This window comes from Pleurodeles waltl, chromosome 1_2, assembly GCF_031143425.1.
Source record: "Pleurodeles waltl isolate 20211129_DDA chromosome 1_2, aPleWal1.hap1.20221129, whole genome shotgun sequence".
In the NCBI taxonomy this organism is placed as follows: Eukaryota; Metazoa; Chordata; class Amphibia; order Caudata; family Salamandridae; genus Pleurodeles; species Pleurodeles waltl.
In genome coordinates, this window is record NC_090437.1 from 839,414,486 (window position 1) to 839,486,574 (window position 72,089).

Genomic DNA, 72,089 nt, shown 5'->3' on the forward strand with positions numbered 1-72,089 from the left:
GCGCTCAAAATACACACACATTTACAAAACACAACCACATTGGACAAATCAAAATACACACACCTGATACACATACACACACGACTCCCACACACCCAATCCAATATAAAACACACACCCACATCACCCACAAACCCTTACTACCAAAAATTCAGAAAGAAGGCCAGAGAGAGACACCACCATCAACAAACTAGCGTCCACAGGCACACAACACCATCACTCACACAACATCCACGCACCTCACACAACACACACAAACACATCCCCTCACACATCACAACACACACCACCTCATTTATCACCCACACCACCCCATGGCACTGCAAAGACACCCCAGGTTCTCTGAGGAGGAGCTCAGGGCCATGGTGGAGGAAATCATCCAGGTAGAGCCACAGCTATTGGGATCACAGGTGCACCACACCTCCATAGCTAGGATGATGGAGCTATGGCGCAGAATCGTGGACAGGGTCAACGCAGTGGGACAGCATCCAAGAACACGGGATGGCATCAGGACGAGGTGGAACGACCTACGGGGGAAGGTGCATTCTGTGGTCTCAATATACCAGATTGAAGTTCAGAGGACTGGTGGCCGACCCCCACCTCCTCCCCCACAACTAACAACATGGGAAGAGCATGTCTTGGCTGTACTGCATCCTGAGGGCCTCGCTGGAGTAGCAGGAGGAATGGACTCTAGTAAGTCAACTCTTTACTACCATATCACCCACACTACCTGCATGCTATCACATACTCCCACCCTCACCCTCACCCCTATCACTCCAACACCTCACATATGTCCCACTATCACAAACCGCCCATCCCAACACCAAGCACTGCATGCAACAACAAAGCATGGACACCCATCACCAAAGCATGTCCACTACAGATACCCACACAGACCCCAAAACAATTATCACACAAGGTCCTACACAAGAATGTAAGCACTGGGGTACAGGGTCACCCACCCATTGCACACAATGGCACACACAGATGCAATAATCATGCCTTTACACCCCTGCAGGACCCCTACCCAATGTCACCGGACAGGAAGTTCCAGACATGTCCACCCCCCGCCACAGAAGAGGCCCACAGTGATGACAGCAGCTCTGTCCAACTGGATCAAGATGACCAGCCCGGCCCATCTGGGACCTCGGGACAGTCGGTTCCCCACACACTGGCACATGCCACCACAGAGCCTCCCCCCTCAGGAAACACCAGCACAGCACCCACCCAGCGGGCCCATCCCTCTGTCCCCAGGACACGTCAAGCAGCAGTGTGTCCACCACTACAGGGAACCCAGGCAAACCCAAGAACAGCAAGGACCTGGGGGCAGTGGCGGTGGGCACATGGTTCAGGGGACAGAGGAACAGGAAATCAGGGGAACTGGGAGGACTGCTGTGCAAAAGGGGGATGACAGGCCCAGGGAAATCACTCTCCACGAAGCCCTCTCCAACATCATTGGAGTGTACCATCATTCCCAGGAAACAATGGCAACAGTACTGGACAAGTTTCAGGAGACCCAGCGGCTGATCCAGTGTTCTTTCCCTAAACTGTACCTTTGTCTCCACAATTGGCACACCCTGGCATCCAGGTAAGTCCCTTGTAACTGGTACCCCTGGTACCAAGGGCCCTGAAGCCAGGGAAAGTCTCTAAGGGCTGCAGCATGTCTTATGCCACCCTGGGGACCCCTCACTCAGCACATGCACACTGCTTGCCAGCTTGTGTGTGCTGGTGGGGAGAAAATGACTAAGTCGACATGGCACTCCCCTCAGGGTGCCATGCCAACCTCACACTGCCTATGGCATAGATAAGTCACCCCTCTAGCAGGCCTTACAGCCCTAAGGCAGGGTGCACTATACCACAGGTGAGGGCATAGGTGCATGAGCACTATGCCCCTACAGTGTCTAAGAAAAACCTTAAACATTGTAAGTGCAGGGTAGCCATAAGAGTATATGTTCTGGCAGTCTGTCATACACGAACTCCACAGCACCATAATGGCTACACTGAAAACTGAGAAGTTTGGTATCAAACTTCTCAGCACAATAAATGCACACTGATGCCAGTGTACATTTTATTGTGAAATACACCTAGAGGGCATCTTAGAGATGCCCCCTGAAAACATACCCTACTTCCAGTGTGGGCTGACTAGTTTTGCCAGCCTGCCACACACCAGACATGTTGCTGGCCACATGGGGAGAGTGCCTTTGTCACTCTGTGGCCAGGAACAAAGCCTGTACTGGGTGGAGGTGCTTCTCACCTCCCCCTGCAGGAACTGTAACACCTGGTGGTGAGCCTCAAAGGCTCACCCTCTTTGTTACAGTGCCACAGGGCATCCCAGCTAGTGGAGATTCCCGCCCCTTTCGGCCACGGCCCCACTTTTGGTGGCAAAGCCGGAGGAGATAATGAAAAAAAACAAGGAGGAGCCACTGGCCAGTCAGGACATCCCCTAAGTTGTCCTGAGCTGAGGTGACTCTGACTTTTAGAAATCCTCCATCTTGCAGATGGAGGATTCCCCCAATAGGATTAGGAATGTGCCCCCCTCCCCTCAGGGAGGAGGCACAAAGAGGGTGTAGCCACCCTCAGGGCTAGCAGCCATTGGATACTAATCCCCAGACCTAAACACACCCCTAAATTGAGCATTTAGGGGCCCCCAGAACCAAGCAAGATAGATTCCTGCAACCTGAAGACGAAGAAGGACTGCTGACCTGAAGCCCTGCAGAGAAGACGGAGACACCAACTGCTTTGGCCCCAGCCCTACCGGCCTGTCTCCCCACTTCAAGAAAAACTGCAACAGCGACGCGTCCCCCAGGGTCCAGCGATCTTTGAAGCCTCAGAGGACTACCCTGCATCTAAAAGGACCAAGAACTCCAGAGGACAGCGGCCCTGTTCCAAAGAAACTGCAACTTTGCAACAAAGAAGCAACTTTTAAAGACCACACGTTTCCCGCCGGAAGCGTGAGACTTTCCACTCTGCACCCGACACCCCCGGCTCGACCTGCGGAGAACCAACACTACAGGGAGGACTCCCCAGTGACTGCGACCCTGTGAGTAGCCAGAGTTGACCCCCCTGAGCCTCCACAGCGACGCCTGCAGAGGGAATCCAGAGGCTCCCCCTGACCGCGACTGCCTGCTTCAAAGAACCCGACGCATGGTAAACCCACTGCACCCGCAGCCCCCAGGACCTGAAAGATCCGACCTCCAGTGCAGGAGTGACCCCCAGGTGGCCCTTTCCCTAGCACAGGTGGTGGCTACCCCGAGGAGCCCCCCCCTTGCCTGCCTGCATCGGTGAAGAAACCCCTGGGTCTCCCATTGAAACCTATTGCAAACCCGACGCCTGTTTGCACTCTGCACCCGGCCGCCCCTGAGCCGCTGAGGGTGTACTTTTTGTGCTGACTTGTGTCCCCCTCGGTGCCCTACAAAACCCCCCTGGTCTGCCCTCCGAAGTCGCGGGTACTTACCTGCTGGCAGACTGGAACCGGGGCACCCCCTTCTCCATTGAAGCCTATGCGTTTTGGGCACCACTTTGACCTCTGCACCTGACCAGCCCTGAGCTGCTGGTGTGGTAACTTTGGGGTTGCCCTGAACCCCCAACGGTGGGCTACCTTGGACCCAACTTTGAACCCTGTAAGTGTTGTACTTACCTATGAACTTAACATTTACTTACCTCCCCCAGGAACTGTTGAATTTTGCAGTGTCCATTTTTAAAATAGCTTATTGCCATTTTTGCCAAAACTGTACATGCTATTGTGATGATTCAAAGTTCCTAAGATAACAGAGTGAAATACCTTTCATTTAAAGTATTGTTTGTAAATCTTGAACCTGTGGTTCTTAAAATAAACTAAGAAAATATATTTTTCTATATAAAAACCTATTGGACTGGAATTGTCTTTGAGTGTGTGTTCCTCATTTATTGCCTGTGTGTGTACAACAAATGCTTAACACTACCCTCTGATAAGCCTACTGCTCGACCACACTGCCACAAAATAGAGCATTAGAATGCTCTCTTTTTGCCACTATCTTACCTCTACGGGAAACCCTTGGACTCTGTGCATGCTATTTCTTACTTTGAAATAGTACATACAGAGCCAACTTCCTACATTGGTGGATCAGCGGTGGGGTACAAGACTTTGCATTTGCTGGACTACTCAGCCAATACCTGATCACACGACTAACTTCCCAAAATTGTCATTAGAAACAGATTTTTGAAATTTGAACTATTTTTCTAAATTGTTAAAAGTCCTGCTAGGGCCTTGTGTTAGTCCCTGTTAGCATTTCTTTTAGAGTTTAAAAGTTTTGTAAAAGTTTGAATTAAGTTCTAGAGATAGTCTTAGATTCTTAAAAAGTATTCCAACTTTTAGAAACAAAGGGGGTCATTACGACCTTGGCGGGCGGCATCAGCCGCCCGCCAAGATCTGACCGCCATGCGGCCGCCAATTCGGCCGCACCCCCGCCGCGGCCATTTGGAGATCCAAGCTGGGTCGGCGGGCGGAAACCTGGTTTCCGCCCGCTGGCCCAGCGGGGATCACGGACACAACATAGGAGCTGGCTCCAAATGGAGCCGGCGGTGTTGCGGCCGTGCGACGGGTGGCATGGGCAGTGCAGGGGCCCCCAGGGTCCCACGACTCCCCGTTCCGCCAGCCTTTTCCTGGTGGTGCAAACCGCCAGAAAAGGCTGGCGGTCGGGGACTCGTAATCCCCTGGGCAGCGCTCCAAGCAGCGCTGCCCAGGCGGATTATCACCGCTGGGGCAAAAGTGGCGGAATACCGCCGGCCCCGGCTGTGCGACCGCGGCGCTTCCACTGTGGTCGTAATACGTCTGGAAGCACCGCCAGCCTGTTTGCGGTGCTTCCGTCATTTTAGCCCTGGCGGTCCCATACCGCCAGGGTCAAAATGACCCCCTACATGTCTACTACAGAAGAGATAGTGATGGAACTGAACCTCACCCATTACCTGCATCTTAGGATGTCAGAGTTAAGGTCTCTCTGTAAAATCAAAAAGATGAAAACTGGTTCAAACCCTACCAAAGTACAGATCCAGGAGCTCTTGGCAGAGTTTGTTAAAAACTACCCCTCTGATGATGGCATCACAGAGGGGAACACTAGTGACTTGGAGGAACTCCCACCTCCAGTCCTAGATAGGGAGACTAGGGTTTCTCCAACCCTGACTCTACAAGTGATAGTCAGAGATGCTGCTTCTTTCACAAGAGAGTCCAGCAACTCTGGAAGCATTGAGAGCAGTCTCAATGAAGATGACCTCCTGCTAGCCAGGAGGCCAAAAGATTGGCTTTGGAAAGACAGATCCTAGCCATAGAAAGGGAAAGACAAGAGATGGGCTTAGGTCCCATCAATGGTAGCAGCAATTTTAATAGGGTCAGAGATTCTCCTGACATGCTAAAAATCCCCAAAGGGATTGTAACTAAATATGAAGATGGTGATGACATCACCAAATGGTTCACAACTTTTGAGAGGGCTTGTGCAACCAGAAAAGTAAACAGATCTCACTGGGGTGGTCTCCTTTGGGAAATGTTCACTGGAAAGTGTAGGGATAGACTCCTCACACTCTCTGGAAAAGCTACAGAATCCTATGACCTCATGAAGGCTACCCTGATTGAGGGCTTTGGATTCTCAACTGAGGAGTACAGGATTAGGTTCAGGGCGGCTCAAAAGTCCTCGAGCCAGACCTGGGTTGATTTTGTTGACTTCTCAGTCAAAACACTGGATGGTTGGATTAATGGCAGTGGTGTAAATGATTATGATGGGCTGTACAATCTGTTTATGAAAGAACACCTTTTAAGTAATTGTTTCAATGATAAACTGCATCAGCATCTGTTAGACCTAGGACCAATTTCTCCCCAAGAATTGGGAAAGAAGTCGGATCATTGGGTCAAGACTAGGGTGACCAAGACTTCCACAGGGGGTGACCAAAAGAAAGGGGTCACAAAAACTCCCCAGGGGAAGAGTGTTGAGACATCCAAGGGTAAAAGAGTCTTCTACAGGGCCCCAAAAACCTGCTCAGGAGGGAGGGTCCAAAGCCTCTTCACAATCCAATTTTGGGTACAAGGGTAAAAACTTTGATCCCAAGATGGCCTGGTGTCGTAGCTGTAATCAGCAGAGACACCAAACTGGAGACAAGGCCTGTCCCAAGAAAGGTTCCACTTCAAACTCTACTCCAGTTAGCACTGGAATAGCCAGTCTCCAGGTGGGATCAACAGTGTGCCCAGAGCAAATCAGGGTTCACACTGAAGCTACATTAGTTTCTGAGGGTGGGGTGGACTTAGCCACACTGGCTGCCTGGCCCCCTAATATGCAAAAATACAGGCAGCAGCTCTTAATTAATGGGACTAGTGTAGAAGGCCTGATGGATACAGGTGCCAGTGTCACCATGGTGACAGAGAAACTGGTTTCCCCAGGACAATACCTGATTGGACAAACTTATCCAGTCACCAACGCTGACAATCAGACTAAAGTACATCCCATGGCGATGGTAACTTTAGAATGGGGAGGGGTCAATGGCCTGAAACAGGTAGTAGTCTCCTCAAATATCCCTGTAGACTGTTTGCTTGGAAATGACCTGGAGTCCTCAGCATGGGCTGAGGTAGAACTCAAAACCCATGCAGCCATGCTGGGTATCCTTGAACTGGTGTGTGTCAAGACAAGGGCACAGTGCAAGGCTCAGGGTGAAAAAGTGGTGTTGGAGACTGGAATAATGGCCCAACCTTCCAAGAGGAAAGGAAAGACGACTGGGGAACTAGCTCAACACAACAAAAGAAAAAGAACCTCTCTTTCCAAGAAGAAGTTCTGCCCTCTGAGGGAACTGAGCCCATGGAGTTGGAACCTTATCAGGTTGAACTCTTAGGCCCAGGGGGACCCACAAGGGAACAGTTGTGTAAGGGGCAAGAAACATGTCCCTCTCTTGAAGGCCTTAGGCAGCAAGCTGCTGAAGAGACCAAAGGAAAAATCAGTGGAACACATAGAGTCTATTGGGAAGATGGACTCCTCTACACTGAGGCACGAGATCCCAAACCGGGTGCCACTAGGAGAGTGGTAGTGCCTCAGGAGTTTAGGAAGTTCATTCTGACCTTAGCTCATGATATTCCACTTGCTGGGCATTTGGGACAAACCAAGACAGGGGAGAATTTAGGCAACCATTTCTATTGGCCCAACATGTCCCAGAAAGTAAAGGAGTTTTGTGTCTCCTGTGCCACCTGTCAAGCCAGTGGTAAGACAGGTGGCCACTAAAAGGCCCCCCTCATTCCACTTCCAGTGGTGGGGGTCCCCTTTGAAAGAGTGGGTGTGTACATAGTGGGTCCACTTGAACCTCCCACAGCCTCAGGGAACCAGTATATCCTAGTGGTAGTGGATCATGCCACTAGGCACCCTGAAGCAATTCCCCTTAGGTCCACTACTGCCTCTGCAGTAGCTAAAGCACTCATAGGTATCTTTACCAGAGTGGGATTTCCTAAGGAGGTGGTGTCTGACAGGGGTACCAACTTCATGTCAGCATACCTGAAACACATGTGGAATGAGTGTGGGGTGACTTACAAATTCACCACACCATACCATCCATAAACCAATGGTCTTGTAGAAAGATTTAACAAGACATTGAAAGGCATGATCATGGGGCTCCCTGAAAAACTCAAAAGGAATGGGATGTCCTCTTGCCATGTCTGCTTTTCGCCTACAGAGAGGTGCCTCAGAAGGGAGTAGAGTTTTCCCCCTTTGAACTTCTTTTTGGCCATCCTGTCAGGGGACCACTAGCTCTTGTAAAAGAAGGCTGGGAGAGACCTCTTCTTGAGCCTAAACAAGATATAGTGGACTATGTACTAGGCCTACGTTCCAGGATGGCAGAGTACATGGAAAAGGCAAGTAAAAACCTTGAGGCCAGCCAACAACTCCAGAAGATGTGGTATGACCAAAAGGCTGCTATGGTTGAATTTCAGCCAGTGCAGAAAGTCTGGGTTCTGGAGCCTGTGGCTCCCAGGGCACTTCAGGACAGATGGAGTGGTCCTTACCCAGAGCTAGAGAGAAAGAGTCAGATCACCTACCTGGTAGACCTAGGCACTAGCAGGACCCCCAAAAGGGTGATCCATGTGAACCACCTCAAACTCTTTCATGACAGGGCAGATGTGAATCTGTTGATGGTAACAGATGAGGACCAGGAAGCTGAGAGTGAACCTCTCCCTGATCTCCTCTCCACAGACCCTAAAGATGGCTCAGTAGATGAAGTGATCTATTCAGACACCCTCTCTGGCCAACAGCAATCTGTCTGTAGGAAAGTCTTACAACAGATTGCAGAGCTCTTTTCCCTAACCCCTGGTCAGACACACCTGTGTAGCCATGATGTGGACACCGGAGACAGCATGCCTGTCAAAAACAACATTTTCAGACTGGCTGACCAAGTTAAGGAAAGCATCAAAGTGGAAGTCCACAAGATGCTGGAATTGGGAGTCATTGAGCACTGTGACAGCCCCTTGGCTAGCCCGGTGGTCTTAGTCCCCAAAACTCACACCAAGGATGCTAAGAGAGAGATGAGGTTTTGTGTGGACTACAGAGGACTTAATTCTGTCACCAAGACAGATGCCCATCCCATTCCAAGGGCAGATGAGTTAATTGACAAATTAGGTGCTGCCAGATACTTAAGTACTTTTGACTTGACAGCAGGGTACTGGTAAATCAAAATGGCACCAGGAGCAAAAGAAAAGACAGCATTCTCCACACCTGATGGGCATTATGAGTTTACTGTTATTCTCTTTGGCTTAAAGAATGCCCCTGCCACCTTCCAAAGGTTGGTGAATCAAGTCCTTGCTGGCTTGGAGTCCTTTAGTGCAGCTTATCTTGACGATATTGCTGTCTTCAGCTCCAGCTGGCAGGATCACCTGGTCCACCTGAAGAAGGTTTTACAGGCCCTGCAAGCAGCAGGCCTCTCTATCAAGGCATCCAAATGTCAGATAGGGCAGGGAACTCTGGTTTACTTGGGACACCTTGTAGGTGGAGGCCAAGTTCAGCCACTCCAACCCAAGATCCGGACTATTCTGGACTGGGTAGCTACAAAAACCCAGACTCAAGGCAGGGCATTCCTTGGCTTACCTCCAAGAAAATGCCTAAGAAGGTAAACTGGACTATAGAATGCCAACAGGCCTTTGACACCCTGAAACAAGCTATGTGCACCAGTTCTAAAAGCTCCAGATTACTCCAAGCAGTTCATTGTGCAGACTGATGCCTCTGAACATGGGATAGGGGAAGTTTTGTCCCAAACAAATGATGATGGCCTTGACCAGCCTGTTGCTTTCTTTAGCAGGAGGTTACTCCCCAGGGAGCAGCGTTGGAGTGCCATTGAGAGGGAGGCCTTTGCTGTGGTTTGGTCCCTAAAGAAGCTGAGACCATACCTCTTCAGTACTCACTTTGTAGTTCAAACTGACCACAGATGTCTCAGATGGCTAATGCAAATGAAAGGTGAAAATCCAAAACTGTTGAGGTGGTCCATCTCCCTACAGGGAATGGACTTTATGGTGAAACACAGACCTGGGACTGCCCATGCCAATGCAGATGGCCTTTCCAGGTTCTTCCACTTAGAAAATGAAGACTCTCTTGGAAAAGGTTAGTCTCATGCTCTTTTATTTGGGGGGGGTGTGTGTGTAAGGAAATGCCTCCTTGGCATGGTTACCCCTCACTTTTTGCCTTTGCTGATGCCAAGTTATGATTTGAAAGTGTGCTGAGGCCTGCTAACCAGGCCCCAGCACCAGTGTTCTTTCCCTAAACTGTACCTTTGTCTCCACAATTGGCACACCCTGGCATCCAGGTAAGTCCCTTGTAACTGGTACCCCTGGTACCAAGGGCCCTGATGCCAGGGAAGGTCTCTAAGGGATGCAGCATGTCTTATGCCACCCTGGGGACCCCTCACTCAGCACAGGCACACTTTTTGCCAGCTTGTGTGTGCTGGTGGGGAGAAAATGACTAAGTCAACATGGCACTCCCCTCAGGGTACCATGCCAACCTCACACTGCCTATGGCTTAGATAAGTCACCCCTCTAGCAGGCCTTACAGCCCTAAGGCAGGGTGCACTATACCACAGGTGAGGGCATAGGTGCATGAGCACTATGCCCCTACAGTGTCTAAGCAAAACCTTAGACATTGTAAGTGCAGGGTAGCCATAAGAGTATATGGTCTGGGAGTCTGTCATACACGAACTCCACAGCACCATAATGGCTACACTGAAAACTGAGAAGTTTGGTGTCAAACTTCTCAGCACAATAAATGCATACTGATGCCAGTGTACATTTTATTGTGAAATGCACCCAGAGGGCATTTGAGAGATGCCCCCTGAAAACATATCCGACTTCCAGTGTGGGCTGACTAGTTTTGCCAGCCTGCCACACACCAGACATGTTGTTGGCCACATGGGGAGAGTGCCTCTGTCACTCTGTGGCCAGGAACAAAGCCTGTACTGGGTGGAGGTGCTTCTCACCTCCCCCTGCACGAATTGTAACACTTGGCGGTGAGCCTGAAAGGCTCACCCCCTTTGTTACAGTGCCACAGGGCATCCCAGCTAGTGGAGATGCCTGCCCCCTCCGGCCACGGCCCCACTTTAGGCGGCAAGGCCGGAGGAGATAATGAGAAAAACAAGGAGGAGCCACTGGCCAGTCAGGACAACCCCTAAGGTGTCCTGAGCTGAGGTGACTCTGACTTTTAGAAATCCTCCATCTTGCAGATGGAGGATTCCCCCAATAGGATTAGGGATGTGCCCCTCCCCTCAGGGAGGAGGAACAAAGAGGGTGTAGCCACCCTCAGGGCTACTAGCCATTGGCTACTAACCCCCCAGACCTAAATACCTCCCTAAATTGAGTATTTAGGGGCCCCCAGAACCAAGCAAGATAGATTCCTGCAACTTGAAGACGAGGAAGGACTGCTGACCTGAAGCCCTGCAGAGAAGACGGAGACACCAACTGCTTTGGCCCCAGCCCTACCGGCCTGTCTCCCCACTTCAAGAAAAACTGCAACAGTGACGCGTCCCCCAGGGTCCAGAGACCTCTGAAGCCTCAGAGGACTAACCTGCATCTAAAAGGACCAAGAACTCCCGAGGACAGCGGCCCTGTTCCAAAGAAACTGCAACTTTGCAACAAAGAAGCAACTTTTAAAGACCACACGTTTCCCGCCGGAAGCGTGAGACTTTCCACTCTGCACCCAACGCCCCCGGCTCGAACTGCGGAGAACCAACACTACAGGGAGGACTCCCCGGTGACTGCGACCCTGTGAGTAGCCAGAGTTGACCCCCCTGAGCTCCCACAGCGATGCCTGCAGAGGGAATCCAGAGGCTCCCCCTGACCGCGACTGTCTGCTTCAAAGAACCCGACACCTGGGAAACCCACTGCACCCGCAGGCCCCAGGACCTGAAGGTTCCGACCTCCAGTGCAGGAGCAACCCCCAGGTGGCCCTCTCCCTAGTCCAGGTGGTGGCTACCCCGAGGAGCCCCACCCCCCTTGCCTGCCTGCATCGCTGAAGAGACCCCTGGGTCTCCCATTGAAACCTATTGCAAACCTGATGCCTGTTTGCACTCTGCACCCGGCCGCCCCTGAGCTGCTGAGGGTGTACTTTTTGTGCTGACTTGTGTCCCCCCCCGGTGCCCTACAAAACCCCCCTGGTCTGCCCTCCGAAGTCGCGGATACTTACCTGCTGGCAGACTGGAACCAGGGCACCCCCTTCTCCATTGAAGCCTATGCGTTTTGGGCACCAATTTGACCTCTGCACCTGACCGGCCCTGAGCTGCTGGTGTGGTAACTTTGGGGTTGCCCTGAACCCCTAACAGTGGGCTACCTTGGATCCAACTTTGAACCCTGTAAGTGTTGTACTTACCTGTGAACTTAACATTTACTTACCTCCCCCAGGAACTGTTGAATTTTGCAGTGTCCAATTTTAAAGTAGTTTATTGACATTTTGTGATGATTCAAAGTTCCTAAGATACCTGAGTGAAATACCTTTCATTTAAAGTATTGTTTGTAAATCTTGAACCTGTGGTTCTTAAAATAAACTAAGAAAATATATTTTTCTGTATATAAACCTATTGGCCTGGAATTGTCTTTGAGTGTGTGTTCCTCATTTATTACCTGTGTGTGTACAACAAATGCTTAACACTACCCTCTGATAAGCCTACTGCTTGACCACACTACCACAAAATAGAGCATTAGAATTATCTATTTTTGCCACTATCTTACCTCTAAGGGGAACCCTTGGACTCTGTGCATGTTATTTCTTACTTTTAAATAGTACATACAGAGCCAACTTCCTCCACCCGCCAAGAAATGAGACCACCCTGAATGTCATCCTTCTGTCCCACTTCGTCACCCTGTCCATCCTTAAACTGCCCTAGCTCCACTTCCTATGCCCCTTTGGACAATGCATCTGTGAGACAAATAACTGGACTCTGCCATGGACATTCCTCCACCATCACCCCTGACCATTTTCCAAACCCCTCCACTATTTTGCACTTAAATAAATACCCTTGAATCACAAAACAATCTGGAGTCAGTCTGTGCTTTCACAAATGTGTATTTGCAATAACTGAGGAAAATAGCAATGTCCATTGTATTGTCAACATAACTATGGGGGTCATTCCAACCCTGGCGGTCGGTGTTAAAGCGGAGGCTAACCCGCCAACAGGCTGACGGTTAAAAAAATTGAATTCTGACCCTGGCGGAAACCGCCAACAGAGACCGCCACTTTAACACTCCGACCGCCACGGCGGGACAAACAAACAGCGCGGCGGTCACCGCCAACAGACAGGCGGAAGACAATATACCGCCCACCCTATCACAACCCACCAATCCGCCACCTCTTCCGGGGCGGTAGCCCCGCCGATAAAAACACGGTGGAAACAGACATTTCAAACCGAAAACGCTCACCTCCATACTCCCCACGAGGAATCTGGACAGCATGGAACTCGAATTACACATCCTACCACCTATTGTATTCCTGCTCCTCTACCAGGAGCACGAACGCCGGCGCAGAAGACAACGGTGAGTACTGCACCTACCACACAGGGGAGGGGGGAGGAGAAAATATTACGGGGACACACATACGCTACAAACCCACCCCCACCCCTACCCACAACAACACACGCATCAATGCATAGCAATACATCACTGTTACAACCCCCAAACCCCGCCGAAAGAATGCAAAGACAAAAGGAATAGATCATAAACAGTCGAATATATTGTATTATTGCCTTATAAAAATATCACACATTTAAAACTAATATATACATAAATATTAAGGCGGTCATTCTGACCGCGGTAGCCGGCCGCCATGCGGTCACCGCCATCTGGCCGCTCCGCGGTCAAAAGACCGCAGAGGCCATTCTGGCTTTCCCGCTGGGCCGGCGGGCGCCCGGCCAGCGGGAAAGGCCCTGCAACATAGAAGCCGGCTCCGAATGGAGCCGGCGGTGTTGCAGGGGTGCGACGGGTGCAGTTGCACCCGTCGCGATTTTCACTGTCTGCTAAGCAGACAGTGAAAATCATGCTGGGGCCCTGTTAGGGGGCATGGGCAGTGCAGGGGCCCCCCGGGGCCCCACGACACCCGTTCCCGCCATCCTGTTCCTGGCGGTAAAAAACGCCAGAAACAGGGTGGCGGGAAGGGGGTCGGAATCATGGAGATTCAGCCCAGACAGGGGAAATCCGGCGGGAAACCGCCGGATCCCCTTTTCTGACCGCGGCTTTACCGCCGCTGTCAGAATGGGCAGGGAAGCACCACCAGCCTGTTGGCGGTGCTTCCGTGGTCATCCACCCTGGCGGTCGATGACCGCCAGGGTTGGAATGACCCCCTAAAAGTCCGATAATTCTAGCTGTCATTGTCCGTGGACCACTGGGACCAAATCACATGGGCAAGGCCCACACAAGATACCTGACACCGACGGAGATAACACTGCAGGGGCATCAGATAGAAAAACTACAGGCACCTCAGGGGGAAGGGAAGGGGGGGCACCTCAGCCACATGAGTACACGCCGCCAGATCCACGAGGGGCCTCCATGGCCACTGTCCCATCCTGGGGAGTGCAAAGCCACAGTCTCACAAGTCCAGACAGTGGGTGGGTTGCCCACTGTCCCATCCTGGGGAGTGCAAAGCCACAGTCTCACAAGTCTCTACAGTGGGTGGGTTGCCCACTGCCATATCCTGGGGAGTGCAAAGCCACAGTCTCTCAAGTCTCTACAGTGGGTGGCTTGCCCACTGCCATATCCTGGGGAGTGCAAAGCCACAGTCTCTCAAGTCTCTACAGTGGGTGGCTTGCCCACTGCCATATCCTGGGGAGTGCAAAGCCACAGTCTCTCAAGTTTCTACAGTGGGTGGGTTGCCCACTGTTCAATCCTGGGGAGTGCAAAGCCACAGTCTCTCAAGTGGATAACAGTCTCCACTGGTACTGGAGGGGGACTAGTGCCCAGAGTGCTTTGTGCAGCCCTGCCCGACACAGATGCGGGCCTGCCCCTTCCGCCAATGGGCCAGCGGTGCTTGAAATGAAGGGCCCAGTTCAGCAGTTGGTGCTTGAGACGGTGGTGCCCAGTTCAGCGGTGCTTGAGACGGCGGTGCCCAGTTCAGCGGTGCTTGAGACGGCGGTGCCCTGTTCAGCGGTGCTTGAGATGGCGGTGCCCAGTTCAGCGGTGCTTGAGACGGCGGTGCCCAGTTCAGCGGTGCTTGAGACGGTGGTGCCCTGTTCAGCGGTGCTTGAGACGGCGGTGCCCCGTTCAGCGGTGCTTGAGACGGCAGTGCCCAGCAGAGCGGTGCTTGAGATGAAGGGCCCAGCGGAGCGGTGCTTGAAATGAAGGGCCCAGTTCAGCGGTGCTTGAGACGGCGGTGCCCAGTTCAGCGGTGCTTGAGATGGCGGTGCCCAGTTCAGCGGTGCTTGAGACGGCGGTGCCCAGTTCAGCGGTGCTTGAGACGGCGGTGCCCTGTTCAGCGGTGCTTGAGACGGCGGTGCCCAGCGGAGCGGTGCTTGAGATGAAGGGCCCAGCGGAGCGGTGCTTGAGACGGCGGTGCCCTGTTCAGCGGTGCTTGAGACGGCGGTGCCCTGTTCAGCGGTGCTTGAGACGGCGGTGCCCAGCGGAGCGGTGCTTGAGATGAAGGGCCCAGCGGAGCGGTGCTTGAGATGAAGGGCCCAGTTCAGCAGTGCTTGAGATGAAGGGCCCAGCGGAGAGGTGCTTGAGATGAAGGGCTCAGCGGAGCGGTGCTTGAGATGAAGGGCCCTGTTCAGCGGTGCTTGAGACGGCAGTGCCCTGTTCAGCGGTGCTTGAGACGGCGGTACCCTGTTCAGCGGTGCTTGAGACGGCGGTGCCCTGTTCAGCGGTGCTTGAGACGGCGGTGCCCAGTTCAGCGGTGCTTGAGACGGCGATGCCCTGTTCGGCGGTGCTTGAGACGGCGGTGCCCTGTTCGGCGGTGCTTGAGACGGCGGTGCCCTGTTCGGCGGTGCTTGAGACGGCGGTGCCCAGTTCGGCGGTGCTTGAGACGGCGGTGCCCAGTTCAGCGGTGCTTGAGACGGCGGTGCCCAGTTCAGCGGTGCTTGAGACGGCGGTGCCCTGTTCAGTGGTGCTTGAGACGGCGGTGCCCAGCGGAGCGGTGCTTGAGATGAAGGGCCCAGCGGAGCGGTGCTTGAGATGAAGGGCCCAGTTCAGCGGTGCTTGAGACGGCGGTGCCCTGTTCAGCGGTGCTTGAGACGGCGGTGCCCAGTTAAGCGGTGCTTGATCGAAAGGGCCCAGTTCAGCGGTGCTTGTTTGAAAGGGCCCAGTTCAGCAGTTCCGGCCCAGGCATGGGTGTCACTCGCCACCTGGCATGTGGCTGGCAGGGCCTTCCTGCCCATCTGTCCGTTGGCTTGCGGGGCCCTCCTGGGCTGCCGTACTGGGCCTCTGGGTGTCCTCCTGCACACCTGGGAGGGGGCTGGTGGGGCACTCCTGGGCAGCTGGCCTGCTGCCGGACTTGTCGGGCGTGCTGCCCTTCCCACCCTTCCCTGGTCGTCTGTGGCCCTTTGACACCGTTGGCGGTGTGCCAGGTGGCACCCCACTTCCAGACGGAGCCAGGGTATGGATTTTGGTCCCTGGTGTCCGTGGCCTCTCGCGCCGGGCACTGCTAACTTTTGGGTGCTTCTCTGGGGGTGGGCTGGCCGTGCCTTGGCTCCTCGCCAGAGTTGTTGCCCTTGAGGGTGGGGGACTCCACAGTCCTTGGACAACAGTCCTGATAGGTCCTGGTTTGGTGGTGGCTGAGGTGCTGATTGCAGTCTTATGAGATGGAAGGGGTGGGGGAGTTGTTGGAAAGAGGTTAAGGTTGGCAAGGAAAAGCAATTTGGAAAGAGAGTGACGGGTAGGTGTAGTGGGTATGGGAGTGGAGGAAGAGGATGTGATTGTAGGAGTGTGAAGTCTGGTGTCTTTGGGTGCAGGTGCTTGGGCTGGAGGCTGTCTTGGGTGGGTGGCAGACACACTGGGAGAGGACACAGGGGACGTGTAAATGGTAGTGGGGGTGGTGACTGCACATGTGCGGAGTGTTCTGGTGGGTGTGCTGGTGATGGACGTAGTGGCTGAAGATGTTGTGCATGCAAGTGTGAGTGGAGACGTCACAGGGAGGGAGGAGGGAGACGAGGAGGAGGGGGATACAGTGGAGGCAGTGGCTGTTGGTATGTCTGCATGTGAATGTTGCTTGTGTGAATGCTTGTGTGATGTGTGGTGCTTATGTCTGGATGAGCTTCCCTTGGGTGTTGAGGTGTGTGCAGGCTGGTCTGATGGTGTGTCTGGGATAGGCAGAGGTACTGGGGATTGGGTCTGGGTGGAGGAAGTTGGAGGGGGGAGGCTAGAGACAGGGACAATTGCTGCCGTCAGTGCTGAGGCCAGAGCGTTGAACGATCGCTGATGGGCAGCCTGACCCGAATGAATGCCCTTCAGGTATGCATTACTCCGGTGCACCTCCCTTTCTACACCCTGGATGGCAGACTGCCCAACAATGATGGTCCTCAGGAGGTCAATGACCTCCTCACTGAGGGCAGCAGGGGTTACTGGGGCAGGGCCTGAGGTGCCTGGGGCGAAGGAGATGCCCACCTTCCTGGGTGAGCGGGCACGGGGCGAAGGCTGAGGGGCTGCTGGGAGGGCGGTGCTGGTGCGCTGGGTTGCGGCTGTACCTGTTGTTGCGGGGGGCACGGATGTTGCCGCCACCATAAGGGAGCTCCCTTCAGAGGACGAGTCGCTGCCACTGACATCAGCATGAGTCCCCGCTGTGGAGCTCCCCTCGCCCTCCGTCTCACTGGTGAAATCCGAGTCAGTTGCATGGCCCGCCATGGCCATGTGAGATGCACCTCCCTCGTGCTCCGATGCCACTTCTCCTCCGCCTGATGATGCTGATGCACACATGAACAGGAAGACCACAAAAAAGGGGGGGGAGAAATAAAGACATGTTGAGTGCATGGATTACCGCTACCGTTGGCGGACAAGACAGACACAGAAGCCCCCTGCACTACGCCGCGCACTTGGGGTCCACTACGCAATCCGTGGGACATGGCCTACAAGTATATCTACGACAACTGCACACATAGATGACACAGGGCCATGGATACCTGAACTTGGCACCCTACAGAGGTGGGGGGTGGGGGCACAGGGCCATGCCTTACGGAGGGGCCTAGCCTACAGAATTCGCCCTGGCCTAGGGAGACCCACAGCCCTCCTCCCCACCCAGACACCTCCACTGCACGCAAAGTCACCAGAATGAGAGTGTACTCACCCCCTTGTGTCTGCTGTGATGTCCTCACGCGCCCATCCAAATCGGGGTAGGCCACCGCCAGGATCCGGGATATCAGGGGGGTCAATTGACGACTGGCACCCCTCCTACGTTGGGAGGCCATCCCCAGCAGAGCCTCCGCCGTCTTCCTGCTCCCGTGGCGGATGTCCTCCCACCTCTTCCGGCAGTGGGTGCCCCGTCTGTTGTGGACCCCCAGGGTCCGGATGTCCTTGGCGATGGCACGCCAAATCGCGATTTTCTGGTGGGTGCTGACCTATGTGACATGTACAGGGAGAGAAAAATTGTCATCACCTTCTGCATGCTCGATGTGAGTGGCCCCCCACCCCCACCCTTGCCATGTGGCACATGCACTCATCTGTCGTCTGATGCATGACTCAATCGCTCCCCTCCCCACCATCTTTCATCCACCCGATTCAACCCAGGCATTGCCCACAAAGCATGCTCCCAGTGTACTTACCTGTTGGTCTGGAGGACCGTAGAGTAGCGCATACTGGGGGAGGACCCCATCCACGAGTTTCTCCAATTCTTCAGAAGTGAAGGCAGGGGCCCCTTCCCCAGTCGCAGCAGCCATTATCTCTTCCAGACCGAGGTCACAGCAGCACTTGCAGTGTAGGTCCTCTCCTGTGGAAGATCAGGTATCGAGTGATTAAGCTGATAGAAAATGGCGGTCACGCCCGCGGCGGTGCGTACCGTGGCGGTGCGTACCGCGACCGCCGGCGCACATCGTCATTGGCTCCTGAAACCCATAGGTTTCAATGTTAACCAATGCGGCTTTGCGCCGCGGTCTTCGACCGCCTACTGCCACGGTGTGCCACGCCAGCGCATTGACCTCACATCGCATTGTCACACTTCACAGGTCAGGCAGCCGCCATTTCAAGGGCCCACATGGCTTAATTTCTACTGCGTCACACATACCTAGGCCTTTCCTCAACACTCATACACACCATTCAATGCATAGTGAATCGTGTTGTGTGCAAGCTGTGGGAACGTACCTGTGGGTTGATTGACTCTGTGCTCGCTGTTGTCCTTCCTAGGCACCGTCCGCTTGGCAATGCGAGGAGATGGAGGAATCTTCCCGTGTACAGACCGCTGGTGGACCTGTCGACAATGGAGGAACGACATGTCATTCTGACATACAGGCTTGACCGAGCCACTATACATGAACTGTGTGCCCAGCTGGAGGCAGACCTGATGTCACCCATCCGCCAACCCACAGGGATCCCCCCTCTAGTGCAGGTGCTGTCAGTACTCCATTTCTTAGCAAGTGGGTAATTTCAAACAACAGTGGCCATATCATCAGGGATGTCTCAACCTATGTTTTCCAAGGTGTTGTCCAGAGTGTTGTCTGCCCTGCTCAAACACATGCAGAGCTACATCATTTTCCCTGAGGTGGGGGATTTGCCTACAGTGAAGGGTGACTTCTATGCCCTTGGACATATCCCCAACATCATAGGTGCCATTGATGGGACCCATGTGGCTTTGGTACCCCCCAGAGAAAGTGAACAGGTGTACAGGAACAGGAAAAGTTATCATTCGATGAATGTACAGATGGTCTGTTTGGCAGACTAGTACATCTCCCATGTTAATGCCAAGTTCCCTGGCTCTGTGCATGACGCCTACATCCTGTGGAGTAGCAGCATCCCGTGTGTGATGGGTCAACTCCAGAGGCACTGTGTGTGGCTATTAGGGGACTCTGGTTACCCCAACCTTTCCTGGCTATTGACCCCAGTGAGGAATCCCAGGACCAGGGCAGAGGAACGCTACAATGAGGCCCATGGGCGGACTAGGAGGGTGATCGAACGCACCTTTGGCCTCCTGAAGGCCAGGTTCAGGTGCCTCCATATGACAGGTGGATCCCTAATGTACTCACAAAAGAAGGTGTGCCAGATCATCGTGGCCTGCTGTATGCTTCACAACCTGGCTTTGCGCCGCCAGGTGCCTTTTCTGCAGGAGGATGGTCCAGATGGTAGTGTTGTAGCAGCTGTGGAGCCTGTGGAGAGTGAAGAAGAGGAAGCCGAAGAGGACAACATAGACAACAGGAACACAGTAATAGAGCAATACTTTCAGTGACACACAGGTAAGAGTAGACACCGGCATATTACATTTACTTAAAGACTCCTACCTCTCTACTGTCTGACTTTTTCCCCCAGTGTATGGTAACTGTGTTGTGACTTTCCCTTCCGTTTTCAGAGCTGTGGGCCCCACTGCGTGACATCTGCTTAGTTTCCCCATGGACTACAGCTGTGTGACAGTGGTTTTTTGGCATCACAATGTGAATAACAATTTTGACACTGTAATGTCTAATACATTTGTTAAAATCACAGACAGACTCCAGATTGTTTATGTGCAATAAGTGTGTTTATTCAAGTGCTCTAATATGGATAAGTGGTTGCAAATCGGTGAGGGGTGATGGTGGAGGATTGTCCATGGCAGAGTCCGGACTATCAGGTTCACAGGTGCATTGTCCAAATGCCTGTGGGAAGTGGAGCAGGGGCAGTTTAAGGTTGGACAGGGTGACAATGTGGGACAGTGGGATGACAATCAGGGCGGTATCCTTTGCTGGCGGGGGTCTTGACATGTTACTCTGTCTTCTTCCTGGATCTAAGGGCCCGCTTGCAGGGTGGTTCTCCTTCTGCAGGGGGTGGGGTTCTGGTGGCCTGTTGGTCTTCTGTCGGGGCCTCCTGTCCACTAGCGCCGGCAGAGGTGGTAGCCAGTTCTTGGTCCATGCTAGTGTCAGGGGCCCTTTGAGGTGCCAGAGTGGTCCGCAATGTGGAGATTAACTCATTCAGGGCCACTACGATGGTACCCATGGCGGTACTGATGTTTCTCAGTTCCTCCCTGAACCCCATATACTGTTGTTCCTGCAGAAGCTGGATTTCCTGAAACCTGGCCAGGACCGTCGCCATCGTCTCCTGGGAGTGGTGGTATGCTCCCATGATGGAGGAGAGGGCCTCGTGGAGAGTGGGTTCCCTTGGCCTGTCCCCCCTGTCACACAGCTGCCCTCCCAGTTCCCCTGTTTCCTTGGATCTCCGTCCCCTGGACCGTGTGCCCACTACCACTGCCCCCAGGTCCCTGTTGTTGTTGGGGTGGTGGGTTAGCCTGGGTTCCCTGTAGTGGTGGACACACCGCTGATTGACGTGTCCTGGGGACAGAGGTATGGGCCCGCTGGGTGGGTGCTGTGCTGGTGTTCCCAGAGGGGGGTAGGTCTGCTGTGGCCTGTGCCTGTCTGAGGGGAACCGACTGTCCAGAGGTCTCCGATGGACCGGGCTGGTCATCTAGATCCAGGGAGACAGAGCTGCTGTCACCACTGTGGGCCTCTTCTGGGGGTGGAGGGGACATTTGTGGACCCTCCTGCGCGGTGAACTGGCGTTCGGGTCCTGCAGGGGTATAAAAGTATGGTTATTGCTTCTGTGTGTGCCAATGGTGTGCAATGGGTGGGTGCCCGTGTACCCCAGTGCTGGCATTCCTTTGTGGGGGCTGTTGTGACTGTGTTTTGGGGGGGGGTGATGGGTATGTGCATTGGGCATGCTTTGGTGATGGGTGTCCATGGTTTGGGGCCGCATGCAGGGCTAAGTTTTGGGATGGGTGGGTTGTGATGGTGAGACATTTGCAAGGGGTAGTTGTGAAGGGGGTGAGGGATGGTGGTATGAGTTGGCATGCAGGTGGGGTGGGGGGGATGAAGTAGTGAACATGAGACTTACCAGAGTCCATTCCTCCAGATACTCCAGTGAGGCCCTAAGGATGCAGGATGTTCAAGACTTGCTCCTCCCATGTTGTCAATTCGGGGGGAGGAGGTGGGTGTCCGCCGCCAGTCCGCTGTACCGCGATGTTGTGCCTTGATACCATGGAACGCACCTTCCCCCGTAGGTCGTTCCACCTCTTCCTGATGTCATCCCGATTTCTTGGGTGCTGTCCCACAGCGTTGACCCTGTCCACTATTCTGCTCCATAGCTCCATCTTCCTGGCAATGGTGGTGTGCTGCACCTGTGTCCCGAACAGCTGGGGCTCTACTCGTAGGATTTCCTCCACCATGACCCTGAGTTCAGCATCTGAGAACCTGGGGTGTCTTTGAGGTGCCATGGGGTGGTGTGGATGATGTGTGGGGTGGAGTGTGTAGTGATAGGTGGGGTGCTATTTAGTGGTGTGTTGTGCGAGGTGCGTGGAAGTTCTGTGGGTATTGGTATTGTGTGCCTGTGGATGCTTGGTAGTTGACTGTGGTGTCTCTCTCTGGTCTTCGTTTGAAATTTTTGGCCGTAGGGGTTTGTGGGTGATGTGGGTGTGTGTTTTATATTGTATTGGGTGTGTGGGAGTGGTGTGTGTATGTGTATCAGGTGTGTGTATTTCGAATTGTCCAATGTGGTACTGTTTTGTAGGTGTAGGTGTATTTCGACCGCAGCGGTGTGTACCGCCAATAGAATACCGCGGTTGAAAGACCGCCGCGTGGATTCGTGGGTCGTAATGGCATGGGCGTATTTTTGTTGGCGTGACGGTGGAGGTTTGGTCATCGCCAGTTTATCGCTGACCTTTGGTGTGGCGGACTTTTGTGGATGGCGGTATTTTGGCGGTTTGCCTAGTGTGGGTCAGAATGACCGTGGCGGTTTACCGCCACCGCGGCGGTGTTATGGCAGTCTTCTGTCTGGCGGTAAGCGCCTTTTACCGCCGAGGTTGGAATGACCACCTATGTCACACAGCTCTAGTCCATGAGGTAACAAAGCAGAGGTCACACAGTGGGACCAACATCTGTGAAATGGAAAGGAAAAGTGACAGGTCAGGGTCCATACACTGGGTGAAAGTGACAGACATATGATAGGTCTAACAACTGTATGAGATGTAGGAGGCAGTGATGTCTTCTTACCTGAGTCTCACTGTAAGTATTGCTGGATCACGTTGTTTCTGTTGTCGATAGCCTCTTCTTCTGCCTCCTCTTCTTCACTGTCCACAGGCTCCACAGCTGCCATAAGACCTCCTTCTGGACCATCCTCCTGCAGAAAAGGCACCTGTCGTCACAAAGCCAAATTGTGCAGCATACTGCAGGCCACGATGATCTGGCACACCTTCTTTGGTGAGTAGTAGAGAGAACCACCTGTCATATGGAGTCACCGGAACCTGGCCTTCAGGAGGCCGAAGGTTCTTTCTATAATCCTCCTAGTTCACCCATGTGCCTCATTGTATCGTTCCTCTGCCCTTGTCCTGGGATTTCTCACTGGGGTTAGTAGCCATGACAGGTTGGGGTACCCAGAGTCAACTGCAAATGTCAAGGGACAACTGTTAGACACACACTAACCCTTAGGAACAACCCCATACCCAGACACCTATTCACAGGGTATGGGTCCTTATCCTCACCTATTAGCCACACACGGTGCCTCTGGAGTTGCCCCATCACATAAGGGATGCTGCTATTCCTCAGAATGTAAGCGTCATGCACTGAGCCAGGAAACTTGGCGTTCACATGGGGTACCAAGACCACATGTGTCCCATCAATGGCACCAATGATGTCAGGGATATGTCCCAGGGCATAGAAGTCACCTTTCACTATAGGCAAATCCTCCACCTGAGGGAACACGATGTAGCTGCGCATGTGTTTCAGCAGGGCAGACAACACTCTGGACAACACTTTTGAGAACATAGGCTGGGACATCCCTGATGCTATGGCCACTGTAGTTTGAAAAGACCCACTTGCCAGGAAATGGAGTACTGACAGGATCTGCACTAGAGGGGGGATTCCTGTGCGATGGTGGATAGCTGACATCAGGTCTGGCTCCAACTGGGCACACAGTTCCAGGATTGTGGCACAAACAAGTCTGTAGGTGACTATTACATGTCTCTCTTCCATTGTCGACAGGTCCACCAGCGGTCTGTACACCGGAGGATGCCGCCATCTCCTCATCTGCCCCAGTGGATGTGCCCTATGGATGAAAACAGCGAGCACAGGGTCAGCCAACACTGAGGTAGTGAAAAAATAATTCATTGCACACATTTGTCAATCCGCTATGTGCCTGTCTCTGTGTGTATGCAAGGCCAAGATATGTGTGACGCATGTAAAAATAAGGCCTTGTGACCCCCTGAAATGGCGGCTGCCTGACCTGTAATGTGGCGCAAGAGGATATGAGGTCACTGCGCTGGCGTTGTACACCGTCGCGGTAGGCGGTCGAATACTGCGGCGCAATCCTGCATTGGTTAACATTGGGCCCTATGGGTCCCAGGAGCCAATGAGGATGTACGGCAGCGGTGATGGTATGCACCGCCGCGTACGTGACAGCCATTTTGTGTCTGTTCACTTACTTGACACCTGACCTTCGACAGGAGAGGACCTACACTGCAAGTGCTGCTGTGACCTTAGTCTGGAAGCGACGATAGCTCATGTGTCTGGGGAAAGGGCCCATGCCTTGACATCGGAGGAGTTGGAGAAACTAGTGGATGGTGTCCTCCCCAGTACACACTACTCTACGGTCCTCTAGACAAACAGGTGAGTACACTGTGAGCATCGCGGATGGGCAATGCCTGTTTGGAGTGGTGTGGATGGAAGAAACGGGGGTGTGGATGAGGCCTTTGTTAGAAATGGGGTCTTTGGTTGACAGTCAGGTTACCCCCTGTTCAAGCAAGGACCCTCACTCTAGTTAGGATAAAAGAGAATCACCCTCAGCTAACCCCTGCTTACCCCCTTGGTAGCTTGGCAGAGCAGTAGGCTTAACCTCAGAGTGCTGGGCGTAAAGTATTTGTACCAACACACACAGTAACTTAATGAAAACACTACAAAATGACACAACACCAGTTTAGAAAAATAGGAAATATTTATCTAGACAAAACAAGACCAAAACGACAAAAATCCAACATACACAAGTCAAGTTATGATTTTTAAAAGGTTTAAAATAAAAAGAGTCTTTAGGTAGTTGTAACAACACACTAGCGCTGCTAGCGTGTAAATGTACCTGGTTTGCGGCAAAAATAACCCCGCACGGGCGGTGTGCGTCGAAAATAACCCGGCACGGGTATATGCGTCGAAAACAGCTCGGCTCGGCGAGGCGCGTCGAAAAAGCCAGCCACGCGACGGTCCGAAGTCCCGCGGCGCTGGTTGCGATCTCTCAGCCTTCGTCAGCGATGCTGCGCGTCGTTTCTCCTGCTCCGGGCGTCGATTCTCCGGTCGCTTTTCCAGCGGCGTCGTTTCTCAGCTGCGGAGCCGGCGTCGCGTCGTTTCTTCAGCCGCGATCGGATTCGCGTCGATCTTTTCTCCGCACGGTGCGCGGTGCGTGTATTTTTGTCCTTAGGCTGCCAGCCTCTCCTTTCAGGGTCCCAGGAACTGGAAGGGCACCACAGAGCAGAGTAGGGGTCTCTCCAGAGACTCCAGGTGCTGGCAGGAAGAAGTCTTTGCTATCCCTGAGACTTCAATAACAGGAGGCAAGCTCTACATCAAGCCCTTGGAGATTTCTTCTTCAAGATGGAAGGCACACAAAGTCCAGTCTTTGCCCTCTTACTCTGGCAGAAGCAGCACTGCAGGAAAGCTCCACAAAGCACAGTCACAGGCAGGGCAGCACTTGTTCCTCAGCGATCAGCTTTTCTCCAGGCAGAGGTTCCCCTTGATTCCAGAAGTGTTTCTAAAGTTTGTAAGTTTGGATGCCCTTCTTATACCCATTTTAGTCTTTGAAGTCACCTTCCTTCAAAGGGGACTCACACCTTCTTGTGAAATCCTGCCTTGCCCAGGCAAGGCATCAGACACACACCAGGGGGCTGGAGACAGCATTGTCAGAGGCAGGCACAGTCCTTTCAGATGAGAGTGACCACTCCACCCCTCCCTCCTAGCAGAGATGGCTAATCAGGAAATGCAGATCACACCCCAGCTCCCTTTGTGTCACTGTCTGGTGTGAGGTGAAAAACAACCCAACTGTCAAACTGACCCAGACAGGGAATCCACAAACAAGGCAGAGTCACAGAATGGTTTAAGCAAGAAAATGCTCACTTTCTAAAAGTGGCATTTCCAAACTCACAATCTCAAAATCAACTTTACTAAAAGATGTATTTTTAAATTGTGAGTTCAGGGATCCCAAACTCCACCTGTCCATCTACTCTCTAGGGGAATCTACACTTTAATCATATTTAAAGGTAGCCCCCATATTATCCTATGAGAGAGACAGACCTTGCAACAGTGAAAACGAAATTGGCAGTATTTCACTGTCAGGACATATAAACCACATTACTATATGTCCTACCTTATCCATACACTGCACCCTGCCCTTGGGGCTACCTAGGGCCTACCTTAGGGGTGCCTTACATGTAAGGAAAGGGAAGGTTTAGGCCTGGCAAGTGGGTACACTTGCCAAGTCGAATTTACAGTGTAAGAATACACATACAGACACTGCAGTGGCAGGTCTGAGACATGATTACAGAGCTACTTATGTGGGTGGCACAACCAGTGCTGCAGGCCCACTAGTAGCATTTGATTTACAGGCCCTGGCACCTCTAGTGCACCTTACTAGGGACTTACTAGTAAATCAAATATGCCAATCATGGATAAACCACTTACATACAATTTAAACAGGAGAGCATATGCACTTTAGCACTGGTTAGCAGTGGTAAAGTGCTCAGAGTTGAAAAGCCAACAGCAACATGTCAGAAAAAAATAGGAGGCAGGAGGCAAAAAAGTCTGGGGATGACCCTGCATAAGCAAAAGTCCAACACGACCCCCTACCAGCCTAAAGCCAGGGGAGAACAATCAATACCTTGATGTACTTCCCTGATTGGGGCGATAGAACAGGGACCCAGGCCCACAACAGCAGGGGCATGTTCCAGTTCTACGCCTTCCTGACTCCAGTTGGATCCCTCTGACCATACTCTCAGGGCCCACTAAGCTAACCCATGGGGAACCCTTCTCCACATCTACAGACACCATCTGTGCAACACCTAACTTTACTTTGCTCACAGATGTATTGCAATGGGCAGATAGTACCACCAGGGCCAACACTGTGGTGTTGCCCACTCCACCCCCGGGGTGTGACTCTCGTCCTTCCCCCCCCAGGGGCAACGCTGTCCACCAGGACAGCAAGCCACAGTGGCCCCAGACAACTGTCAGGGATGAGAGCCCGACCTCAGGCCTCTCTAACCACTGTGACTGTGGGGAGTGGGGGGTGGTAGCCCCAGGTGCCTGGCACCCTTTGACCACTCTCTCTTCCACCAGGTCAGGGATGACAACCTGACCCTGGTCCTCCCCTCTGGGGCTCTGTACCCTCCCTGCAGAAGCGGCACCCCCAGAGTCAAAAACTGTCAGGGTGCTTGTAGAAGCAGTCCTGCACAATTCTTCCATCAGTGCAGGGATGTTAACCTGCAACTGATCCTCCAACCTGGGGTCTGTACCTTCAGGTTGGACCAGGGCCAGGGGTGAGGCTTCCCTCCCCCTGCCCTCTCTTCTGGGGTCCTGAACCACCCAACTAGGAGCGGCCCCCCCAGAAGACAACATGGTAGGGGTACTGTTAGCAGTAGCCCCTTCCTCCAGGTCAGGGGGGACACCCTTAACCTGGCCTCCCAATCCAGGGTCTGTACCCACAGACTGGATCACTGCCTGGCAAACCAGGACTTCCTGGGGGACATACCTACCCCCTACCAGGTCAGAGTTTACCCTCTGAACCTGGTCATCCAACCCAGGGTCACCACCCTGCGGTTGAACCACTGCCTGGCACACCAGGACTTCCTTGGGAGCACACTTACCCCCCATCAGGTCAGAGTTTACCCCCTGAACCTGATCATTCAACCCAGAGTCACCACCCTGCGGTTGAACCATTGCCTGGCACACCAGGACTTCCTGGGGGGCGCACCTACCCCCCACAAGGGAAACACTTTCCCCAAGGGCCATACAAGAGTCTGGCTGGCGCAGGTCTCCTGACCTCTGCCCATCTGACAGAGTCTGGATTCCCCCCAGCCCAGAAATGGTCTCACCAAGGTCATTCCTGGGGGGCTCTGCACTCAGAGCTGACCCCTGACCCTCCAGGTTCTCCACTGGGGTCCGCAACCCCCTCTCAACCCTCTGTCTGGACTTCTGCAACCCCTCACTAGGAGTGGTACTGCCAGACACCAGAACTGGTGGGACGCTGGCTACAGCCGCCCCCCCAAGTTCTCCTGACACTGTGGGGTCTCCCTCAACAGATGGCCCTATGGTACAGGCTAGGCTCCCCTCCTGGGGTTCCCGCAGGGAACCCTCCAGGACCTGGGACCGGATCTCGGGCACCTTGGGCCTCAACCCATCCCCATTCCCTCTCCTCTGAGACTGGACATGGGGTCCCTCACCCATCCCACTACACTGGGACCTACCTGGGACACTACAATCCTTCCCTACCTCACCTGGTTGGGAACTACCTAAACCACTCCTCTCAGGAGCACCCCCAAATGCCTCTTCAGACTCTCTGGTACTCACCCAGAAGTCTGCCTCCATTGTAAGCTCCCTGGGGTCAGAGAACTCACACTCCACCTGGTGTTGGCATAGCTCTGGAAAATAAGGACTAGACATATGCTCTCCAGCAATTACATCACTCAGCCCCTCACATGAATTAACCAAAGTACCCTTCACCCAACCATCCAGTGACTCTGCTTTGAAAAAGCACCCCACATCACCCTCCTGAGACTGGTGAGACAGTACCTGACTGTCCCTGACACTCAACCCACACTCTTCTGGGATGTTTTCACACTCCATAACCAGGATTTCTACCTGGGGGGAACCCCTCTCCCTGTCACTCTCACCTAGAGTCAGTAGAGTGTCCCTCCCACCAGTAGGAATATGACTCCCCATGCCAGTTCCCCAATCCACCTCAGGGACCCTGTGCATCACTGGAGCTACCTCATACCCCTGAACCTCCTGGCGTGTGTTAACTCCCTCCTTCAAGTAGGGCACCACCTCTCTGGGCATGTGCACTTCTGCAGCATCACTGGATATACAATTGTTGCTGCCACCATTCCAGCTGGACTCAGCCCTCATGACTTCCAGCTCTTTCAATTTAAGCTCGTAAGCATAAATCATTTTTTTTATCTCTAAGTTCCTCCTCCTTTCTTCCAACTCCCAATTGAGCTTTTTCATCTCCCATTGGAACTCCCTCTCTGCCTGTCTGTCCTGTAACTCTTCAGGAGTCAGACCCTTGGGTGACACCCTGCCATCCCTCCTGGGGACCCTCCCCCCAGGCGTAACAGGTTCCTCCACTACACCACTGTGTATCCTCTGCACTTCCCCCCCCATATTCTCCTCCTCTGTGTGCCTTCCAGCCTTCTTGATTGTCACCCAGGCCCTCTGTGCCTGTTGCAGCTCCCCCTCCCTGGTGGAGCTCTCAGTGGGACAGTCAAGATCTTTAAGGAACTGTTTCAATTGAGCAACTGAGTACTCCTTCAGTTTCTCCATTTCAAACACAGCTCCAGCTGTTGCATCTCCAGATTGAGACATGATGGTCACAAGTGCAAAGTTCCAAAAGGCAGAAAAAAATAATTTCCCAATGAAGTAAAAAGAATCAGTCAAGGGATCAGCAAAATCATGGAAGTAGAATAAAAAGAGTCCTTAAGAGAAAAATCAAAAGATCACCAAACAAGTAGTATGTGGTCACGTAGTGGTCTGAGATCAAAACAGTAGTGTACACTTAATTACTGTATGTCAAGCACAAATACAAGTCCAATCCCGACCGCTGGTCACCAATGTTAGAAATGGGGTCTTTGGTTGACAGTCAGGTTACCCCCTGTTCAAGCAAGGACCCTCACTCTAGTTAGGATAAAAGAGAATCACCCTCAGCTAACCCCTGCTTACCCCCTTGGTAGCTTGGCAGAGCAGTAGGCTTAACCTCAGAGTGCTGGGCGTAAAGTATTTGTACCAACACACACAGTAACTTAATGAAAACACTACAAAATGACACAACACCAGTTTAGAAAAATAGGAAATATTTATCTAGACAAAACAAGACCAAAACGACAAAAATCCAACATACACAAGTCAAGTTATGATTTTTAAAAGGTTTAAAATAAAAAGAGTCTTTAGGTAGTTGTAACAACACACTAGCGCTGCTAGCGTGTAAATGTACCTGGTTTGCGGCAAAAATAACCCCGCACGGGCGGTGTGCGTCGAAAATAACCCGGCACGGGTATATGCGCCGAAAACAGCTCGGCTCGGCGAGGCGCGTCGAAAAAGCCAGCCACGCGACGGTCCGAAGTCCCGCGGCGCTGGTTGCGATCTCTCAGCCTTCGTCAGCGATGCTGCGCGTCGTTTCTCCTGCTCCGGGCGTCGATTCTCCGGTCGCTTTTCCAGCGGCGTCGTTTCTCAGCTGCGGAGCCGGCGTCGCGTCGTTTCTTCAGCCGCGATCGGATTCGCGTCGATCTTTTCTCCGCACGGTGCGCGGTGCGTGTATTTTTGTCCTTAGGCTGCCAGCCTCTCCTTTCAGGGTCCCAGGAACTGGAAGGGCACCACAGAGCAGAGTAGGGGTCTCTCCAGAGACTCCAGGTGCTGGCAGGAAGAAGTCTTTGCTATCCCTGAGACTTCAATAACAGGAGGCAAGCTCTACATCAAGCCCTTGGAGATTTCTTCTTCAAGATGGAAGGCACACAAAGTCCAGTCTTTGCCCTCTTACTCTGGCAGAAGCAGCACTGCAGGAAAGCTCCACAAAGCACAGTCACAGGCAGGGCAGCACTTGTTCCTCAGCGATCAGCTCTTCTCCAGGCAGAGGTTCCCCTTGATTCCAGAAGTGTTTCTAAAGTTTGTAAGTTTGGATGCCCTTCTTATACCCATTTTAGTCTTTGAAGTCACCTTCCTTCAAAGGGGACTCACACCTTCTTGTGAAATCCTGCCTTGCCCAGGCAAGGCATCAGACACACACCAGGGGGCTGGAGACAGCATTGTCAGAGGCAGGCACAGTCCTTTCAGATGAGAGTGACCACTCCACCCCTCCCTCCTAGCAGAGATGGCTAATCAGGAAATGCAGATCACACCCCAGCTCCCTTTGTGTCACTGTCTGGTGTGAGGTGAAAAACAACCCAACTGTCAAACTGACCCAGACAGGGAATCCACAAACAAGGCAGAGTCACAGAATGGTTTAAGCAAGAAAATGCTCACTTTCTAAAAGTGGCATTTCCAAACTCACAATCTCAAAATCAACTTTACTAAAAGATGTATTTTTAAATTGTGAGTTCAGGGATCCCAAACTCCACCTGTCCATCTACTCTCTAGGGGAATCTACACTTTAATCATATTTAAAGGTAGCCCCCATATTATCCTATGAGAGAGACAGACCTTGCAACAGTGAAAACGAAATTGGCAGTATTTCACTGTCAGGACATATAAACCACATTACTATATGTCCTACCTTATCCATACACTGCACCCTGCCCTTGGGGCTACCTAGGGCCTACCTTAGGGGTGCCTTACATGTAAGGAAAGGGAAGGTTTAGGCCTGGCAAGTGGGTACACTTGCCAAGTCGAATTTACAGTGTAAGAATACACATACAGACACTGCAGTGGCAGGTCTGAGACATGATTACAGAGCTACTTATGTGGGTGGCACAACCAGTGCTGCAGGCCCACTAGTAGCATTTGATTTACAGGCCCTGGCACCTCTAGTGCACCTTACTAGGGACTTACTAGTAAATCAAATATGCCAATCATGGATAAACCACTTACATACAATTTAAACAGGAGAGCATATGCACTTTAGCACTGGTTAGCAGTGGTAAAGTGCTCAGAGTTGAAAAGCCAACAGCAACATGTCAGAAAAAAAATAGGAGGCAGGAGGCAAAAAAGTCTGGGGATGACCCTGCATAAGCAAAAGTCCAACAGCCTTCATGAGCGGACGGTGAGTGTATGTGCGTCAGGGCAAGGGTGGGAATGTGGGACAATGACTGTGACGGTCCGGACGGTTAAAGTTTTTCCTTTTCCCCTGTACTATTCCTCTAGGTCAGCACCCACCTGAAGAAGGATATTTGGCGTGCCATTGCCAAGGACATCCGGACCCTGGGGGTCCACCACAGACGGAGCACCCACTGCCGTAAAAGATGGGAGGACATTCACCGCTGGAGCAAGAAGACGGCAGAGGCCCAGCTTGGGATGGCCTCCCAAAATGGGAGGGGTGCCCGTCGCACCATGACCCCCCTGATGTTCCGGATCCTGGCAGTGGCCTATCTGGAGCTGGATGGGCGCTTGAGGGCATCACAGCAGCCACAAGGGGGGTGAGTACCGTCACATCCATCTGACTCTGCGCGCATTAGGAGGTGTCTGGTTGGGGGAGGTGGGCAGTGGGTTCCCCTAGGCTAGGGAGAGCTTTGTAGGCAAGGACCCTTTGTGAGGCAGGCTAAGTGGCACCCCAACCCCACCAGTGGTAAGAGCCATCTACACCTAGTCAGACTCCTGTGACTTCCATGTGTGCAGCAATCAGGCATAGGCCATGTACCCCATGTCCCTGTTATTAATTAAGGAACTCTAAGTGCATGGCGTAGTGCAGAGGGCTGCTGTGTCTGTAGTGTCTGCCAACGGTAGCGGTATTGCATGCACTGAACATGTCTTTCTTCTTTCTTCCCCCCCCTTTTTGTGGTCTCCCTGTTCTTGTGTGCATTGGCATCATCAGGCGGAGGAGCATTGCCACCGGAGCAGGAGGGAGCTGCATCCCACATGGCCCTGGAGGGCGAGACAACAGAGTCTGAAGACACCAGTGGGACGGAGCGTGAGAGGAGCTCCACGGCGGGGACAGGAGCAGAGACCAGCGACACTGACTCCTCCTCTGATGGGAGCTCCCTTGCGGTGGCGGGACCCTGTGTGCCCACCGCATCTACAGGTACAGCCGCCACCCCCTCTACCAGCACCGCCCTCCCAGCAGCCCCTCAGCGTGTGTCCTGTGCCCGCTCACCCAGGAGGGTGGGCATCTCCTTGGCCCCAAGCACCTCAGGCCCTGCCCCAGTCAGCCCTGCTGCCCTCAGTGAGGAGGCCATTGACCTCCTGAGATCCCTCACTGTTGGGCAGTCTACCATTCTGAATGACATCCAGGGTGTAGAGAGGCAGTTGCAACAAACAAATGCATACCTGGAGGGCATTCATTCTGGCCAGGCAGCCAAACAGCGAGCATTTCAGGCTCTGGCCTCAGCACTGATGGCAGCCATTGTCCCTGTGTCCAGCCTCCCCCCTCCAACTTCCTCCACCCAGACTCAATCCCCTGTACCTCAGGCTATCCCAAGCACACCATCAGACCAGCATGCACACACCTCAACACACAAGGGTGGCTCTGGCAAACATAAGCACCACACATCCCACAGGCACTCACACAAGCATTATACCCATGCACACATACCAACATCCACTGCCTCCACTGTGTCCCCCTCCTCCACGTCTCTCTCCTCCCTCCCTGTCATGTCTCCACTCACACCTGCATGCACTACATCCTCAGCCACTACCCTCATCACCAACACGCCCATCACCGCACACCGCTCACGTGCACTCACCACCCCCACTACCATTCACCCCCACTACCATTCAGTGTGTCTGTGAGCCCTCCTCCCAAAGTACACAAACGCAGTCACACACCCACCCAACAGCCATCCACCTCACAACAGCCTACAGCACGTGCACCTACACCCAAAGTCACCAAATGAACACCTGCTACAACCACTACCTCTTCTTCCACTCCCAAACACCCTCCATCTACCCATCCCAGTGTGTCTAAAAAGCTTTTCCTATCAAATTTTGACCTCTTCCCTACACCCCCCCCGTCCTTCCCCTAGGGCCCGCTTTTCCAGGTCCCAACCCAGCACCTCAGCTACCACATCACTGGGCACAGTGGTGCCAGCAATAGCGGGATTTTGGAGTGCGACAGGGCTGCCAGTGTCCCAAGGAGCGAGGGCAAGGACATTCCGCCACCTTCAAAACAGAAAAAGTTGCCCACATCTTGGAAGGAGAAGGCAAAAACACCTGCCACCAAGGGCTCAGGCAAGACAAAAGTTGAAAGTGGCAAGACAACTGCACCACCATCCAAGGTGGGGAAGAGCCTGAAAATGAAAGGCAAGTCCACGTCGACGCCAACCTGCACGGCGGACAAGACTGCCACCGCCACCACCACCTGCACTGCCGCCAGCACCCCAGACACTGGGCCCTTCACCAGCAACGCAGTCAGAGATGGTCGTGATTCCATTATTTTTACCGCCGGCCTGTTGGCGGTCTTACCGTCGCTTTAACAGTGATCGCCAAGGTTATAATGAGGGCCTATGTTTCCTGTCTGTATTTATTTTTAAAACCAGCAAAATACATATAATTTAGCTTCTTTTGAGTGACTCTCCATGCTGAGAATAATGACTTTCAGACAAAAAACTGTACACATAGTCAGCATGGAGAGTTACAAAACTCAATGAGATACGCTTAAATTACTGCATATTGCAAAAAGTACTTGTGATAGTTTTCTAATTCATGGGGTTATTATTTTATTATTTTTGGGGGTGTAATGTACTAAAACCTGAAAGGCATCAAAGTATGGGTGCACATTTATCCGTTGAATAAATGTGAAAATATACGAGTTATCACCTCATCTGTTCACAAGACACAAAATAAATATGGATAACTACAAATAAAACAGACAAAAAAAAATATCGATAAATACAGATGGAGATGCTCAAAAATAAATACCATAAAACCGTGAGCCCTAATTAGAACAAGGGATTTTTGGTTTTGCACACATTACTGAGCGGCACTGCCCAAACACACAAGTACTGGATCTCACCAGTGAACACCAGTTTAGAAAATTGGAGTATTATTTAATAGGGGTGAGAACCCACCTCAAAAAATAATCATAATTCCTTGTCAGGATGAACCGAGGAAGTTGGGGAGATGGGCATGGCTCCTGTCTGTACTGAGACAGGAGCCAAGTCCATGGGGCTTGTGCGGCAGAAAATGGTGCTACACTGCTTAGAGGCAATTTTGTTCCCCCCCCTATGCCTCCCAGAACCTTTACAAGGACGCTAACAGGGCCTTAGCGCCATTCCATAAATCTGGCACCCGGCCGGCATCATGGAATGGAGCTAGCCGGCGCTATACTTTTTGCCGCAAACCTGCGCTAACCAGTCAGGTTTAGTTGATACTGGTCAGGTGGGCTTGTTGTGTAGCCATTTTTAGTTATAGCTCCATGCACGTTATTTTAACATACTAGGCCTGCCACTGTGCACTTTAACCTAGCTATATTTTATTTGGCTTTGCTTTATTATTGTTACAATAGCAACTTGTACGGTCATGTTTTATTTCTCTTTAACTAACTGTTTTTGCCTGGACCAGCACTCTGTTCTAAAACAAACATTCTTGCTCGCTCTGTGCTTCTTCCAAGGCTGCAGTAAGATAGGTTGCCGGTGAACGTGGTATAAGTTTTGTCTCTGACATTCATAGAAAAACACACATCCTTACGTAGGGACATTTTCTCAGATTATCAGCTGTTTTATTATAAAAACACTTCCCTGTCCCTTACACATTAGAGGGAGATTCCAGCCAGAGAACCACGACTGTATGCTGCTTGTTGAACGCTTCGTTACAGCTGCTTATGCAGACTTCAGGCCTTTGCTCAGGTATCGGGGATGATGTCTTCCCAGGGGAGCCTGAAGGGCAGAATTAGAGCTTAACACACTGTGCTCTATTATAGCCTAGGTAGGATTTAGGGGGTCATTCCGACGGGGACCGCGGATGCACTGCCAACAGGCTGGCGGTGCATCCAGGCCAATTCTGACCGTGGCGGTAAAGCCGCGGTCAGAAAAGGGAAACCGGCGGTTTCCCGCCGGTTTTCCCCTGGCCTGAGGAATCCTCCATGGCGGCGCTGCAGGCAGCGCCGCCATGGGGATTTCGACCCCCTTCCCGCCTGCCTGGTTCTGGCGGTTTTGACCGCCAGAACCTTGCTGGCGGGAACGGGTGTCGTGGGGCCCCTGGGGGCCCCTGCAGTGCCCATGCCAATGGCATGGGCACTGCAGGGGGCCCCTAACAGGGCCCCACAAAGATTTTCAGTGTCTGCATAGCAGACACTGAAAATCGCGACGGGTGCAACTGCACCCGTCGCACCCTTTCCACTCTGCCGGCTCCATTCGGAGCCGGCATCCTTGTGGAAGGGGGTTTCCCGCTGGGCGGGCGGGCGGCCTTCTGGCGGTCGCCCGCCGGCCCAGCGGGAAACTCAGAATTACCGCGGCGGTCTTTTGACCGTGCTGCGGTATTCTGTCGGGGGAACTTTGGCGGGCGGCCTCCGCCGCCCGCCGAAGTCAGAATGACCCCCTTAGTCTATTGACTCTAGTGACAATATGGTAGAATTATTTCTATGCTTTACTCGCCTGATAGGGTGTATAAAGTTACAGAAGACATTGAACGCACAATAGACGCAATCTTTTGGGATCGCGTGGTAAATATATATGATGTTTTGTTAGCCGAACAAGATTGGCCACCTGAATTTGTCCGTACCTGCCCATATGGGGAAGATGTTATTAAACATTCTTTCTCACCCCTTGTTCCGGAGGAACTCGCTGAATCCTACGCCATTGATTGGGCATTAGCGCAGGCACCCGCGTTATATCGCAACCATGTAGGATGGGATAAAGAATCCTCCTACCATGTAATTCCTATTAAAAATCAACCACAACCTCAACCTCAGTATCCATGATGCAAAAAGTACCAGGGCATAATTGAACCCTGTGTCTCCCCAATGAATAATCCTTTATTCCCAGTAGCCAAACCAGATCATTCATACAGAATAGTCTTAGACTACAGACACTTAAAGAGTCATACACGTGCATATGCTAAACAGAACCCACATAGCACAGCACTGATGAACAACATAGTGCGTAACAAATACAAAACAACACTGGATATTTCCAGTGGTTTCTTCTGCCAAAATATAGCGCCTGAGAGTAGAAACTTAACAAGTTTCAGTGCACTAGGCTCACAGAAACATTTCTGTCATTTACCCAAGGGGTACAAGAACAATCCAGGACTGTTCGCAGCTCGTGTGACTGCAATTTTGCACGACATTGACCCTAAGCATTGTCCTATGTGGATAATATCTATCTCACTGATGATGAATTGCTACAACATTTAAGACAGGTAGCCCGCATTGTTGTGGGATTTGCTGAATTTGGCAACAAATTCAACTTAATAAAAACAAAAAAATAGCCTTCCTCAGCGTCCTGTTTCTGGGATATGAACTAACGAGTGAAGGAAAGAGCCTAGCGCCACAATTCTTAGAAAAATGAGCACAATTACAACCTCCAAATACAATTGAAAAACTCTAATCTTTATTGGGTTTCCTAAATTTTGGCAGAACTTACATTCCAGATTATGCCACATGCATAAAACCTTTATATTACTTAATACGTCCTGACTTTTCAAGTACATTTTGGACAGTCAAACACACACGCATTCTCAGAGATCTGCAAACAGACATGCTTGCAGCACAACATTTACCCACAAGGGACAATAAAACACATTTGGTCAAATAATTGCTGGGGCCATTGGTTCCACCTATGTGACTTTTAATGAGGGTGCGACTGTCCCAATTGCATACAAATCACATTTGTATTCAGCAGCAGAACAACGATTTGCTCCCACTGAGAAAATTCTCACTGCTGTTCAGAAGGCTGTCATTAAAGAAAGACCTCTAGCCCAGGGCAAACGCATTATTGTCATTTCCCCCATTACAGCCCTTGAGGCTGTCACAAAAGCCAGCGTTCCTAACGCTAAAGTATTACATCCACGTTGGATACAATGGGCCACATCTTTGACAGCCACTGATGTAGACTACATCTTTGACCCAAAATTACAAACTCAAGAATTTTTGCAATATGAGCTAGAATACCCAGTTCCTGCAAATACGTTGCCTATTGATCAATATCAAAGAGTCATGTACACTGATGGCTCAGCACAACCTGCAACTGGCACAAAGCATCAATACTCCGATGCTTGCGCAGTCGTAAATGGCTACATGGAGGATAATACATTTTGTCCCCAACATACATACACGCAAACCCTAGGGGATTGCACAGCACAACTAGCAGAGCTAAAGACTCTAGTGATGGCACTGGAACATACGGATCCTGCATAACTGATGTTGATTGTTTCTGATTGATACTACTGTGTCCAGACCTTCAATGAATACCTGCATTACTGGCGCCAGAATGGGTTCAGAGATTCTAAAGGTAACACCATTAAACACAGACTTCCGTGGGGGAAAGTAGCAGATCTAAAGGAAACACTACCCAAATGTCCATGTTGTACATACACTTGGACACCAGTGCGTTGGAATACATGTTGCTGGGAATACTCTGGCTGATGAAGCCACAAAGTCAGCAGTTACTACGGCCACTGTTGCTGCAGTAACACACCTAGGTGCGAAACCGGACGAAGACATATGGGTTGCCATGAAAGCTATGGCTGATGGTATGCCCTAGCCAAACGCATTTCCTGCTAAATATTCCTACTGAATGGGAGGCTGCCTAAAAGCTGAGGTTAAGATACCAGGCGAAGGGGTTCAAGATATTCCTAAAAAAGATGTAAGACCAGAGTTGATTAGAGCAGCACATGAGGTGGTAGCATCTGCCCATACTGGTGTGGCGGCCACCATATCTTTGCTACAAGCCCATTATTGGTGACCAGGCCTATACAAAGAGGCTAAGCAGTATGTCCTTTGTTGTGACATCTGCCAACAAATTAAAGTTTCAATTCCTAAGCGCCCACCACAGACACCCCTCCTCATTTGCAACAAATCTGTACAATGTGTGTACTTGGACCATTGTGGTCCCCTAACACCGGACAGTGCATACAAATACATCTTAGTTGCTGTTGACTCCTGCTCCAGATTCCTGTGGGTGTGGCCACAACACTCGGCTGACGCTTGGACTGTTATTAAAGATTTGCGAGTCTTTATCAGTACACATGCAGTTGCGGCTTTCCATACGGACCAGGGCGCAGCTGTCGCCTCAAGGGCATTCAGGGACACCATGGCTTTTTTGGGGGTCCAACTCCAGTATTCGTCTCCATTTCATCCCAAGGGAAATAGTGTGGAGCAATTAAACCGTGATTTAAAGAAATCCTTAAGAGCCAGAGTCCTAGGTACGGGTCGTGACCTGTATGGAGTCCAGAGAGTAATGAACAATCTGCCTAGAAGGTCCTTGGGGGGTCATACTTCATATGAGTGCCTGTTCGGAACTCAAATGTATGTTCCAGATGTAGATGGTCCTGGCGTGGAGGCGGCCGAAACACCCTTTGACATAAATGAACGTGTCACTGTCTTACAGGACTTGCAACAGTTCTGTGACGACAACGTTTCTGCCAGAGCTGCCTCCACAGGAATTAAGGATGTACCTGTAATGTCTACAGGCTGGATTCCTAAAGTTGGGGATCTAGTACGTGAAAAGGTTGCTGTGAAAAAGGAATTTGGTCCTTCTTATCGTGCACTAGTCCCAGTCTTGGGAATACACAGTACTAGAACTGTCATTATACCACCGTTGACAGGTGCCAAAAAAATCGCTTTGTCTCCATCGACAATATCAAACTACACCATGTGGCCGATCCTGCAAAGCCGACCAAAAAAAAAAGCCAGTACTCCCCGGATCCCTATAACTATTGGTCAAGAAGTTCCTCTACATGTTGTAAGCAGCAACACTGACACCTCTTCGAGCTTGGTGAGGGTGGAAAATTATCTTGAATTGGTTCTACTGACATCAAATAATACAGAAATAACTGATCAACTTGAAACAACATCAACACAGATGGATGGTGCTATTTATTCTGTACCACCACGGGAAACACCAACTCCACCTATAAGCACAACTCCAGTTTTTGCACAAACTGTTTCTGGTTATTTTGCCGACATCAACAATGACATTTCAGACTCATTCGCCTCTTCGACACCTGAACTGTCAAAAAGACATAAGCTGATAAATTGGCTTAAAATAACTTATTTTAATCCTCCATGGAACTATCTGTGGCTTTCCTTGACTGTACTGGTTTTCCTGCTTTGGTTTGGGTTCGTTAAAACATTCTTTTTGTTAATACATGGTCATTTTCTTCCAGAAAAATCAACATTTGAACTGGTGGATAAGGTCCTAAAACCACATTTTTCTTCTCACAACGTCAGCAGAGACTTGTCTTTTGTGAACATTTCCATCATACCAATTCCTGATGGGATTGTTTGGGCTAAAGTAGCATCCAATATATATGGCCGTACTGAAGTCATTCAAATATCATATGTGTTTAAACTTTCAATGAACAATATAATACCCAGAGTTGTTTCTGATGATTGGGATGTTAAAACAGTTGATTCTAGGATGACTGAATTGCAGTATTATACTGTATTTGAAAACAAAGATGTTTATCAATCTAAAGAGAATTATGGTGATATGTTTTCCTATAATTATTATGGGCACCATTTCATCCACAGAGCAAGTACCCCAAAGACTGTTTACAATTACACACAATGGGAACATTGTCCGACTCCATCGCAAGGGAGTTCTAAAACATATTCTGAAAAGTTTACATATTTTTCTGGGCATGATGTTAAAAATGCTGAGTCATATTATTTTAAATTGCCACCTACAGCTAATTTACGCATACTGTTGACAAATACAAAATGTATTTATTCAGATTCCTTTGTTTCCCAGTTGACTATAGAAGGCTATGAATATTGGCTGAAGTCGATTGACTTAAAAAGTGTGTGGGGAACTAGACATTGGCAAATACGGGGGAAGGAAGCTTTATTTAGTGCATGCCTGACACCTGTTCAAATTATGTTTTGAAATGAAACTGTACAACAAATGAGTTGTTTAGGCTTAGCAAAGACTAAGGAATTAAACATGCCCAGAATTCCTGCCCCTGCTAAATTTTACAAATGCCAAAAATATATTAATGCAACTGAACCCCAGCTCGATGAATGGATCCAGAATGGCATGTTTAATGTTTCACTGTCACATCCTGGCGGGTGGTTGTTGTGGCCAATAGATACCAGTGGGTGTCATAAACATTTTATAAACTCCTCTGGGGTTTTAGAACTAGTAGGCCGGACACTCGCTAGATATCATCCGAACATGTGGGTATAGTACCAACATAGAGTGTAGGGAAACTATGCCAGCAATGGTTGAAGAGTTCCTCACTAGGCGCTGTTAGCAAGCACCTCAGTCTCCTTTCTAATAACACTCCCTTACAGGACTTTCTGTTAGGCCCTAGAAAACAACGCAGAAAACGCTTCCTATATGAAGTATATAATGAAATCTGGAAGCTTTCACAACAAGAAGCTGCTGCCCGGTTAAGGCAAATAGACCAGGAAAATGTACAGAAGGCATTAGCTGTTGTAGATAATGGGATTAATACCCTGTCCGACTGGATATACACCTTAAATAACATTGGGGGTCATTACAACCCTGGCGGACAGTGTTAAAGTTGCGGTAATACCGCAAACAGGCCGGCGGTAAAAAAAAGGGAATTATGACCATGGCGGAAACCGCCAACATAGACAGCCACTTTAACACACCGACCGCCACGGCGGTACAGACAAGCAGCGCGGCGGTCACCGCCAACAGACAGGCGGAAGACAAAGTACCGCCCACAGTATTACAACACACCAATCTGCCACCTTTTCCGGGGCGGATTCACCGTGGATAAAAACATGACGGAAACAGCTTTTGCAATGGGAAAACGCTCACCTGAACACACTCCACGAGGAAGGAGGCCACCATGGAGCCCGAACTCCAAATACTCCTTGCGCTTGTCTTCCTGCTCCTCTACGAGCACCAGCAACGGCGGTGCCGAAGACAACGGTGAGTACTGCACCTACGACATAGGGGAGGCAAAAGTCAGGGACACACACACGCAACACCCCCACCCTCAACCCGACCCTCGCACACTACAACACACACACCAATGCATTTCCAAACATCACAGGAACAACCCACAACCCCCCCGGAAGAATGCAAAGACAAAACCAAATTACTTGAACCATTGTAATGTATCCAAATACAGTAAGCTCATATATACAGAAATATATACACATTCCAAATATATACATCACGATTAGTAGTGCAGGTATGCACATTTCAATGTCCGTTGACCACTGGGCCCACATTGCATGGGCGAGGCCCACACTAGATACCTATCCACAAACGGAGAGAACACTGCAGGGGCATCAGATAGAAATACAACAGGCACCTCAGGGGGAAGGGAAGGCGGGCACCTCAGCCGGATGAGTGCACCACGCCAGATCCACGACGGGGCTCCATGCCCATTGATGTATCCTGGGGAGTGCAAAGCCACAGTCTCTCAAGTCTCCACAGTGGGTGGTTTGCCCACTGCTTTATCCTGGGGAGTGCAAAGCCACAGTCTCTCAAGTCTCTCAAGTGGGTGGTTTGCCCACTGCTTGATCCTGGGGAGTGCAAAGCCACAGTCTCTCAAGTCTCTCAAGTGGGTGGTTTGCCCACTGCTTTATCCTGGGGAGTGCAAAGCCACAGTCTCTCAAGTCTCTCAAGTGGGTGGTTTGCCCACTGCTTTATCCTGGGGAGTGCAAAGCCACAGTCTCTCAAGTCTCTCAAGTGGGTGGTTTGCCCACTGCTTTATCCTGGGGAGTGCAAAGCCACAGTCTCTCAAGTCTCTACAGTGAGTGGTTTGCCCACTGCTTTATCCTGGGGAGTACAAAGCCACAGTCTCTCAAGTCTCTCAAGTGGGTGGTTTGCCCACTGCTTTATCCTGGGGAGTGCAAAGCCACAGTCTCTCAAGTCTCTACAGTGGGTGGTTTGCCCACTACTTTATCCTGGGGAGTGCAAAGCCACAGTCTCTCAAGTCTCTCAAGTGGGTGGTTTGCCCACTGCCTTATCCTGGGGAGTGCAAAGCCACAGTCTCTCAAGTCTCTACAGTGGTTGGTTTGCCCACTGTACCATCCTGGGGAGTGCAAAGCCACAGTCTCTCAAGTCGATGCATGTCTCCACTGGTTCTGGAGGGGGACTGGTGCCCAGAGTGCTTCATCCTGTGAAGGATCCAGGTAGTGGATGCAGTTCTCCACTGGACGCTCCCCGTGACGGTCCCAGCTGCACATGGGCTAACGATGCTTCAGTTGGCAGTCTTTGCCCTTTTCAGCGGTGCTTTGCCATGGCGGTCTTTGCCCTGTCTTTGCCATGTTCAGCGGTGCTTGCCATGGCGGTCTTTGCCCTGTTAAGCGGTGCTTGACTTTGCTGTCTCTGACCTGTTCAGCGGTGCTTGCCATGGCGGTCTTTGCCCTGTTCAGCGGTGCTTGACTTTGCTGTCTCTGACCTGTTCAGCGGTGTGTGGCATGACGGTCCCTCAGTGCCCAGCGGGGCTGTGGCTGCCGGGGCCCTCCTGGGCACTGACTCTGGCAGCGGTCTCCTGACCAGTGACGATTGTGCTGCCCTCCTGGGCACTGACTCTGGCGGTGGTCTCCGGACCAGTGACGATTGTGCTGGCGGTGGCGTCCTGGCCAGCGGGGAGGATGGCGGCCTTCTCCGCCGTGCTGCTCTTCCCAGACTTTGGAGACTTCTTCTGCCCCTTCACCACCTTGTGAGGAGTCACAGCTGACTCGGCACTCTCCCCGGGACCCTTGTGAGCGGCTTTGCCGGCAGGAGTCTTCACCCTCTCCTGTCGGGCACTGTCCAACTTCTGGTGCTTTACAGGGGATGGACTGGCAGTGCTTTGGCTCCGTGTCACACTGGCTGCCCTGGTGCCCGGTGCACTCCATATACCTCTAACACGCACCACTGGAACCGGACTTTTTTGGGCTGAGGTGCTAGTACAGGACCTATGAATTGGAGGGGGGGGGGTGGGAAAGAGGTCAACATAGCAGCTCAGGAAAAGTTTCTGACGAACACTGGGATGGGTAGCTGGAGGGAGTCTGGGAGTGGAGGAAGAGGAGGTGGTTGTAGAAGGTGTAACTTAAGATGATATGGGTGCAGGTGCATGTTCTGGAGGCTGTCGTGAGGTGGATGGATGTTGGGTGTGTGGGTACCTACGTTTGTGTACTTTGGGAGGGAGCGTCACAGACACACTGGCAGAGGACACAGGGGACGTGTAAATGGTAGTGGGGGTGGTGAGTGCAGGTGAGCGGGGTGTGGTGCTGGGTGTTCTGGTGCAAGTCCTAGTGGCTGTAGATGTAGTGCATCCAGGTGAGAGTGTAGACGACACTGGGAGGGAGGAGGGAGACGACGAGGAGGGGGACACAGTGGAGGCAGTGGATGTTGCTGTGTCTGTATGTGGGTGATGCATGTGTGTGTGCCTGTGGGATGTGTGGTGCCTATGTTTGCCTGAGCTTCCCTTGTGTGTTGATGTGTGTGCAGGCTGGTCTGATGGTGTGCTTGGGATAGGCTGGGGTACAGGTGATTGGCTCTGGGTGAAGGAAGTTGGAGGGGGGAGGCTAGAGACAGGGACAATGGCTGCCATTAGTGCTGAGGCCAGAGATTGCTGGGTTCGATGAAGGGCAGCCTGACCAGAATGAATGCCCTCCAGGAATGCATTACTGTGTTGCAACTCCCTTTCTACACCCTGGATGGCATTCACAATGGTAGACTGCCCAACAGTGAGTGACCTGAGGAGGTCAATGGCCTCCTCACTGAGGGCAGCAGGGGTGACAGGGGCAGGGGTTGAGGTGCCTGGGGCAAAGGTGATGCCCACCCTCCTGGGTGAGCGGGCACGGAGCAAAGGCTGAGGGGCTGCTGGGAGGGCAGTGCTGGTAGGGGGGGGTGGTGGCTGTACCTGTAGAAGTGGGGGGCACAGATGGTGCCACCACCACAAGGGAGCTCCCATCGGAGGACGAGTCCGTGTCGCTGTCTGCTGATCCGGTGACCGACGTGAAGCTCCCCTCGCCCTCCGTCCCACTGGTGTATTCGGAGTCTGTGGTGTGGCCCTCCATGGCCATGTGGGATGCAGCTCCCTCGTGCTCCGGTGCCACTGTACCTCCACCTGATGATGCTGATGCACAAAAGAACAGGGAGAGCACAAAAAGGGGTGGGGAAACAGAAGAAAGACAGGTTGAGTGCATGGCTTACCGCTACCGTTGGCGGACAATACAGACACAGCAGCCCCCTGCACTACGCCTTGCTCTTGGCCTCTACAGATGCAGTTCCTCGGATATGGCCTACATGGCTATGAGTGTCATCTGTCCACATAGATGACACAGGGGCATGTATACCTGTACTAGGCACTCTACAGAGGGAGGGTGGAGTGGCAAATGGCCTGCATTCTGGAGGGGCCTAGCCTACGGAACTCGCCCTGGCCTAGGGAAACCCACAGCCCTCCTCCCCCACCCAGACCCCTCCACTGCGCGCAAAGTCATCAGAATGTGAGTGTACTCACCCCCTTGTGTCTGCTGTGATACCCTCATGCGCCCATCCAACTCAGGGTAGGCCACCGCCAGGATATGGAACATCAGGGGGGTCATGGTGCGACGGGCACCCCTCCCACGTAGGGAGGCCATCCCCAGCCGAGCCTCCGCCGTCTTCTTGCTCCAGCGGCGAATGTCCTCCCATCTTTTACAGCAGAGGGTGCTCCGTCTCTGGTGGACCCCCAGGGTCCGGACTTCCTTGGCGATGGCGCACCAAATATCCTTCTTCTGGTGGGCGCTGACCTACATGACATGTACTGGGGAAGAAGAGAAGTCATTAGCAACATCACTGTCGAAGTGAGTGGCCCACATCCCTGCCCTTGCCATGTGGCGCATGCATTCACACTTCTTCATGCTCGCATAACTCTGCCCCCTTCCTACTTACATCCAGCCCTCTCCACCCAGGCATAGGCCATACAACTGGCACCCTATGTACTCACCTGTTGGTCTGGAGGACCGTAGAGTAGCGTGTACTGGGGGAGGACCCCGTCCACGAGCTTCTCCAACTCCTGTGCAGTGAAGGCAGGGGCCTTTTCCCCAGACGCACGTGCCATTGTCTCTTCCAGACTGAGGTCACTGCAGCACTTGCAGTGTAGGTCCTCTCCTGTCGAAGATCAGGTATCGAGTGATTGAACAGATAGAAAATGGCGGTCACGTCCGTGGCGGTCACGTCCGCGGCGGTGCGTATCATCACCGCCGGCGCACTTCGTCATTGGCTCCTGGGACCCATAGGGTCCAATGTTAACCAATGCAGCATTGCGCCGCGGTCTTCGACCGCCTACCGCAACGGTGTACAACGCCAGCTCAGTTACCTCACATCCAATTGTCGCAGTTTAGAGGTCAGGCAGCCGCCATTTCAGGGGCCCACATGGCTTCATTTACAACTGCGTCACACATACCTAGGCCTGGACTCAACACACTTACAGACAACTTTTTGGATTATGTTTTGTGTACTGTGCAGCTGTGGGTACATACCTCTGAGTTGCTTGATTCTGTGGTCACTGTTGTCCTTCCTAGGCACCATCAGCTGGGACATGTGAGGAGATGGCGGAATCCTCCGGTGTACCGACCGCTGGTGGACCTGTTGACAATGGAGGAGCGACATTTAATCATCACCTACAGGTTTGACCGTGCCACAATCCAGGAACTGTGTACCCAGTTGGAGCCAAATCTGATGTCACCAATCCGCCATCCCACAGGAATCCCCCCTCAAGTGCAGGTGCTGTCAGTACTCCATTTCCTTGCAAGTGGGTCATTTCAAACAACAGTGGCCATAGCATCAGGGATGTCCCAGCCTATGTTTTCCAACGTGTTGTCCAGAGTGTTGTCTGCCCTGCTGAAACACGTGAGGAGCTACATCGTTTTCCCTCAGGTGGAGGATTTGGCTACAGTTAAAGGTGACTTCTATGCCCTGGGACATATCCCTAACATCATAGGTGCCATTGATGGGACCCATGTGGCTTTGGTCCCCCCCCACAGGAGTGAACAGGTGTACAGGAACCAGAAGAGTTATCATTCGATGAATGTACAGATGGTATGTTTGGCAGACCAGTACATCTCGCAGGTAAATGCTATGTTCCCTGGATCAGTGCATGATGCCTACATCCTGCGGAATAGCAGCATCCCGTATGTGATGGGTCAACTCCAGAGGCACCGTGTGTGGCTATTAGGGGACTCTGGTTACCCCAACCTGTCATGGCTATTGACCCCAGTGAGGAATCCCAGGACCAGGGCAGAGAAACGCTACAATGAGGCCCATTGGCGGACTAGGAGGGTGATCGAACGCATCTTCGGCCTCCTGAAGGCCAGGTTCAGGTGCCTCCATATGACAGGTGGTTCCCTATTCTACTCACCAAAGAAGGTGTGCCAGATCATCATCGCCTGCTCTATGCTTCACAATCTTGCTTTGCGACTCCAGGTGCCTTTTCTGCAGGAGGATGGTCCAGATGACTGTGTTGTGGCAGCTGTGGAGCCTGTGGACAGTGATGAGGAGGAAGCAGAGGTAGAAGACATTGATAACAGGGACTCTGTCATACAGCAATATTTCCAGTGACACACAGGTGAGAACAAATGTTTTTACTATTACATTTACTTTCACACTTCTACCTCTATCCTGTCTGTCAATTTGAAGCAGTATATGCTAACTGAGTGGTACATTTCCATTACGGTTTCACAGGTGTGGTTACCAACGTTTGTCATCTGCTTGCATCCTTCATGGGCTTGTGATGTGTGACATAGGTATGTTGACATTACATTTTCGAACGGATGCCGCCCGTCTGGCGGGAACCGCCGAATGACCGCACCGCGGTCAAAAGACCGCGGCGGTCATTCTGGGTTTCCCGCTGGGCCGGCGGGTGACCGCCAAATGGCCGTCCGCCGGCCCAGCGGGAAAGACCCAGCAACGATGAAGCCGGCTCCGAATGGAGCCGGCGGAGTTGCTGGGGTGCGACGGGTGCAGTGAGGCAGACACTGAAAATCATTATGGGGCCCTGTTAGGGGGCCCCTGCACTGCCCATGCCAGTGGCATGGGCAGTGCAGGGGCCCCCATGGGCCCCATGACACCCGTTCCCGCCATCCTGTTCCTGGCGGTAAAAACCGGAACAGGATGGCGGGAAGGGGGTCGGAATCCCCATGGCGGCGCTGGAGGATTCCCTGGGCCAGGGGTAAACCGGCGGGAAACCGCTGGTTCCCCTTTTCTGACCGTGGCTTTACCGCCGCGGTCAGAATGTCCCAGGAAGCACCGCCAGCCTGTTGGCGGTGCTTCCGCGGTTGTTGGACCGCCAGGGTCAGAATGACCCCCTTTGTCATTGTCATAGCTAATACACATTTTATAAATCACAGACTGACTCCAGATTGTTTTGTGGTTCAAGGGTGTTTATTGAAGTGCTAATTATTGGAGGGGGTGGCAAAATGGTGATGGGTGATGGTGGAGGAATGTCCATGGCAGAGTCCAGTCTATTAGTCTCACAGGTGCACTGCCCATATGTGCATAGGAAGTGGAGCTGGAACAGTTCCAATCTGGACAGGGTCACAAAGTGGGACAGTGGGATGACAATCAGGGTGGTCTCATTTCCTGGCAGGGGTCTTGCCATCTTGCTCTGTCCTGTTCCTGGATCTCAGGGACCGCTTGCGGGGTGGTTCTCCGTCTGCAGGGGGTGGGGTGCTGGTGTGGTGGTCCTGTGGTGGGGCGTCCTGTCCACTAGAGCCGGCGGAGGTGGTGGGCAGTTCATCGTCCTGGCTAGTGTCAGGGGCCCCTTGGAGTCAGGGGCCACGGTGTCGCTTATGGTCTTCTGTATATCCTTCAGCACCCCTACTATGGTGCCCAGGGCGGAGCTGATGGTTCTGAGCTCATCCCTGAACCCCAAATACAGTTCGTCCTACATGCGCTGGGTATCCTGGAACTTGGCCAGGACCGTCGCCATCGTCTCCTGGGAGTGGTGGTATGCTCCCATGATGGAGGAGAGGGCCTCGTGGAGAGTGGGTTCCCAGGGCCTGTCCGCCCCCTGTCGCACAGCAGCCCTCCCAGTTCTCCTGTGTTCCAGTGGCTCCATCCCCTGGACCGTGTGCCCACTGCCACTGCCCCCAGGTCCCTGTTGTTGTTGGGGTGGTGGGTTATCCTGGGTTCCCTGTAGTGGTGGACACACAGCTGAGTGACGTGTCCTGGGAACGGAGGTATGGGCCCGCTGGGTGGGTGCTGTGCTGGTGTTACCAGAGGGTGGAAGGTCAGTGTTGGGCTGTGCCTGTGCGAGGGGAACCGACTGTCCTGAGGCCCACGATGGTCCAGGATGGTCATCTTGATACAGTTGGCCAGGGCTGCTGTCATCACTGTGGGCCTCTTATGTGGGTGGGGTAGAGATGTCTGGACCCTCCTGTCTGGTGACGTTAGGTAGTGGTCCTGCAGGGGTATAAAATCATGATTATTGCATGTGTGTGTGTCATGGTGTGCAATGTGTGGGTGACTGTGTACCTCAGTGCTAGCTTTCCTGTGTGGGGGCTTGTGTGATGATGGTTAGGGGTTGTTATGGGTATGTGCAGTGGGCATGCTTTAGTGATGGGTGTCCATGCTTTGTTGTGTCATGCAGGGCTTGGTGTTGGGATGGGTGGTTTGTGTTATTAGTACATTAGTGAGGAGTTGGAGTGATAGGGGAGGGGGTGAGGGTGGGGGTGTGAGATAGCATGCAGGTAGGGTGGGGGATATGATAGTTAAGATTTGACTTACCAGTGTCCATTCCTCCACCGACTCCTCCGAGGCCCTCTGGATGCATAATGGTCAAGACCTGCTCCTCCCATGTTGTTAGTTGTAGGGGAGGAGGTGGGGGTCCGCCACCAGTCCGCTGAATCGCACTGTTGTGCCTGGAGACCACGGAACGCACCTTCCCCCGTAGGTCGTTCCACCTCTTCCTGATGTCCTCCCGATTTCTTGGGTGCTGTCCCACTGCGTTGACCCTGTCGACGATTCTTCGCCATAGCTCCATCTTCCTAGCTATAGAGGTGTGCTGCACCTGTGATCCAAATAGCTGTGGCTCTACCCGTATGATTTCCTCCACCTTAACCCTGAGCTCCTCCTCCGAAAACCTGGGGTGTCTTTGGCGTGCCATGGGGTGGTGTAGGTGATGTGTGGGGTGGTGTATGTGGTGATGAGTGTGGTGATGTGTAGTGGTGTGTGGTGTTTTGTGCGTGGATGTTGTGTGGGTGATGGTGTTGTGTGCCTATGTGTGGTGGGGTTGTCTATTGCTGTGCTCTCTCTGTCGCCTTCGTCACTATTTTTTGGTCGTAGGGGTTTGTGGGTGATGTGGGTGTGTGTTTTATATTGTGTTGGGTGTGTGGGAGTGGTGTTTGTATGTGTATCAGGTGTGTGTATTTTGAATTGTCCAATGTGGCGGTGTTTTGGAGATGTGTGTGTATTTTGAGCACGGCGGTGTGTACTGCCAATGGAATGCCGCGGTTGAAACACCGCCGCGTGGCTTCGTGTGTCATAATAGCATGGGCATGTTTCTGTTGGCGTGACGGTGGAGGATTTGTTTTCGCCAGTTTATCACTGACCTTTGGTGTGGCGGAGTTGTGTGGGTGTTTGACTTTCGGCGGATTCCGAGATGTGGGTCATAATAGCTGTGGCGGAATTCCGCAGCCGCGGTGGTGTATTGGCGGTCTTCTGCACGGAGGTAAGCAGCTTTTACCGCCGATGTTGTAATGACCCCCATTGTCTCTTCTGTAATAGACATTATACAAACAGATATGTCTTCCTTAAATCATGGAGAGAGTCAACTAAGGTCCATTATGAAGTTGGGTTGGACACTTCAGATATTGAAGGCAGGTTGCGTTCCCTGGCAACATGTTAGCACAAGGGAAATGCCTCTGGAAGCTTCTGGTGTCCCTGTAGCTCAAACAGGAGGTCAGCCACCTGACCATTGGAGTCACTTCTGCGGTCCTGGGTTCAAGGCACGCAGGTCTAGCCCACCTTCAGGCTTCAGACAGCAGGGCAGTCCTTCTCCTGAGTCCCCACAGGTCCAAGAGTGCTACGATGAGTGGTTCTGTGGTTTCGACTTTAATGTAAATTTTCAGTCTGTGGGAAAGAGATACCTCTATTGTCTAATCCTAAACTGGATCCAGAAGTTTTTTCCCTTTCCTCTGGGTCTGGCTCTAGCCTGACTAGTCAAACAAAGGGCAGGCAGGCCCAGGTGTGAGCTGAATTAGCGAGTGACAGGGCGTGCATCTTGTGAAGTCAGGAAGCAGCTTGAAACATTCCTCAGGCTACCATTTGAAGCTCAGGAATGAGTCAGTATAACCACATAGGCCATCCTGCTAACATGAGAAACACCCCTCCTACCCTTTTGTTCCCTGTCTGGAAGGAGTACACATTACATCACAGCGGAGTCATTACCAGTCATGTGACCCTACACACTTGCAGAAAGGCACATTTGGTTTAGGCAGAAAAATGTCAACTTTCTAAAAGTGGCATTTTCAGAATAGTAATTTAAAAAACTTTCCCATTAAAGAGAGTTTTACAATGCAATTCAAATGAGTGGAAGAAATTTTTCTCTTGCTGTTTCCAAACTGAAGTTAACACTTGTTAAATGTAATACGTTAACCCAATGGGAAAATTACTTTGGGACTTTTTTAAACACCATGCACTCTGTCCCCTGAGCTGTTAGGATCTACAGCATGAGTGACTTATGAGTATGTAAAAGGAAGGCTTAGGCCTGGCAAAGGTTTAGTCTGCTTGGTGGAAATTGTAGTTTTAAAACTGTCCTATAAGGCTGCAGCAGAAGGCCTGAGACATGTTTTACAGTTTAGTGGATGGCACAATGAGTGCTGCAGCCCACTTGTAGAATTAAATTTACAGACTCTGTATATATGTAGTTCCATTTATTAGGAATGTTTGAGAAAATTAAATGAGTAAGTTAGGTGTATACCAATTTTTCCATTGTTGGAGGAGATAAAACAAACAATTTACCACTGGTTAGTAAGAGTATAGTGCGCAGAGCCCTAACATCAACAAAAAGAGGTTTAGCAAAAAATAGGGCAGTTAAGGCAAAGGTCAGCCGTACAAAAGAAGGTCATTTCAAACAGAGGGCTCTCCTATTCATTCCTAGGACTCTTAGACAGCTAAGCTCCAGTCATAGGAGGAGAGACAACCAGTTAGTGCCTATCAGTTGAAAAGAGAGATATCTCCTTTAACAAGGGTTGTGGCTAAGGAGCTCAAGATAAGCCTAGCTGGTGGCAGAAGGGTTATATATATATATATATATATATATATATATATATATATATATATATGTATATATATATATATTCAAACAAGTAGTTTTGGGTACTTTTAAAATAAGGCAAAACAAAGGTTTTGTAAAAAGAGGTCCCTCGGATAGTCAAATTTCTGCAATACCTGCTTAGTGCACAGGATAAATCTAGCACCTTTAACCACCACCTCCTCAGAGCATTCCAGGATCTGAGAAGACTCCTCCAGAAGCAGAAGGCCCTGCTAAAAGGAATCTTCTCACTCCTAACTCCTGCTGGAAGAAGGAGGCTCACTCAAACTCCTACATCTTGATGGCACATAAGGACTGGAGCTGCTCTCCAAGGGTCAAGTGGTTGGCCTCCTGTTTACCTGCTTCAGGGGGCTTAAAAAACAGAAGAGCTCCTAACTCCAAAAGAGCCCTGCTGACCACACATGGCTGAACACTGTATGGGATTTTGCTGGAGCAAGACCTGGTATCGACAAACCTACAATGAGAAGCTAGTGGTTGTAGGACTGACAAGATTGAACTTTCCCAGCTCTTGGGGAAAAATGTAACTTAGGGCCTGATGATGATCTTGGTGGATGGGATACTCCGTCACAATATTATGGTTATTCCATCCACAGTATTACAAGTTCCATAGTGTATAATGGAGTTGTAATTTGGTGGACAGGATATCCGTCATGTTTGTGATGGAGCGACGGCCTTTTCCAAGATCGTAATCAGACCCTTAGTCATTTTTTCTGCCCCCTGATGACCATTTAAAAGGTGGTCAAGAGAACAAGGTTTTCCTGGCTCATAATTATATGCTGAACTGAAAATTGGTTTAGCAGGACCTCATGAAGTAGGTATCCAGCTGTGTGGGACACAGTCTGGCTACAACTTCAAGCCATGTCCTCTGTAGCACTTTGACTTCCAAAAATGTGACTAAGTCTGAAGATGAAAGCTTGGACCATGGTGATGTGGTGAGTCTATCTGACCCATGAAGGGACCTCTGTGACTATTCTAAGTTTGTTCCACTCAGACCTCTTTGCGCCAAAACCAACACCTTTAGCAGGAGCTTGATGATAACAGATTTGGCCTTGATGGTCTCCCACCAGCCATTGTATTGGCCTTTGTTCCACTAGATGATTTGACTGCAATTTGAGGGACCTCTGGTCTATCATAATTAGCCCGCAATCATGCCTAGATTTAATTATGCAGCAAATTGTTGTTTCCAATAGTGCTCTGTTTTGTCTATGAGATGTTTGCCTTTCAAGTTTAAAAAATCATATCTTCTTTAACTCGTAACCTATTTTTGTTGCTTTTTGCTCATTAATATTTTCTATCTTTAAGTGATTTCAAATGTTTATTGTGGACTGTTACTTGCTTTGACATTGTTGATACTGTTTGAACTTTTCACACACTTTTCTTGGGATTACCTGCTTCCTGTGTCATATGTACCAGTGGTTTATCAGAGATGCTCTGAGAACTATATTTATAACTAAACAGGTTGTGTTTATTAACTTTTTGGGAGTCACGCCTTACAAATTAAGAAGCTGTTTTTTTCTGATATCTACCTTCCCTCGAGATGAGCAGTTACTACTAGCTTAATAGATTAACTGTTGAGGTTGATAACTAGCAATCGGACTTCTTTACCATTGGGCTATTGCTGATGAATGAGAAAATAAGAAATAATCCAATGCTACAAAACAAACCACTTGCCTGTGGTGGTAAAATTATAAATAAATTGAGGAACTTTAGTTGCTATTTTAACTCTGCACCAACAATCTGTTGGCATATCTCTTATCTTTTTAAAAATAATAATGTCTCTAATGCCTATAAGCTCATAGATAAATCATCATTATGTGAACTAAGTACAAAGCATCAACAGTACATCAATATCATGATGATGAAACCCTAACTTCCCAAGAGTCATTTTATCGTGAGTGTGACTGAAACTACAAATGGTGAAATAATGTAGGTTGCGTGGACGAGTCTGAAATAACCACCAAAGCTGCTTAGGATATTTTGTGATTTGCTCAGTAGTATGTTTCATAGAATATTTGCTGCTCCATTTTATTTTCAAAACTCCACAAATAATCTGGGTCTGAGTTATTTATGGGGAATTCTGTCTGGGTTTGCAATACTGCAAACCTGGTGCACTCAGCAAGACCATAACAATGTGCCAGATTACACAAGAAATAAATGTGCCGCCTTCAGTTCTGATTCTAACAGGTTGCATCTATGTTTGAAAAAATGCATTAGTTAAACAAGGAACTGGTCCTTCTTTCTGTCTGGAGACAGTTCTACCTCATGAGGTGCAGGGATCCCTTTGAAGACCCTGTAAGACTGCATCAGCCTGCAAGGGGGTGCCAGCCTTGTCTCTGGGCTCTCTATCCCGCCTCCCAAGCTGCTCCCTGAGGGAACACACTGACATACTGAGATACAATTACATTTTGCCAAGATATATTGAATGCTTATTCCACAGCCAACATAAAAAGCTTCTTTCTCAAGTCTTATCATGATAATTGTGTTTTGACCATATGTATTTAGAATGACTCATGACTCAGAATGACTGCTTTCCATGGACATTCAAGACAGTGGAGGTCATTATGACCCCGGCGGTCGGAGATAATGTGGCAGTAGTACCGCCAAAAGGCTAGCGGTACTTACCTCTACATTATGACATTGGCGGGTTGACTGAAGCCAATCCGCCAATGTACCACTCTGATAAAAATCTCCAGCCTGACGACCGCTATTGTGCCACAGGCGGTGTCATGACCCTGCCTACTGCCATGGTTTCACCATCGTGGCAGGCCCTATGGAATTCCCTGTCACTGATCCCCCCAACATTCTCCAGACACCCCTGACCCCCCTTCATCCACTCTACCCCTCCCTTCCAACCTCCTCCATACACACACACATGCAGACACGCACTCATGCACACAGACATACATGCATACATACACTCATGCATACATGCATGCATCCATTCATTCACGCACACATCCACACACACATCCGCACTTACACGCAGACAAGCATTCACATTTCCATTCATACACGCACTCACACACATGCACGCACACAACACTAGACACACACTCGCATTCATGCACACACTCACACATACATGCACACACACACCCCCATGTACACAACACCCCCCACCCATCTCCCCTGTCAGAAACCCAACTTACCTGTATCCAGGGGGTCTTCCGGCAGGTGTATTCGGCGTCTGTGGTGTGGCCCTCCATGGCCATGTGGGATGCAGCTCCCTCGTGCTCCGGTGCCACTGTACCTCCACTTGATGATGCTGATGCACAAAAGAACAGGAAGAGCACAAAAAGGGGTGGGGAAACAGAAGAAAGACAGGTTGAGTGCATGGCTTACCGCTACAGTTGGCGGACAATACAGACACAGCAGCCCCCTGCACTACGCCTTGCTCTTGGCCTCTACAGATGCAGTTCCTCAGATATGGCCTACATGGCAATGAGTGTCATCTGTCCACATAGATGACACAGGGGCATGTATACATGTACTAGGCACTCTACAGAGGTAGGATGGAGTGGCACATGGCCTGCATTCTGGAGGGGCCTAGCCTACAGAACTCGCCCTGGCCTAGGGAAACCCACAGCCCTCCTCCCCCACCCAGACCCCGCCACTGCGCGCAAAGTCATCAGAATGTGAGTGTACTCACCCCCTTGTGTCTGCTGTGATACCCTCAAGCACCCATCCAACTCAGGGTAGGCCACCGCCAGGATACAGAACATCTGGGGGGTCATGGTGCGACGGGCACCCCTCCCACGTTGGGAGGCCATCCCCAGCTGAGCCTCTGCCGTCTTCTTGCTCCAGCGGCGAATGTCCTCCCATCTTTTACGGCAGTGGGTGCTCCGTCTCTGGTGGACCCCCAGGGTCCGGACTTCCTTGGCGATGGCGCACCAAATATCCTTCTTCTGGTGGGCGCTGACCTACATGACATGTACTGGGGAAGAAGAGAAGTCATTAGCAACAGCACCGTCGAAGTGAGTGGCCCACATCCCTGCCCTTGCCATGTTGCGCATGCATTCACACTTCTTCATGCTCACATAACTCTGTCCCCTTCCTACTTACATCCAGCCCTCTCCACCCAGGCATAGGCCATACAACTTGCACCCTATGTACTCACCTGTTGGTCTGGAGGACCGTAGAGTAGCGTGTACTGGGGGAGGACCCCGTCCACGAGCTTCTCCAACTCCTGTACAGTGAAGGCAGGGGCCCTTTCCCCAGACGCACGTGCCATTGTCTCTTCCAGACTGAGGTCACATCAGCACTTGCAGTGTAGGTCCTCTCCTGTCGAAGATCAGGTATCGAGTGATTGAACAGATAGAAAATGGCAGTCACGTCCGCGGCAGTGACGTCCGCGGTGGTGCGTATCATCACCGCCGGCGCACTTCGTCATTGGCTCCTGGGACCCATAGGGTCCAATGTTAACCAATGCAGCATTGCGCCGCGGTCTTCGACCGCCTACCGCGACGGTGTACAACGCCAGGGCAGTTATCTCACATCCAATTGTCCCAGTTTAGAGGTCAGGCAGCCGCCATTTCAGGGGCCCACATGGCTTCATTTACAACTGCGTCACACATACCTAGGGGACAGGATGGGGCGCTGCTACCGCCAGCAGTGCCTGCCGGCAGAACAACACCATGCCGTATTATTTGTCATAATACGGCTGGCGGCGGTCTACTGGCGTGGCGATGCTGGTGGTGGCCACCTTACCACCATCCGCCAGTATGGCCACAGCCGGATTTCCTCCCTTCTTGTGGTGGAAATCCGGCTGTGGTCATAATTTGGCAAACGGATGGTAGCCGGAGCGACGGTCTTTTGGGGCCAGTGTTCTCCTTCTGAATACTGTTGATAGTATTTTCAGAATTGAATATTGAGGTTCTACATTTTTAAGTTTCTATTCAGATAATGAGGTTATTTTGTCCAATTTCAGTTATATACATGAGATGAAGTCTTCACTTTAGCAGCCCCACACGTGTGGTGGTTCTTAGGTATCTCTATAAAATGGATGGTATGATTGTATCCAAGCAATAAAGAACAGGAAAAGCACATGCCATTAGTATGCAATCTATATTTAATAAATTAAGAGAGTCTCCTAATGTTTCAGGAGTTGTTCTCATTTCTTCTTTTTATATTCAGTAGTATTAGATAATTTAGTAAACATGCCCATATTGTCCAACACAGGTATCATACGTTATGTGCATAATTTGGGGGGAAGGTTTTGAGCTTGATATCCTCCAAATACTGGGTGAGGAATTTTTTGGCTAATCATGCCTGCATAGTTTTTCATCGTATATAATAGGATTGGTCACTGAAGCAGTATTACTAACTTGAGATTCATTTTCCATAACCAAAACTTAAAGTAAAAATCGAGCAGTTTCAGAGCTCACCATGCACTGCATAATCAAAGACCTTTCAGCCCTGCATATAACACATTGGGCCTGATTACAACTTTGAAGGAGGTGTTAATCCGTCCCAAAAGTGACGGTAAAGTGACGGATATACCACCAGCCGTATTACGAGTTCCATAGGATATAATGGACTCGTAATACGGCTGGTGGTATATCCGTCACTTTACCGTCACTTTTGGGACGGATTAACACCTCCTCCAAAGTTGTAATCAGGCCCATTATGCCTGGAAAACTGAAATAAATGTACTATGGAAATAACAAGAGTAACAGAAAAACATAAAGACAACATGAGAAGATAATCACATTCAACATGCTGAAGTGATCATTTTCTATAAATTATATTTCTGTGTGTCAAGATTTCCCCAACCTGTGACAGTACTTTAAACCATCTATATCCCATGTGATGGTATTTATCAGGAGATTGTTGGGCTTTTGACTGTATCATAGACAAATAGGATTTGTCCTGTTTCCTGGTCATGACAAATGTGCAGCTGCAAAGGTGTTTGTGAATACAACTGGCTCTCTGTGGTGAAAAACATATATAATTCAGAACTGCATTATGAAAATGTTCTACATAAAGAGCAAATAATTTTGAGCACAGGACGAATTCCAACAAGATCAGGTTTAATGCACCAGCTGGCATTTTTAAGAGCCCCTACCACCTCCGTGTGCCAGATTAGCTTAATTTCTTTTACGCTAATGTGGCCCAACGGGGCCAAAATCCCTGTGCCATATTTACAAAGTGGAGCAATGCATGCATCACACACCTTTTTAACCCTTTGTGCTACATAATACCTGCTCCAGGCATAATGTATGCAAATGGGTGTTGCCCCGTTAAGGTGGCTGAAATAATGGCGCAAAGAGATTTCTTTGCATCATTTATTTAAGCACTTTTAACACCTACTCAGAGCAGGAATTAAAAGGAGGTACACCATTGATTACAATGGGCCTCAATGAGCTTTGTAATATTAGCGTCACCATTTTTTATGCTAATCCTGCAAAGCTCTGGACTAGCATAAAAAATTCTGATGCAAGTCTTCTAACTACCGCCATAGTACGCCGTTAGGGGGGCTCTAAGGGGTGCACAAAAAGTGGCGCTGCACTGTGTGCAGCGCCACTTTTCTTAAATATGCCCCCAAGTGTTTAGGCCCCACGCAAAAAGCCATAATGAGAGCTTTTAATTTGTAGCTTTCTGTGGTTCTTGAGAGTGATAATCATGTTAAAATTACTAGCTCTATTTCGCCCAGACACAAATACTTGCAGCTTCAGCACACCAACAGAAACAGTTATTTGCCTATGCAATTTAGTATCTTTGTGAACATTTACCCTCAGATATAAGCAGAGAAATGGATCACAAAAAAGCACACACATGGGATCATTATTATTCCCTGGAGAAAAAGATATACCCACATATAGCGAGGGTGAACGCACAATATAATAATCACTGCAGCCTAATTTATCTGAAGAAAGATAGGCCCTCAATACAACCCTGGCGGTAAATGCCGCCTACCGCCGTGCTGACGGCCGCCAACATACCATGACCGCAGCTGTATTCCACTACGGGTATTATGACCCACACTGAGAAATCTGCCACTATACTGACACCCACACAAGTCCGCCAGAACAAAGGTCAGTGCTAAATTGGCGGTACCAAAACCCACACTGTTACACCAACAGGAATACGCCCACAGTATCAGGACCCATGAATCACTGTGGCGGTCTTTCAACCGTGGTATACCATTGGCGGTAGACACCGCTGTGCTCAAAATACACACACACTTACAAAACTACACCACATTGGACAATTCAAACTACACACATCTGACTCATATACACACACTACACCCACACACCCAGTCCAATATAAAACACACACCCACATTACCCACAACCCTTTCAACAAAAAAAACATTGCCAACAGATAGAGACCCCACTCAATCCGAGCCACAAAACACCATCACCCATACACCATCCATGCACCTCACACCACACACCCCAACACATCACCCTACACACCCTCACACATAACACTCACACCACAACCATGGCACCCCAAAGACACCCCAGGTTTTCAGAGGAGGAGCTAAGGGTCATGGTGGAGGAAATCATCCGGGTAGAGCCACAGCTATTCGGATCACAGGTGCAGCAGACGTCCATTGCAAGGAAGATGGAGCTATGGCAGAGAATCGTGGACAGGGTCAACACCGAGGGACAGCACTCCAGAACAAGGGATGACATCAGGAAGAGGTGGAACGATCTATGGGAGAAGGTACGTTCCGTGGTTGCAAGATACCAAGTAGCAGTACAGAGGACTGGCGGTGGACTACCACCTCCTCCCCCACAACTAACAACGTGGGAGGAGCAAGTCTTGGCGATCATGCTTCCCGAGGACCTCGCAGGAGCAGCAGGAGGACCGGACTCTGGTAAGTCAAATCTTTACTACTATCACCCCCCCAACTTGCATGCCATCACATACCCCCACCCTCACCCTAACTCCCATCACTCCATCACCTCACACATACCCCACTATCACAACCCACCCATCCCAGTACCAATCCCTGCATGCCACAACAATCCATGGACCCCCATCACAGACCTGCATGGGCACACATCTCCACAGCATGCCCAGTAAAGAGAATCACCTAGCCCACAAAATCACCACACACACAAGGCAAAGCTGACAGGGAAATCACAACCATAGAGGGCAACACACCCATGCAGAAGATGGCACACGCAGACACAATAACACTGCATTGCATCCCCACAGGACCCCTACTCAACGTCACCGGAGAGGACTTGCCAGAAACATCCAGTCCCCCCCCCATAAGAGTCCCACAGTGATGACTCTTCATGCCTGGAACACGACGACCAACCTGGCCCATCAGGGACCTCTGGACAGTCAGTTACCCTGCCACAGTCCCAACCCACCACAGAGCCTCGCACCTCAGGAAACACCACCACAGCACCCACCCAGAGGGCCCATACCTCTGTCCCCAGGACACATCAATCAGCAGTGTGACCACCACTACAGGGACCCCAGGCCACCCCACAAACCCAGGACAATCAGGGACCTGGGGTCAGTGGCAGTGGACACACGGTTCAGGGGACAGAGGCACAGGACAACAGGGAAGCTGGGAGGACTGCTGTGCGACAGGGGAGGACAGGCCCAGGGAATCCACTCTCCAGGAGGCACTCACCAACATCCTGGTATCATACCACCATTCCCAGGAGACCATGGGCCAGACACTGGCCAAGTTGCAGGAGACCCAGCGGCTGCATGAGGGACACTACCTGGGGATCAGAGAGGACCACAAACACATCTACACCATCCTGGTCACCATTGCAGGGGTGCTGGTAGACATGTCCAACACCATGAGGGAGGCAGTGGCACACCAATGGGCTCCTGACACTAGCCACACCGCAGAACAGCCCTCCACTTCCGCCGGCACTAGTGGACAGGAGGCCCGCCACAGGAACAACAGCCCCCAGCACCCCACCCCCTGCAGAAGGAGAACCACCCTGCAAACGGTCCCTGCGATCCTTGCAGAACCCAAAGAACATTGCCAAGACCCCTGCCAGGAAATAAGACTCTCCTGATTGTCACCTTTCTGTCCCATTCTGTCACCCTGTACACCTTGAACTGCCATTGCCCCTTCCTATGCCCCCTTGGACAATGCACCTGTGATACCAAAAGACTGGACTCTAACTGGACATTCCTCCACCATCACCCCAGCCCATTGCACATCCCCCTCTACTTATGAGCACTTAAATAAACACCCTTGGAACAAATACAAATCTGGAGTCTGTCAAATGATTCAAATATGTATTAGTACAACTTCATCAAAGCATTGCAAGTCATATGAACAGTTAAATTTACATTGGAATGCCCTTTAGTGGGCAGCAGTAAACATACCAGGAGCCAGAGTGGGCCACAGAGATCTGAAAATAGAGAAGCCTAAGGGTACAGTAAGTGTCCATAGACATAGGGAAATCAGGCTGCCATGTACAATGTCCAACAGAAAACTGAAATGTAAAGTGAAGTTACAGTGTCTTACCTGTGTCACTGGAAGTACTGCTGTATTATATTACTTCTGTTGTCTACATCTTCTTCTTCTGCCTCCTCTTCCTCACTGTCCACAGGCTCCCCTGCTGCCACAAGACCATCTCCAAGCTCATCCTCCTGCAGAAAAGGCACCTGGCGTCTCAAGGGCAGGTTGTGCAACATGCAACATGCAACGATGATCTGGCACACCTTCTTGGGTGAGTAGTACAGGGATCCACCTGTCAGATGGAGCCACAGGAACCTGGCCTTCAGGAGGCCAAAGGTTCTTTCAGTTATCCTCCTTGTTTGCCCATGTACCTCATTGTAACGTTCCTCTGCCCTTGTCCTGGCATTCCTCACTGGGGTCAGTAGCCAAGAGAGGTTGGGGTAACCAGAGTCACCTGCAAATATCAAGGGGTACCTGTTAGACACACACTAACCCTTAGGGACAACCCCATACCCAGACACCAACTTATACTGGTTGGGGACCTTGGCCTCACCTATTAGCCACACCCGGTGCCTCTGGAGTTGACCCATCACAAATGGGATGCTGCTATTCTTCAGGATAAATGCGTCATGCACAGAGCCAGGATACTTGGCATTCACATGGGAGATGTACTGATCCGCCAAAAATACCATCTGCACATTCATAGAGTGATAGCTTTTTCGATTCCTGAACACTTGCTCATTTCTCCAGGGTGGGACAAATGCCACATTTGTATGTTGGGGATACGTCCCAGGGCATAAATTCAGCTTTCACGGTAGCCAAATCCTCCACCTGGGGAAATACGATATAGCTGCGCATGTGTTTCAGCAGGGCTGACAACACTCTGGTCAACACGTTGGAGAACATTGGCTGAGACATTCCTGATTCCATGGCCACTGTTGTTTGAAAGGAGCCACTTGCAAGGAAATGGAGCACTGACAGGACCTGCACTAGAGGGGGGATACCTGTGGGCTGGCGGATAGCTGACATCAGGTCTGGTTCCAATTGGGCACACAGTTCTTGGATTGTGGCCCGATCAAGTCTGTATGTTAGTATAATGTGTCTGTCCTCCATTGTTGCAAGGTCCACCAGGGGTCTGTACACCGGAGGATGTCGCCATCTCATATTCATCCTCAGCGGTTGAAGCCTATGGAGGAAAACGGTGAGCAGAGGGTCATATTCACACAACAATTGAAATAATGATGCATCTTTTCCTTTACAGAACCTGTACATTAATCTGAGAGTCAGTTACTGTGCAATGTCTGCTGTGATGCAGTTAGGTGCCATGCCATGTGCCCCCCTGAAATGGCGGCTGCCTGACCTCTGAGGTGGGACAAGTGGAAATTAGGTAATTCCATTGACGTTGTGCACCGTTCGGGAAGGCGGTCGATGACCGCTGTGCAACTTCGCATTGGTTATCATTGGGCCCTATGGGTTCCAGGAGCCAAAGGCAATGTATGCCGGCAGTGACGGAACGCACCACCGTGGACATGACCACCATTTTCTATTTATTCACTCACTTGCTACTTGACCTTCAACAGGAGAGGACCTACACTGCAAGTGCTGCTGTGACCTGTGTCTGGAAGCGAGAATGGCTCATGTGTCTGGGGAAAGGGCCCCTGCTTTCACTGCGGAGGAGTTGGAGAAACTGGTGAATGGGGTCCTACCCCAGTACACATTATTCTATGGTCCTCCAGACAAACAGGTGAGTACACTGTGAGCATGATGCATGGGCCATGAATGTATGGATTGCTGTGTGTGTAAGCCACATGTAGGGGGGGCTGCATGTGTGGTGGTCAATGTATGTGCGTCAGGGGATGGGAGAGATCTGGTGGGCCATGAGTGTGATGGTCCGGATGGTTAACTAATTCCCTTTTCTGCTGTCCTTCCCATGCAGGTCAGCGCCCATCAGAAAAAGGGTATTTGGCATGCCACGCCAAGGAGGTGCGGACAGGCAGAGCACCCACTGCCGCAAATGGTGGGAGGACCTGCACCACTGGGCAAGGAAGACGGCAGAGACCCAGCTGAGGCTGGGCTCCCAACAAGGAAGGGGTGCCCGTCGTACCCTGACCCCCCTGATGTTCCGCATCCTGGCAGTGGCCTATCCGGAGTTGGATGGGCACTTGAAGGCATCACAGCAGCCACAAGGGGGTGAGTACAGATTCAGAATCATGATTGTGCGCGCGTTAAGGTTTACATGGGTGGGTGATGTGGGCTGTGGGTGCCCCTAGGCCAGGGTGAACATGGCAGGGTAGGTCCCTTGTTGGGCATGCTCTGAAGCACTCCTACCCGAATAGTGTTAGTGGGCATCTACTACTGGGCAGGGTCCTGTTTGTTTCAGGTGTGCAGCTAATGGCATTAGGGCTGGTGACTATCTTAGTAACTGGTAGTGCATGGCCTAGTGCATAGGGCTGATCCCTGTGTGTTGTGTACGCCAACGGTAGTGGTGTTGCTGGCATTAACCAAGTGTATCCTCTGTCCCTCCCCCACTTTGTGTTTTGTCACCCTGTCCTTGTGTGCATTAGTATCATCTGGCGGAGGAGCAGAGGCACCAGCAACGGAGGGAGCTGTATCCCACATGGGCCAGTAGGCCGAATCCACTGACGGTGAGGGCACCAGTGGGATGGAGGGTGAGGCGAGCACCACGACGGGGACAGGAGGGGACACCACAGACAGCGACTCCTCCTCCGATGGAAGCTCCCTGGCGGTGGCGGTCACCTCTGTGCCCACCCCAACAAGAGGTACAGCCGCCACCCACCTACCAGCACTGCCCTTTCAGCAGCCCCTCAGCGTTTTTTCCGTGCCCGCTCACCCAGGAGGGTGGGCATCTCCTTCACCCCAGGCACCTCAGGCCCTGCCTCAGTCAGCCCTGCTGCCCTCAGGGAGGAGGCTATTGACCTCCTGAGATCGCTCACTGTTGGGAAGTCAACCATTCTGAATGCCATCCAGGGTGTCGAGAGGCATTTGCAACAAACAAATGTATGCCTGGAGGAAATTCACTCTGGCGTGTCGGCCCAATAGAGAGCATTTCATGCTCTGGCCTCCTCCCTGATGGCAGTCCTTGTCCCTGTCTCTAGCCTCCCCCCTCCAACTTCCTCTACCCAGTCCCAATCACCTCAACCCCAGCCTCTCCCAAGCACACCTTCAGACCAGCATTCACCCAAATCAACACACAAAAGTGGCTCAGGGAAACACAAGTACCACACTTCATCTCACAGACACTCACACAAGCACCATCCCCATGCAGACACACCAACATCCACTGTCTCCACTGTGTCCCCCTCCTCTTCATCATCCACCTCCCTCCCAGTAGCGTCTCCACTCACACCTGCATGCACTACATCCTCATCCACTACCTCCATCATCAGCACGCCCATCACAACACACCCCTCACTGGCAGTCACCACCCCCACAAGCATGCACACGTCCCCTGTGTCCTCTCCCACTGTGTCTGTGACCCTCCCTCCCAAAGTACACAAATGCAAGCACCCACTCACCCAACAGCCATCCACCTCACAACAGCATCCAGCCCATGCACCTGCACCCAAACTCAGCCGACAGGCACCTCCTACAACCACTCCCTCTCCCTCCACTCCCAAACACTCTCCCTCTTCCCGCCCCAGTGTCCCTAAGAAGCTTTTCCTGGCAAATATTGACCTCTTACCTACCCCTTCCCCCCGTCCTTCCCCTCAGGCCAGGGTGGCCAGAACCCAGCCCAGCACCTCAGCCACCAAGTTGACGTCCGCTGTGGTTCCTGCAGCTATCAGAGGCTCAAAGGGGGCACTCATCAGCCCAGCCAGTGTGCCACCAACACCTGCCAAGGCCAAAACCATTGCGTCACTTGGCAAGGTGAAGAGGGGGACAGCATCCAGCAAGGGGAAGGAGCCACAACCACCCAGCAAGGCCACCTCAAAGACTCCAGCTGCCAGTCCCAAGGTCACACCACCATCTGCCAAGGTGAGGAAGGGGCACAAAACACCAGGCTAGACACTTCAGCCGTCCGAGGCTGCAGATGAAGACCTGGTGGCTACCAGCACAACCACCAGCACCGCCACCTGCACTGTGGCAAGCACCGCCAGCAGCCCCGCCGCTAGCACTGCCGCAAGCACCGCCACAAGCACCGTCACCTGCACCACCACAAGTACCACTACTGTCAGCAGCAGCAGCCCCAGTGGGAAGCAGTCCGAGGCTGCAGGAGAACGGCTGGAGCCTCCCTCCACCACTGGCAGCACTGGCACCTGCACCACGGCCAGCACCGCCACCTGCACCGCCGCTAGCCCCCCGAAGGCACCACCTCAAGCACCACCACCTGCACCGCTGACAGTAGCACTGTAGTGTGGTCAGTTTTACGTATCCTTTGCGCATTAGCTTCAGGCTCTAGGCCTTTGTGCATTTTGCCCTGGATGTATTTTATTTCTTTGCTCGCAGCTCAGAGCCTCTGTGCACTTTGCTCTAAATGCTTTTATTCGGCTTCGTACTGTTATTTTTTCAAATAGCCAGTTCTACGGTCTTGTTTTATTTTTTATATCACACTGTTTAGCCTACTTCAGCACTGGAGTTCTCCATAACACATTCCTGTTCACTCTGTGCTTCAGTCAAGGATACAGTCTGGTACATTGCCGATAGACGTGGTAGGAGTTTAGTCTTTGGCAATCCTGCGTAGGGACATTTTGTGATCACGCTGACATGTTAGTTATAAAAACACTTCCTTGTCCCAATACACGCTTGAGGGAGATTCCGACCAGGGAACCACAACTAGACCCTGACTGCCTCTAGGCAGATGCTGAACCAGATCACAGGCCTTTACTCAGGTATGAGGGCTGATGTCTCCCAAGGGATTCGGAAAGGCAAGTTAGAAGCTTAACATGCTGTGCTCGAAATAGAACTAGCTAAAAGAGTAGAAATTGTTAAACACCATGATAGCGTTGTTCTTATGTTTCACCCTCCTCGTGACTATTTCAATCCTACTGTGTTATATGGTTCTGGTTATTGCGGCTCACGTCTTAATATCTAAAATGCAGTCATTTTATTAAAACATTATATAAAACTTACACTGCCTTTGTCATTTGTATATGAGATCATACTGTAAATGAGAGAGTTGGTTTGGATCTGAGTGACCACGACTTCCCTGAGAAGTTCCAAAGATGTCATGCGCTCGGCTGCCCAATCATCTCTTCCCTTTTGGAGAAATGAGGCACTGCTAGTTAGCCGGAGCAAAACCGGGTTTAGGGTAACAGAGGTCCTTCCAAGTGGGTCCGACTCAGTCCCCCACACCGTGAATGATCCTGCTGCCTAGAAATCCAGTAGTCTCATTTAGGATAATGAGACCCACGCGACAGCACCACTACCAGCAGCAGCGCCCCAGTGGGCAGCCGTCCGAGGCTGCAGGAGAAGGACTGGAGCCTCCCTCCACCACTGGCAGCACCCCCACCAGCACTGGCACTACCACCAGTTTTCAGCCATAGCTGTCGCCGGATGAGTCTAGCCCTGCCTCCATGGACTATCATGCAACCTGGTCCCTGCAAATCTCGTGCCTCAGACACCCAGGTGAGGGAGTGTGAACTGCCACACCCCAAGTGTTGCATCACTGGGCACAAAGCCCCCTCCAGAACCAGTGGAGATATGCATCCACTCACCCTATCCTTGGCAGGACTAAGCACACTGGGCACAAAGCCCCCTCCAAAACCAGTGAAAGAAGGCATCCACTCACCCTATCCTTGGCAGGATGAAGCACACTGGGCACAAAGCCCCCTCCAGAACCAGTGGCAAAATGCATCCACTCACCCTATCCTTGGCAGGACGAAGCACACTGGGCACAAAGCCCCTTCCAGAACAGTGGCAATATGCATCCACTCACCCTATCCTTGGCAGGATGAAGCACACTGGGCTCAAAGCCCCCTCCGGAACCAGTGGAAGAAGGCATCCACTCACCTTATCCTTGGCAGGATGAGGCACACTGGGCAATCCCCCGGACCAAGCAGTGGGCAAACCACCCACTTAAGAGACTGTGGCTTTGCACTCCCAGGACCCAAGCAGTGGGCAAACCACCCACTTGAGAGGCTGTGGCTTTGCACTCCCCAGGATCCAAGCAGTGGGCAAACCACGCACTTGAGAGACTGTGGCCTTGCACCCACCCGGACCAAGCAGTGGGCAAACCACCCACTTGAGAGACTGTGGCCTTGCACTCCCCAAGACATCGCTGTGGGCACAAAGCCCCCTCCAGAACCAGTGGAAGAAGGCATCCACTTGAGAGACTGTGGCCTTGCACTCCCCAGGACCAAGCAGTGGCCAGACCACCCACTTGAGAGACTGTGGCCTTGCACTCCCCCGGACCAAGCAGTGGGCAAACCACCCACTTGAGAGACTGTGGCCTTGCACTCCCCAGGACCCAAGCAGTGGGCAAACCACCTACTAGAGAGACTGTGGCCTTGCACTCCCCAGGACCAAGCAGTGGGCAAACCATCCACTTAAGGGACTGTGGCTTTGCACTCCCCAGGACCCAAGCAGTGGGCAAACAACCCACTTGAGAGGCTGTGGCTTTGCACTTCCCAGGACCCAAGCAGTGGGCAAGCCACCCACTTGAGAGACTGTGGCCTTGCACTCCCCCGGTCCAAGCAGTGGGCAAACCACCCACTTGAGAGACTGTGGCCTTGCACTCCCCCGGACCAAGCAGTGGGCAAACCACCCAATTGAGAGACTGTGGCCTTGCACTCCCCAGGACATTGCTGTGGGCACAAAGCCCACTCCAGAACCAGTGGAAGAAGGCATCCACTTGAGAGACTGTGGCCTTGCACTCCCCAGGACCAAGCAGTGGACAGACCACCCACTTGAGAGACTGTGGCCTTGCACTCCCCTGGACCAAGCAGTGGGCAAACCACCCACTTGAGAGACTGTGGCCTTGCACTCCCCAGGACCCAAGCAGTGGGCAAACCACCTACTAGAGAGACTGTGGCCTTGCACTCCCCAGGACCAAGCAGTGGGCAAACCATCCACTTAAGAGACTGTGGCTTTGCACTCCCCAGGACCCCAGCAGTGGGCAAACCACGCACTTGAGAGGCTGTGGCTTTGCACTCCCCAGGACCCAAGCAGTTGGCAAGCCACCCACTTGAGAGTCTGTGGCCTTGCACTCCCCCGGTCCAAGCAGTGGGCAAACCACCCACTTGAGAGACTGTGGCCTTGCACTCCCCAGGACATCGCTGTGGGCATGGAGCCCCCTCGAGGAGCAGTGGCATTATTCCATCTTCCGGCTGAGGTGCCCCCCCTTTCCCATCCCTCTGAGGTTCCTGTGTGTTTTCGACCTAATGCCCCTGCAGCATTCTCTCCATTTTGAGGCAGGAGTGTGGGCTTGGCCTATGAGTTTTCACCCAGTGGCCCACGGACATTTTGAGTGGACAATGTACCGCCTTATGTACATATTGTATATTTTTGTAAATACTGTTTTTAAAATTATTACGTATATCTGACTGTTTCTAATATATCACTGATTTTACTCTATTCCTTTTGTCCTTGCGTTCTTCCAGAGGGTTACCGGGTGTAAATATAATGTTGTTGCATGTGCTTGTGTGTACGGTGTTGGGGTGAGGGTGGGAGTGGGGGTGTTGCATGTTGCGTGTGGCGTGTGTTTGTCACTCTCTTTTTCCTCGCCCCTCCCCTGTGTACTAGGTGCAGTACTCACTGTGGTCATCGCCGCCGCGGTTCATACTCCTGGTAGATGAGGAGGTAGACCAGCATGGGCAGGACCTGCATCTCGGGCTCCATGGCGTCCTGGTTCTTTGTTGAGTGTCAAGAGGTGAGTGGCTTCCCTTCTGTGTACCGCCCCAGAAAAGCTGGCGGATGGGCGGGTTGTGATAGGGTTGGCGGTACATTGACTTCCACCTGTCTGTTGGCGGTTACTGCCGCGGTGGTTGTTGCTACCGCCGTGGGGGTTGGAGTGTTAAAGTGGCTGTCTGTGTTGCCGGTTTCCGCTGTGGTTGTGATCCCATTTTTTTTACACCGGCCTGTTGGCGGTATTACCGCCGCTTTAACACCGATCACCAGGGTTGTAATGAGGGCCATAGTGTCCAAATGATATCTAAAAGTTAAAACGCAGTATATCAATCAATATGTCAATCCTTCACTGTGTTCTCTTAATGCTAGGGATCTCACATATGGGCCATAAGCTTTCTATACACAGAATATGAACCATCAAGTACCATTAAAATGCATCGACTCAATCTAGAGCTCTCTGTAATGTTCCAAGGAAGCCATCTTAACTTTTGGAGGTCTCTGTATTAGTGTATAAAATTTTCCACATAATTTATCTATGCAAGTTATCATTTTATTCTCTCTGTCTAGTAGTGCTAAGTGTCAAAGTGAAAACAAATTGTCATTCTAGAGCCCAGTGCTGTGAAATTACTTGACCAGAGCACAGATGTATATGTCCCATAACGGTGCTGGAGTGACAAACTTTCCCTCTCAGTCCTGAGCCACCGAAAGAACCACACCTATTCACTTTATAGTACAAGCTTGACCTAAGGGACAGCAGAGATCTTTACATGAGTACCTGATGTTTTTAACAGGAGAGGCAGATGTTACACATTTTAATTTTTATGGCCTGCTGACTTTAAGTGATTTGCTGAGAGAATCATCTAATGTGGATTCAAGACCACAATTTAAATCCAACTCTCCAATTTCTTCGTCAGCTGTTCTAGTCATCAGGCCACATTGCCTCACAAACAAAGCCTTTTGGAGGAACAGCCTACAACATCTTGAATGATATAGAAGAGTGGAATAACAGTACCGGTGTTAATGCCTGGTCAGCCTCAATACATTCCCTGCATGTGGACCATGTACTGCTTTTTGAGCACAGCACAGCATTTCGTTAGTGGTCTGGTAGAGCAGCAGATTCCTCATCAGGATCTATCCAGTAGATTCTTCAAAGCAAAATAACCTGAAACGTAAGAGGCATAAGGTTAGCTACATGAATTTATGGAAGCAAAGCAGCAATGAAAGCAGCAAAACAAGCGAAGAGCGACCAATCGTCATTTTGGATAAATAAAGAATGCAGGATAAACCGTGAAAATAGGGACATTCCAGAAACCCAACTTATGGAGCAAAACAGAAAATAAAGTCAATTGAAATTTGATTTTTACAGAACATAACAGAATAAACTTTCAGCTCAGTTTGAGCTAAAACGTTGCAATACCGTACAGAGCCTGGGCCAGTGAAATTCAGGCTTTTATGTTTGACATTCACTGAGTTCAATAGCCTGGGTTGCGTAGAACAGCCTGTGCTTCAGATTTTTTCCTTCTCCAAAGCTCTTACTTATGTCCTACTAAACTTTTTTCTGTCTCCTTGTCCCATAGACAAAACCGTACAATTAATTATTCAAATTATCACAATCACATAAAGATAAACATTATATTAAAAATAAAGCGAAAGTGTAAATAATCAATATTGAACAGATGTAAATATGGCACGCGGTCGACTAAAAGTTCAACATGGTATCATAATAGATTGCTAGACCCAATGGCCATAAATGAAAAAAAAATCGACTTAGTGAAAATAATGTTGCCAATTATTGACTTCTTGATTCTCTCAGGTCATGGCTGACACACAAAATATGAACATGTCCCCTTCCCGGAGTAGCAGAAGGGACAACCTATTTTCCACACCATATAGTCTATCATAGGAAAAGTGCCAAATTGGGAGTAAGCAGGTTCTTATTATAGTTAGTTTACGCTTTAGTTCAAGTTATAAATATGAATAGTAATGCTAGGTAGTTATAAATAAACATACATGTAGTTATAAATATAAGTTCCTTCATTGGATTCCTAATCATTACAATGTTACCACACCCTCCACTGGCTAAACTATAGCCATTTTTTTAGAAATGGGGTCTCTAGTTGGCAGAAGTATACACCCTTTTCCAAGTAGGGACCACAATCATAGTTGGGGTAAGTCACAACACAATCCAAATTATCCTGTGCCAAACCTCTGGTAGCGTGGCATGGAGCAGTCAGGCTTAACTTAGAAGGCAATGTGTAAAGTATTTGTGCAATAAATCATACAATAACACAATGAAAAACACCACAAAAATAGACCACACAGGTTTAGAAAAATAGACAATATTCATCTGAATAAAATAAGGTCAAAATTACAAAGATCCAATAAGCACAAGTTGAAATATCAATACTTGTTTCTTTGTTACACAGAGTACCTGGGATGCGTCCAAAATACCTACGCATGGAGACCACAAAGGAGGAGATGCATGGAAAAATAAGGTGTTGCTTTCTATTTTCCAGCGTGGCACAGACGATGCATCATTTCTTTCGACGCTGCAAGGGTTTGCGTAATTTTTCCAGCGCTCAGTTTTGGTTCCTCACTGCGATGCATTGAAAATCCTTGATGCAATGGTAGAAGGAGAAGGCACTGCGTCGATCTGGTAGGTGATGCGTCAAATTTTCTATCACAAGTCGAATTTTCAGTTGGGAAGTCGGTGCTGCGTCATTCCAGTCGACAGTGTGGCAATTTCTCAGCCTCAATGAGGGCTTTGCGTTGATTTCTGCAGGCATTGTGTCGATTTTTGACACACAAGGAGTTTTTTTAAGGTAGAGTCCTTCCAGCAGAGCCAGCAGGGCAGCAGGGCAACAAGCAGAGCAGCAGTCGTCCTTAGCAAAGAAATCCAGAGGAGTCCTTTGGGCAGTGAGGCAGTTTCTCTGACAGAGGTCCAGAAGTGTCTGAGTTGGTTGGGGTCAGAGACCTAGTTTATATACCCAAACATGCCTTTGAAGTGGGGGAGACTTCAAGGAGTGGTTTTGAAGTGCACAAGTTCCCCTTTCAG